Source organism: Vulpes vulpes, chromosome 2 (genome assembly GCF_048418805.1).
Source record: "Vulpes vulpes isolate BD-2025 chromosome 2, VulVul3, whole genome shotgun sequence".
NCBI lineage: Eukaryota > Metazoa > Chordata > Mammalia > Carnivora > Canidae > Vulpes > Vulpes vulpes.
The window spans coordinates 31,694,106-31,765,537 of record NC_132781.1 but is presented as its reverse complement, the minus strand read 5'-3'; the positions used below and the strand labels follow the sequence as shown (position 1 = coordinate 31,765,537).

General features: G+C 47.2%; 1 protein-coding gene across 4 annotated transcripts; it reads right to left on the bottom strand.

The window, feature by feature from the left end:
• Positions 1-15,862: 15,862 nt before the first annotated feature.
• AKAP1 (A-kinase anchoring protein 1) lies at positions 15,863-52,963 on the bottom strand. 4 transcript variants are annotated; one of them, XM_072747542.1, is made up of 12 exons: positions 52,594-52,663; positions 39,110-39,179; positions 31,630-33,307; positions 28,966-29,099; positions 27,182-27,308; positions 26,469-26,596; positions 24,521-24,698; positions 22,944-23,094; positions 22,445-22,512; positions 21,053-21,126; positions 20,756-20,818; positions 15,863-20,196 (listed from the first exon to the last, which is right to left on the bottom strand). In XM_072747542.1, the coding sequence occupies exons 3-12, from the start codon at positions 33,281-33,283 to the stop codon at positions 20,122-20,124; spliced, it is 2,652 nt and encodes an 883-aa protein (XP_072603643.1). In that variant the 5' UTR covers positions 33,284-33,307; positions 39,110-39,179; positions 52,594-52,663; the 3' UTR covers positions 15,863-20,121. The 4 variants fall into 4 exon arrangements, with proteins under 4 accessions (XP_072603643.1, XP_072603644.1, XP_072603642.1 ...); XM_072747543.1 differs by having other exon boundaries at positions 39,110-39,176; XM_072747541.1 differs by lacking the exons at positions 39,110-39,179; positions 52,594-52,663 and adding an exon at positions 52,832-52,963.
• Between the last annotated feature and the right edge of the window lie 18,469 nt (positions 52,964-71,432).

Sequence of the window (71,432 nt, the reverse complement as noted above, 5' to 3'; positions counted from 1 at the left end):
TGCATTATTACACCCCAGGAGAAATGTGTCCTCATCAAGTCACAAAAGCCTGGCTTCAACCCACAGAGAGAACAAAAAATAGTCTGAAATCCCGAAAAAGCCAATAGCATCAGATACACGGTATCCAGACTATCTTTGATTTGGGGGTTCACTGAAGCATGGCTGACGCGCGGTTATCTTGGGTCCTAGGTGTCGCTTCTGTAAATAGACTCTTGTTAAAAAAAAAAAAAAATGACTGACTTGGAAAAAACGAAAGAAACACAAGAAGCAGAGAGAATACTTTCTGTCTATATCCTTTCCCACAAAATTGACAGCTCTGAGAACTCCAAGGATCCCGTCTGTTCACATATCAATTAACCTCTCATAGCCTCTTTTCTGCCCTTGTACACAGAAGTACACGGCTGGAGATTAGGAATGCAGATGCTGGAGTCAGACTCTGGGGGGCATCTTAACATCCTCACTACCCAGCTGTGTGGCCTGGGACCAGTCACTGCGCCTTTCTGTGCTTCTACTGCCTCATCCATAAGTAGAGATGATAATGGTAATTACCTTCTGTGGTTCTTGTGAGGATGAAACAAGATCACACATATAAAGTGTAGAGAATGGTGCCTGGCATATAGTAAGTGCTCCAGAAACGTTAGCTACAGGTCATGAGCGTGTAGCACTCAGCCTCAGATACACAGAATCACTGGAGAAGTAGCACTAATGCCAGTTGTTGTTGTTGTTTAGACTGCCCCAGGGCCTTTGGTTGTATGACTGCAGATCCCTGCTGAGGAAGCCTCCAGAAGGTAGGAGAACCACAAGGAGTAGGAGTGATTGTTCAAAGCCTAAGGAAAACTTTTTTTTTTTTCCTAAGGAAAACTTCAACCTAACTGAGATCTTCTCAGCATTTCAAGGGCAGGGCACCCGGGTGGCTCAGTGGTTGAGTGTCTGCCTTTGGGTCAGGTCGTGATCCTGGGGTCCTGGGATCAAGTTCGGCATCAGGCTTCCTGCAGGGAGCCTGCTTCTCCCTCTGCCTATATCTCTACCTCTCTGTGTGTGTCTCTCATGAATAAATATATAAATCTTTTAAAAAATTTCAAGAGCTCTGAATAATTTTAGATGCCAGAGGAAAAAAACCCCAGACCTTTTAGAGGTCTACATCTGTCTCCTATATATGAGGCTCAAAGAAGGCAAGTGACCTGCCCAAGGTCACACAGCAGAATAGGGGCTGAGCTGGGAAGACCGCTCGGGGTTTAAGACTTGCCACAGCCCTGCCCTGCTCATTGCCTTACAACTCATTCAGCCAGAGCTTCTGGCTCCTCACACAGTCCTCCCCACCCCTCCATCTCTCAGGTGGGCTTTCTATCAGGTTACGGACTCATCTCATTCTTGGCCACATCCTGCTGAAGACCCATTTTTCTTACTGAATCAGGCCGCCATTAGGTCCTGAAAGCCCCATAAGTCTTCTATGGATGAGCAGATCCCTTAATCTATTACTCCGCAGTCCTATTTATATATATTTATCCATATGGCTATATAAATAGGGCTTTGAGACATATACGTGGCAGGTTATTGCTGTGGCATAGTTGTTCTCCCCAAGAGGAAAACAAAAATGATGTATGGCTGAGGCTCTTTTCCATGCAGCAAGCTCCCGTCTGATTTATTAAGAGTTAGGTTGCAGCCACATGCTCCGAAGGTAGAGAATCTATTGCAAAGTTATCTAAGAACAGGGCGCTCCGCTCCACATGCCACAAGGCAATCTAGGGTGTGTCCGGAGCTCAAAGCATCTTAGAGCAGTTGCTCACAGGCACTTGCTGTGTCCCGGGCTAGTAACTAGGATTCCTTTGGTTGCAAGTTGAAGCAAAAAAAGGGGGCGTTTGTCCTAAGGGTACTGGATGTCTCTGGGAACTCGGAGAGGAATGTGGCCCGGTGTCTGGAGTGGCTGAGCTGGCGAACTGGACGCCAGCGTGCATGTCCCGGCCTCCGCTCTCCCATCGGCCAGGGTGACATCCTCCACATGGACAGCCAACAGCGCCCCAGCTCTCCTGGGGGGGGGCGGGGGGCTCCGTGACTGGCTTGGTGCTTTCTCCGTTCCCAAGTACAAAGCCCCGCGGAGTGGAACTCATATTCCCTGCTTGGTCCAAGGGTCTCGAGAGCAGAGTCTCGAGAGCCCAGAGCAGCTGCTGCAGGCGTCACGTGGACACACTGGGTGCGGCAAGGAGCAGCTCTCTGATGAGAGTGGGGGGGCTTGGTGCGGAAGAGCCCCAGACCAAGCAACCCCATCTGTTCCCTTCACTGTGTGGGCTCAGAAGGGCACTTAACCTCTCTGCGCTCCTGCATCCTTAAGTGTAAAATCAGGATATTGGTGTGCTCCGGGAAGGCAGAGGTTTGTGACTGTGCTGTTCCCTGATGTATCTCCAGGGTTTAATCAATGCCTGGAACATGGTCATGTTCGATAAATACTTATTGAATCAATAAATGAATGAGAACTCCCATGCAGGATTGTTGGAAGGATTGAGATAAAACATTCAGAGGACACTCATGTGCCAGGCACTGGTCTAAGCATATAATTGAATATAGGACCTATGCTTAGACCAGTGCCTGGTGCATGCGTGCACACGTAAGAAAAAACTACTTGCCGGAGGTCACGCGGCCAGGAAGTGGCATTCTGAAGCCACTATGCTACCTTCCCCTTCACTGATACTCTCTCGTCCAGGAGTTTCCAGCCATGGGTCAAGAGATAGAGGGAGTCTGAAGAAATCTGGGGTACGGGGCATGTGTCCACATGTGTCTAAAAAAATATTGTGGCCAACCTGAATAAATTAGGCTGATCGCAGATACATTAATGGCCATTCCAAAGTGAATACATGTTACAGTATTCAATGAAATACAAATTCATTGTAAATCACAGGGAGTCCAGCTCTGCAGCAGAGAAGGGTGGCATTCTGTATGAACACTTGGACAGCAGTCTGGCATTTCTTAGTAAAGCCGAGGGTCTGTACACCCTATGACCCAGTAACTGTATCTTCAGGGTTATGCCCTAAGAAAGCTCCAGACATGTGAATAAAGAGATACAGTCAAGATAATTCGCTGGAGCTTTAAAAAATGGAAATAGCGTAAATGATCATCAAGAGGAGAATGGATAAGCTGAAGCATTCAATGACTTCCTATCCAGAAAAATAATCCAGTTACACCCATTCATAGAATTCACCAGTCTGCATTGGTCCTGGACTTGTGAGACCTTGGTCCATTCTCCTGACCAGGCCTCAAGGTTCTTCATTTGCAAATGGGAACTTGTGATTGGACGGATGCTTTTCAGACTGCTTGGCAAAGCCTTGGAGATGCTTCACAGGTTCTCCAAATGTTTGATTCAGACGTCATCCTTCAAAAACAGTTTTAACTTAAAAAAAAAAAACCCGTAGGGAACAACATGCACATGTCAGTGTGCTTTGTACAAAACGTTACCCCGTTGCAGACTGGCATGGCACTGCTGTCCCATTCTCCAGAACTCGGAATGAGCTCCCTGTCCTCTCAGTCTCAGTGGGGCAGATCCCAAGACCACGGGGTGAGCAGCTGTTAGGACCTGTTGCCATTTTCAACCAGTAATCTGAATCAAGATTTCTTTCAATTTTGTGTAACCAAAGCAACACAAAGCAAAAATTTGTATGTGGTGCAAGATGATCATTGTCACCAGTAATGTCAAATGTGTAGTTTTTGTTAAATTTTATTTACTAACATAATACAATTTTTTAAAGATTTATTTATTTGAGAGAGAGAACACAAGTGTGAGCGGGGGAGAGGGTAGGGATAGAGGGGAGCAGACTCCCCACCAAGCACAGAACCCGACACAGGGCTCAATCCCACAACTCTGAGTTCTCCACCTGAGCCGAAACCAAGGCTTGGACGCTTACTGACTTGAGCCACCCAGGCACCCCAATAAAAATTTTTATTTTTATATTTTAAAGATTCTATTTATTTATTCATGAGAGGTAGAGACATAGGCAGAGTTGAGAGGCAGGATCCCCACAAGGAGCCCAATGCAGGGCTGGATCTCAGGACCCCAGGATCACACCCTGAGCTAAAGGCAGACACTCAACCACTGAGCCACCCAGGTGCCCCCCAATAAAATTTTTTTAATTTTTTTTTTAATTTATTTATGATAGTCACAGAGAGAGAGAGAGAGAGAGAGAGAGACAGAGACACAGGCAGAGGGAGAAGCAGGCTCCATGCACCGGGAGCCCAATGTGGGACTCGATCCTGGGTCTCCAGGATCACGCCCTGGGCCGCAGGCAGGTGCTAAACCGCTGCGCCACCCAGGGATCCCCCAATAAAATTTTTTAAATAAACTTTTTTCTTTGGGTAATTTTGTGTTCACACTTACATTGTAAGGACAGTCCCAAGAGTTCCTGAATCAGTTCCTCCGCATCTCTGCTGTCATACAGGACGGCATTGTCACACGTGACATACATTTGTCAAAATGAAAGACACCAACATATTAAGTAAAAAGCTGTCACTGATTTTTCTACTTATGTCATTTTTTCTATTCCAGGATCCAATCAATCCAGGAGACCATGCTACCATGAGTCAGACCTACATTTTCATCGATCCAATATCCTCATTTCATAAGTAAATGTTATAAATGTAAACCTGGGGCAGCCTTGGGTGGCTCAGAGGTTTAGCGCTGCCTTCAGCCCAGGGTGTGATCCTGGGGACCCGGATCGAGTCCCATGTCGGGCTCCCTGCATGGAGCCTGCTTCTCCCTCTGCCTGTGTCTCTGCCTCTCTCTGTCTCTCATGAATAAATAAATAAAATCTTTTTAAATAAATAAATGTAAACCTGTAGTTTTATACTAATATAATACAAATTTTATCTTATTTTGCAGAATAAAATTCCAGGAAGATTTCTCAGAGGGGAAAACAAAAGGAATTCCGTGTGTGTGTGTGTGTGTGTGTGTGTGTGTGTGTGTGTGTGAAGTTTGCAAACAAGTGGAGGAGCTGCTCCTAGAGGCCTTGGTATGACTGACAATCCCAGCACAGAACTAGGTCTGTCGGGACTTGCCAAGGAGAGCCAAGTGCCCTCAGCTCACAGGGTGGACATTTCACACCTGTTTCAGGTTGAAATTGCCACTGACTGTTCATCCTGGGGGCAGGGGCAGAGGGATGCTCTTCTCCAATAAGATGAACGTGGCCAGGTGTTCACTTATTCATTCGTTCTTTCAACCTGCTATGTGTCAGCAACTCCAGGAGTGGAAATACCAGTGAACAAAGCAGACAAATTATTGCCTTTGTGGAGTTTATATTCCAACAGAGGAGACAATGACAAACGAGAGGGAAGTAAGCTCTACGGTGTGTTAGATGGCAGTGCCTAGAGAATAAACAAGACAGGAGAGGGGGAATGAAACGCTGGTGAGGGGAAAATTTTAGATAAGGAAGGAGCAGACATCTGGTGGAAGAGCATTCTAGGCAGAGGGGAAAGCAGGTGCAAAGGCCCTGAGGCAGAAACATACCTGTGTGTTTGAGGAACAGTGAGGGGGGCCAGTGCAGCTGCAGGGCACTGAGTGAGAGGGAGAGACCAGTCAGAAGGCTGGATAAAACATGAAGAACTAACTGCCCATGAGAAAGCCCAGAGCCTTCCAGAAATACCTGGAGACCCTGTGGGATAGCAATGAGGCTCTAGCTCAGCAGCAGGGGCTGAGCATCCATAGTGAGGGGGAAGGGGCAGGGGGATTACAGAGGGGCCCAAGTAAACCACGGGGGGTGATTGGATATGTTCCTTATCTTGACTGTGGTAATGCACTCACCAGAGCGTTCATGCCAAAATTTACCAAGTCATATACTTTAAATACATGCAACTCACTGGATGCCAATTATACAGCAATAAAGCTGAAAAATGTAAATGGACTAACCACTCCAAATAAAAGTTAAGAGATTGTCAGATTGGAGAAAATAAAAGCTTTGACTTTGTGTCCCAAGATTTCATTTATATAATATTGTGTGTATGTACATAAATTACACATATTTAAAACATTCTTACATGTTCTATATTTTATGTATGATTATATATATGATTATATACTATATAACGTGTGCTTTTATATGTGTTATTTTTTTTATATGTGTTATATTTATATTATGTGAATATGTTTAGCTTTTTTTTTTTTGCTCAACATGGGGCTTGAACTCACTACTCTGAGATCAGGACCTGAGCTGATAGCAAGGTGAGCTGATAGCAAGACACTTAACCGACTGAGCCACTCAAGCACCCCTAGCTTTTATATTTTTTTGTCTTTTATCTCTCCCCGGGATGTGGGGGCTCAGAACCCCTGCCTTGCCCCCTCATGCTCCGAAGTCTTTCCTTCCTGTCCTAAACTGGGGCTTGGCGTCCCCAGTCTCCCCCCTGGGGACTACGCTTCCTGAGTAAGTAGCCAGCCAGCCAGTGCCAAGGCTGAATAAACAGTCGGTAGAAATTAACTTGAACCTTCGGGGAGAAGAACAAAGACTTTGGACGGGAGCTGAGGAGGGAATCCTAATTGCCAGCGAGAGAGGAGCGCCCGCGGGCTGCAGGAGACAGGAGACAGGGTGCTGACAGTGGCCGACACAGGCAGGTGCACTGCTGACTTGGTAAGTAGAAGGGCAAGAAATCTAACGGGAATGAAGACACCGAGGGAAAGGGGAAGTGGGAATGAGAGAGGAGAGGGGGTGAGGGGTTCAGCCAGCTGAGGATATGCGCCTAGGGCGGCGGAGGGGTTCCAGCCTCTCCCCATTTGGGAACAGGGGCCTGGGTGGCAGGTGTTTGATGGTGACGTCCCCCTGCGGATGTAATTACAGCTAAGGAGGCGTCCCATGGAGGTTCCAGAGGACGAGCAGGGAGTAGAGGAGACGGGTGGTGGGATCTTCAATGTGGAGGAAATGATGGGCCTCCTGGGCCCAGAAAGGCGGGGTAGATCCCATCCTTCGAGAACCCGCAGAAGCAAAGATGTCCAACCGGTCTGAGAGACTTCTACAAATCTTATCCTCATCCCTACCCACGTGGGAAGCTGAAAGGCACAAATAATAAACGAAGTGCATCCTAGATGCCATGAAATTCACATGTAATTCCCACAGTTGGAGGTGACCCTAGTTCACAGATGTGCAAATTGAGGCCCAGAGAGGTCAAGTAACTTCCCTGAGATCACACGGCTCTTAGCCGGTATGCCAGCCCGTAGGCGACCATAGATGTCGATTGCCTGTGAAGTCGGGAGATCGCAGTCTTAGTGGCACATACCCGTGGTCAGATACATCGCGTTCAAGGGCCTAAGACCCAGCAGGTAGGATGTGTCCTTTTAGCACACCACCTCCCACCTGGACGCCAGACCTGGCCTGGATCCACCAGAGACCAGCCTGGCACCACCTATCCCAGACCTCCCCGCCGCTGGTGCAAGCCACCTGCCAACTGCTCTGCACGCATTTTCTCATCTCACTCCTCCAGCTCCACCTGAACGCAGCTCTAACTGGCACCGGCGGGATCTAAGGAAGGTTCCTGACCCAGAGGCGTGAGAGGCTAGAACCCAAGACAAGGGAAGAGTCATGGCACTCTCTCTGGGGCATTTCCTCCTACTGAGTGTCTGTGGTTTCTGCTTGAAGGCAAACATAATCATTCATTCATTCAACCAAATATTCTTGAGGGCCTCGGAGATTCTGGGTCCTGTTTCACGCGCCAGAGTTATAGAAATAAAAGATACATGCCCTGCTCTCAAGGGACTCACACCACCAGGAAGTGATGTCACAGCCACAGGACAGGTGCTGCTTTCTGGGGACCAGTGAGTGGGCTACATGCCACAGGTGGGAAGCCGGGGCTGAGGGTGGGAGAAGTACTTCCAGAAGGAGGGGGCCTGGTGTATTAGGGGAAGAAGAGGAGAACCAGCGAGGGACACAGCCCCTGCAGAGCCTCAGGGGGACAGAGCCAGAACTTTCAACTGTTTGCAATAATGGGAGTTGGAGGTTGAGGGTAACAGTGAACCGGAGGATCTAGAGGAGGCTCACAGGTTGTAGGTGGCATCAGGGATCTCCCCCGAGGATGGAGGGAATGGCCAGTGCCCCCATCCAGCCTGGAAATGGGGCGAAAGAAACCTTCCAGGAGTGTTTCTTTCCCTAAAAGAAATGGAACAGACTCTCCAGGCCCTTTGACCAGGTCTACCCAGGCTAGTCCACCAGGATCTGAACATGGGTAACCATGCCAGGCCACCTCCGGGTGCCCCTGTAAAGCACAGGTGGGACATGATGTCCCTGTTGCACCATGTTCTATATGTCCGCAGGTCCAAGTGCAAGCCATAAATATTCATAGCTGGGAAAACAAAGTGATGATCCCTTCGTGCTCCGGAAGAAACCACAGAGGGCACCTGGCTTTCGCATCCTCCTGCCTTTAAAGGCTGTGTCAAAGCCCAGGAAGGACTACACCTTCTAAAACCTGGCTTCCTTAATTTGTTTAACAAAAGACATCTCCATGCTCTGTGGCCTCTTAATTTCCGTAGATGTTAAAGTGCAGAGAATTAAAGAATCAATGGCCAATTAAGGAGGCACTGGCAGCTTCTGGCCAAGAGCATATTATTTATTTATTCAGCCAGCCATGCTCATTTTTAAAGCGCCAACTTTCCATTTTGTTTCTGACATCAAAAATAAATCAAACTAAACCGTACACGTCATCGCTGAAAAAAAATTATTTGCATGATGCATTGCCCCTTTGAAGGCTCAGTAGCCACCTGCAAAAGAAATTTTTGTCTGGGTCAAGAAAAAAAAGATAGAAAATTCATTCTGGCACTGGACTCCCCTTAGGATACAGATAGGATTGGAAAGATAGAAATCAGATTTTAATTCACTAGTGATTTTTTCCATCTACTCTCGAGCTCCTTTTGATTTCTGAACATCCATTTTCCTGGACTGTCCTGGGAGGGTTGCAAGGTTTTAGTACATAAGCACAGTGGTGCTTTGGTGGAATTTCAGAATGGGCAGAGATCAATAACCATAGTGGGGACAGAGGCTGGCTTTTTCTGTTCCTGGTGCTGGCCTTCCATACCCAACGACCCCCTATTTTCTCCATCCAAATGACACTGTTTGACAGGCCTTACCTTAAAAGAAATATAAATTGTCCACCCAGTCTCTTGTCCCTTAACTGCTCCCCGATTTGTACAAGCCCTGCCCAAATTCGGACAATCTGGAGTTGTTCCTGTGATAGGTATCTTTTTTTTTTTAAAGACTATTTATTTGTTCATGAGAGACACAAAGAGAGAGGCAGAGACACAGGCAGAGGGAGAAGCAGGCTCCATGCAGGGAGCCCGAGGTGGAACTTGGTCCCAGGACCCTGGGGTCATGCCCTGAGCTGAAGGCAGATCCTCAACCATTGAGCCACCCAAGTGCCTCCTGCGACAGGCACCTTCACTATCCCCCTGCCTCTGCAGCCCCCTATCCCACCTTACTCCCACCCCCCTCTAGCAAGCCTCCATCCTACTTCCTACTTACATCTACCCAAGCTACTCCAAGGTCAATTCTAGGACAGTGATTTCAAACATCAGTGTGCACCAGAGCCACCTGGATGGCGTGTTTAAACAGTTTCTGATTCAGTAGGTTGAGGTAGGTATTGAAAATTTGCATTTCTGGTAAGTTCTGAGAATGAGACCATACTTGGAGAACTGGTGGAAGCAGTTGTAGGGAGGAGATCCTTCCAGAAACTTGTGCTGTGGCGCCATCTAGTGGTCCGAGGCCACAGTGGCAGCGATCTGTGCCCAGCAAATGGCAAGACCCTGAAATTCACCCCTCCCCACGCAGCAAGAACGTCGCGGCTTGAGTGGAGTGTATTCACTTTTAGCAGAGGGTTTATCCCTAGGTCTTTGTTAAGCTTTTTATTAAAATGAAATGGTCTCTCTTCATCCTTGGAACAACCACAGGGCAGAAATGAGATTGAAACCTTTTGAGGCCAGAACTGACAGCGCAAACAGACTTTGGTGTTCGTTTTCCGAATACTGCTAACCAAAGGCATGACAACCCTCGCACACTTGGCAGACAGCAAAACAGCCAGCTAGGTCACACAATACTTAAACCCTAATTTACCCCCAAACTTGGTCCTGAACACTCCTGGCAGCCAAGTCAAGGTAGGAAATGAGAGTTTCATCATGTCCCAACCTGTAGCAAAGGAGCGTACCTTTTAAGAGGGAAACAAAACTGCTCCAGGTTCTAGGAGCAGTAGAGTTCAAATTTATTTTTATTATTATTTTTTAAGATTTTATTTATTTGTTCATGACAGACACAGAGAGAGAGAGGCAGAGACACAGGCAGAGGGAGAAGCAGGCTCCATGCAGGGAGCCCGACGTGGGACTAGATCCTTGATCCCCAGGATCACGCCCTGAGCTGAAGGCGGCGCTAAACTGCTGGGCCACCGGGGCTGCCCTAGAGTTCAAAATTAAGAGAGCATGAGTTTAGCTATGGAGTTAATTGAAAATGCAGATTCCCAGTCCCATTAAGACTTTCTGGGTAGGGCTCAGCAATTTGCATTTTTAACAAGCATTCCAGGTAAGCCCTGAAGCAAATGGCCTGAGCCCCAAATTGAGAAACATCTGAAAGACTGTGACCTCCTCTAATGGCGTTCCTCTACCCAGGGCTGCCCTGCCACTGACAGGAGCCATCAGCGATGTGCACACATCCACCAGCCACCTCTTAAAAAGCAAAGGCACACATGTAACTGATCATATCTTATTTAACCCCATAACCAAAATATTTCATTCTTTTCCTTTAATCATACTTTTTCTCACAAGGTGCATAGTTTACACTTACAACACATCTCCATCAGGACAACTCGTGCTTCAAGTGCTCCACAGCCACACATGGCCAGGGACTACCATGTTGGACAGGACCACTCTCGATGTGATAAAACTTGGAGCGGATGGAAATGTTCTACGATCTGCATTTAGGCATCATTTATTGAATACATTCCACGTCCCACCAGGCCCCGTGCTAAGTGCTTTTCATGCTTCATGCCAGTCATTTCATGCCAGCCCTCTTAGTGATCTCAAGATAGAGACAATGCTAGGATCGTCCACTGCCACCACCATGGCCACATGTCCAGAGGGCCCAGAGGATGCAGAAGGAAAAGCCTAGTGGAAAGCCGGAGCTCAGCTCCTGAACTGATTGGACTGAATCCAACCAACACGACAAAGTGGATTCGGGGGTGGGATTGGCCTGGAACCACACATCTGGTTAGATAGGATTCATAGTGGCAAGCAACAGAAATGGATTGGGGATTACCTGGAAGGCCACTGGGCAAAGCAACAGGACACCACCCAGAAGGACAGAGTGCGGCGCTGTCTTTCGGGAGCAGGATTCTCAGTCCCAGAAGCACATCAGAGTCACCTGGTGAGCTTTTTCTTTTTAGGATTTTACTTTTTTTTTTTTTAAATTATTTATTCATGAAAGACACAGAGAGAGGCAGAAACACAGGCAGAGGGAGAAGCAGGCTCCCTGCAGGAAGCTTGATGCAGGAATCCATCTCAGGACCCTGGGATCACAACCTGAGCTAAAGGCAGACACTCAACCACTGAGCCACCCAGGAGGCCCAAAGATTTTAGTTTTTTAAAAAATTATTTAAGTAATCTCTACACCCATCATGAGGCTCAAACTTATGACCCTGGTATCAAGAGTTGCATACTCTACAGACTGAGCCAGCCAGGGCCCCTCCTGGTGAGCTTTTAAAAACCCCAATGTGCAAATAACTATGGAAGTTAAACATATTCCCACCTTATGGCCCAGCAATCCTCCTCCTGGGTACAGGCCCAGGACAAATGAATATATACATCCACCAAAACCCCAAAATGAGTCATAGCAGCTTTATTCATTACATGCAGCAGAAGACACATAGCTTCTCAGAACTCACAGCGAGTGGAAGCAGCATGATGCAAAAGTACTTGCTGGGTGATTCCATTCATCCAAAGTTCCAGAATAGGCAAAGCTAATCTTACCATAGTAAAAGAATAATGGTCATTTGGGGAGAGGATGATGGCCAGGAAAGGGCAAAGGGTATGAGACGAACTCCTGGAGTCCTCGAAATGTCCATCTTCATCTGCCTACATTTACCCAGGTGTATCTATGTTAAGTGCATCATGCTCTACCCTCAAGAATTGTGCACTTTGTTTTTTTTTTAAAGATTTTATTTATTCATGAGAGACACAGAGAGAGGCAGAGACATAGGCAGAGTGAGAAGCAGGCTCCCTGCGGGGACCCTGATGTGGAACTCGATCCCAGGACCCCAGGATCACGACCTGAGCCAAAGGCAGATACTCAACCACTGAGCCACCCTGGTGTCCCAAAAATTGTGCACTTTATGTACCATACTCCAAAGGTAATAATTTTACCAAACATATCTCAATGCCCAGGCTGCAGCCCAGACCAATGCAATCTGCATCTCTGAGAATGGGTCCCAGACACTGGTAGTTTTAGAAGCGATTCCAGTATGCAGCCAGAGTTGGACACTACTGCCCTAGAACAGAGCTTCTCAAACTTGCATGAGCACATAAATCCCCTGGGAGTCTCATTAAAAGGAAGATGTGGGTTCAGTCCGATGGGGATTGGGATTCTTCTCCCAAGTGCTGCCAGCAGGCACTCTGGGATTGCAGACCACACTTTGCTACCCAAAGAGGGTCTTCCTGGTCGACCCCGGGTTCTGTGCCCACCCTATGTGAGTGGAGGGTTTGTGCTGGGTCACCCTACCAAGAACAAGGTTTCTACCAGGAGTAGGTCTACAAGACACAGAGCTGCCCACCGCAGGGAACCTCAGGGACCCTGAAAACTGTGATTCTCAAAGGCTAAAGGTTGGAAAAGAGGCAGGAAATACTAAGGCCACATTTAAGTTTGATTAAATAGGGGAAATATGCAGGAGTGTTTACAGTGGGGAGGTCGGCAGACTTTTTCTGAAAAGGACTAGGTATTTTTGACCTTGCAGAACATATGGTCTCTAGGCAGGTCCTCATGTTCATGGTTGTAGCACAATGGACAATATGCAAACCAATGCCTGTGGCTGTGGACCAATAAAACTAGTTACTAACACAGATCTGGTTTGTGGCTGGAGGCTGACATTCTACTGTCATTTGTGTGTGAGGGATGGGCCATCTTTTAGAAAACACGAGAAACTAAATCATCTCCCCTAGAGAGGAAACGTGGAGGCCTGGAGGACACAGCAAGGAGACACCTCTCACTGGTGATCTTTAGATATCTTTGGAATCATGAATTGTGTGTATCACCTATTTACAAAAAATGAAAAACACAAAGATAGGACTCCCATGCATGATGGATTTGCAGCAGCCTCCTGTGAAGATGTGCCTCTTACCATCTCTTTCTCCAAGTGTCCACGAGCCAGAGCTAAAGGACAGGCCCCATCTTGGGGAAGGATGGTGGCCCTCGCTATGCAGTCGCCCCCCACCACTTTCACCTCTTTCCTCGGCCTTCTCTTCCTTCAAGGTGCCATCCTCTGCAAGGAGCCCTCCCAGAAACACAGGAATGCTAGCCTCACTCATCCTTCCTGGCAACACGGCTCCTTTGGCCACCACAAGGAGCAGCAGAGGCTTCGCACGCAGGTTAGAGCAGAGCCTGGAGTCTGGAAGGCTCGGTCCCTGTCCTGGCTCTACTGATTTGAAGCCTGTTTCCCACCTCACCAGTGGTTGCTGGGAGCCCCTAAAGAAGTGAGGGAAGGCACCTCCACGGGAAAGCACCATCTGTGTAGAGGTCACTGAGCCCACCTCCCCGGGGAGAGATGCTTCCTAATAGCCAGTGTCTGTCTCATCCTGGCAGCGCCCCAGTGGGATGCTTGGCATACAGCAGGCACTCAATGGAGAGAAAGACATCAGTGGAACCTGACAGAGCTCCTGCCTGTCACCAAGCCAAGCAAGCTGGAGAAAGGCAAGAAATCCATCTCGGGTTGAGGTAGGAGGTGTCTGCCTTCCGGGGCCTTCCAGGGCTTCTTAAATGGCATCTGTCCGACCAGATGTCAGCCGGGCCTATTTCTAGCAACAAACAGCCAAGATCTCACCTGGATAATTTGCTTTGTAAAAATACAAAGTAAGTCAGCCTCATTAACAGAATCTTCAGGAAGGCTCTTATTTACGAGACAAATCAGTCTAAAGGCAAAGCTGTCAAGTACCTCTGTGTTGATCTAATTCACCCCCACGTTTTATGGATGGGGGATGGGGATAGAGAGGGCCAGAAACATGGTCCAAGCCCCATGGTCAGAGCTCTGAGTCCTCAGAGGAAAGGTCGGGGACCCAGCAGGAGGGACCATTGATCAGGACAGGCTAGGACAGGTGAGGACAGGCTGCAGATAACACGCAGTCTCAACCTCGGGTGACTGATGACAGAGTTGCTTTGCACACCAACATCCATGGGGGATTGCCTGCATCTCTGTTCTGTGACATCGTCTTCATGCGGGGACCCGGTTACATGGACTAGGCTCCACCTGCAACACAGCCATCACTGGGAGTGACAAGTGAGTCTGCCTTGGGACATGCACTGCCTCTATCTCCCTTTCACTGACCATGCCTGAGCGCAAAAGCACGAGGATGCACAATCCTAACTGCAGGGAGGGAGGACAGAATTTTTGGCCAGGAGACCTGCACTCCAGCAGAGATGCTCAGCCTAATAACTGTTGGTGTTGTCAGGACAAAAAGACAGAAATGTTCAGATGTACAAGGTGTTCTGAAAACCAAAAAATGTCAAAAATAATACTCCAGACAAAAGTGAATCCAAATAAAGACCTCGGGAACAGCTATGTAAAAAATAGTAGGAGCAGTAAAGCCGGCGAAACAAAGTTGGGCCAAAATGTTTCCTGGTAACGTGACTGAAGCTTAACACCACCATTCTAAAACTCTTGAGATAGAGGCATATGTGAAAAAAGTTTGGAGTTCTGAACTGGATTCTAACTAACCCTACCAAAACCCAAGTGTGGCATGCACACTTGTAGGAAGAAAGGCAGAAATCTTTCTGCTGAGTTTCTCTTTGGAGGGGAAAGAAGGCCTAACTACATGATATTAAGAGCAATATAAATTCAAAGTTACTGGCGAATAACTGATATCCACTGATAACACAAACACGATATTAAATGCTAAATTTAGGGGCACCTGGGTGGCTCAGTCGGTTAAGCGTCTGCCTTCGGCTCAGGTCATGATCTCAGGGTCCTGGAATCAAGCCCTGCATCGGGCTCCCTGCTCAGCTCGGAGTTTGCTTCTCCTTCTCTCTCTCCCTCTCCTGTTCCCATCCCCACTTGTGCTCTCTGTTCTATCAAATAAAATCTTTAAAAAAAATAAAATAAAAATAAATGCTAAATTTACTACAGGGAAAAATTCTGATCAAGCAAATGAGAAAAGCAAAAGCAAAACAAAACCCAAAACAATCAGAAAAGAACAGAAAAATGAACTAAATGGCAAATATTACCACAGTGACCACAATGAAATCAGATTCACCTACTGACTTCTTAGATGTCACTGAAAAAATTTTTTAAATTCTAGTAGTGTGCTGTTTATAAGCCATCCACTCACTTCATTAAATAACAAAGAAATAAATAAAATTTAAAACAAAAAGCACCAAACAGAATACCACAGATACTTGACATTGATGAGAAAATATCTCCCATGAGCTTCTTTCAGAAGTTTCCAGTTAACGGGGCACCTGGGTGCCTCAGTGGTTGAGCATCTGCCTTTGGTTCAGGTTGTGATCCTGGAGTCCTGGGATCGAGTCCTGCATCAGGCTCCCTGGAGGGAGCCTGCTTCTCCCTCTGCCTATGTCTCTGCCTCTGTGTCTCTCATGAGTAAATAAATAAAATCTTTAAAGAAAAACACAAGAATTTTCTAGTTAAGAAGGACAGAAAAATGTGACAATACCAAAATCTTTTAATGCACTTTTCTTGGGAATGGAAAGTACAGACCAAAAAAAAAAGGGGGGGGGGGGGTGGTGGTGATGGGAGAGGGCAAGAAAGAAAAACTAAATAGCAATAATTTACAAGCTCAATTTAATATATTACATAAAGCTTTATAACAAACCAACATGCATTACTTTTTCCAAATGTCGGTAAAACATTCACCATGATTGCCTTTCAAAAAAAAAAATCATGCTAAAGGTCATCTGGAAAAATAAATGTGCAAAAGAACCTAGAACTTCTCGAATCAGATAAGGACAAATATAAACATAAGGCGATCAGTATGGGTGTGACGGTGATCAGTGGGACAGTCCGGTACCCAACATGGCAGTCACTGCGGCTACTGAGCTCCTGAGCCATAGTTAGCTGAGAAAAGACAGCTGGAAGGGTAAAATATACACACAGGATTCCCAACACTTGGTGTGAAAGTACTATAAAATCTCATTGATATTTCTAATGTGTATTACATGTTAAAATGTTGGGTTCAACAAACTATTAAAATTTCACTTGGTTTTATCTTTTCTATTGAGGCTCCTAGAAAATTTTAAATTATGCACGTGGCTCACGTTTCTCCTGGACACTGTTGGTCTAGAAACAATCCAGATATTCTATTCTCTGTCCATATCACTGATGACATTTGCCAGTGGAGATTCTTTTCCCTTTTTAGATCATCAAAGATTAAAAATGTTCACTCTAGCCTAGATGCTACATGTCACTCCTGGATTTATTTATATTTATTACATTTTAATTTCTCATATAAGCAAAATGATCGATCACCTCCTGCCATGGTGTTTTTCCCATTCTAAGTTGTAAAACTTTTCTGCAGGCTGATGATTTAATGACTGTAGCGTTTTTACCTGGGGGTGTGGAACAAAGCATAATCAATTCTCACATTGCTTCAGAGGAGCCTTGGTTGGGACCTGCCTTGGGGCAACAGCCTGGCTTTGAGTGTCCAACTGCAAACCACTTTCTAAAGTCACCATCTGGGGCACCAACCAGAGTGGCTCAGTGGGTTAAGTGTCTGCCTTGGGTTCAGGTCATGAACCCAGGGAGCTCTCTGCTCAGCAAGGAGCCTGTTTCTCTCTCTCCCTTTGCCTGCCGCTCCCCCTGCCTGTGCTCTGTCAAATATATAAAATATTAAAAAAAAAAAAAAAAACATAAATGAAGTCACCATCTATTTCCAGGGTCAGTCTCTGCCTCACTGGGGCATCATGAAGACCAAGTATTCCCTGAAAAACAGCACACTATCTGACACAGTAAACTCTCCATCACTCCAGCCACTCATCTGGATTTATCTTAAACCTGTGATGGTTAAGCGGCATGCTTGGGGCTGCACAAGGTGTAGCAGGAACCCAGGCTCCAGCCTCCATGCTGACACCCCACTGGGATCAGCCACCCTCTCTGCAGGGCCTCAGGACAGGAGGAGGGTGGGAGTGGGGGAAGCAGTTGAAATAAACACCTACAAAAAAAAAAAAGAAAAGAAAAGAAAAGAAAAGAAAAAGAAAAGAAAAGAAAAAAGAAAAGAAAAGAAAAGAAAAGAAAAGAAAAGAAAAGAAAAGAAAAGAAAAGAAAAGAGAAAAGAAAAAAACAAACACCTACAGGGAGAACAAGTTGGAAGCTCTAGCCTCCTGCACCCAGCATGCCACCTGTCTCCCCCATACCCCAGGGCAGGTGACCAAGTCTCCCTCTAGCACCAGGAGTTTTCAAAGTCATACTTAAGCTGTCCCCTGGATGTTACCTCAGAGGACATATCTAAAATATACTGGCTCAAAGGGCCAGCATCCAGAACAGGGGAGGGAGGACCTCTATAAATCCACTCCTCTGTAGGAGCAACAAGATTATCAGCAAAATGGTCAAAATCAACTTTTTCCAAACTCTGTAATCTGAGAAGGGTGAATTCAAAGAGTACATGCCCTTCACGAACCTCCAAACTCAACCTTTCCTCCCATATGCCAAAACCTCCTTAAATGGACCCATCCCTGAAGGCTAAGACTATAAGCCCTGAGCAGTCCACCTCCTCATCCCCATTGCCCCATCTCCCAGTCCTGGGGGCCTTGTCCAAAGGATCCTGACCCATCACTTGTCATCCTAGGGACTATCTCATTGGAAGCCCTTGTCTTGTCTGGATCAACTTGGCTTGGTCTCTGCTTGTCCACCACCCTGTCCCCCACTAGCCACCAAACTAACTTACAGGCTCCTACATACCCAGTCTGCTCCAGTGATGCAGAATTATACAGAAAAAGCTGAGACTGGTTGTAACCCGAGCTGGCCCACATCATACCCATATAATGCTGGGATTAAAGACGACCTGCAACTACAAATACATGAGAGCTCACCTTGGGCCAAGCTCCATACAAGCAGGGGACACTCCTGTGATTTTACTTCATTGCCTTGAGGTTAGTTCCATGAGCTAGTCCCAGGCTCTTAACCACTTGTTACCCACAGCCAGGGGGAGTGGCTGCAGATCTGTGGGAGGATTCCTTCAGTGTGAAGGAATCCCCCTTGGAGGGTGGGAAAGCTCTGAGACATAGAGGCCCAAGGGCCGGAGCCTACCTTTGCCCTTAAGAGGAGTGGCCATTAAATCAAAACTTCATTCTGGAGCACCTGGGTGGCTCAGTGGGTCAAGTGTCAGCCTCTTGATTTCCACTCAGGTCATAATCTCAGGGTGGTGAGATGGAGCCCCACGTCGGGCTCCATGCTCAGCAGGGAGTCTGCTTAAGATTTTTTCTCTCCCTCTTCCTCTGCCCCTCCCTCCTAGGCACACATGCTCTAAAATAAATAGATCTTAAAAAAAACAAACAATTTCATTCTGCTCCTCATGTAGGTGTATAATCTTCCTACTACTGCAACAGATGACATTAATTCAAAGTTCTATTGAGAATGTAGAAAAGAAATGTAGAAACCAGTGCTCATTTAAATTTAGGCCTGGCTATAAATTTAGGCCTGGCTATCTGAGACACTCACTAGGGGAAGCCAGAGGAAGCTTGGCTGCCACCTTGTGGGGCAAGAAGAAGAAAAAGCTGGATGGAAATTTCTGGCTGATCTTCCAAGAGCCCCAGGGCTCCTTTAGATGGATCCCTCTGGCCCCCTCAGGGCTCCTTTCCATGGGCTCCTCCAGCCCACCACACTCAACCACCTCCTCACTCCCCATTCCAACCCTCTCACCCTGGAAGAAATGGACTCAAAGCTACAGTGTATACAGTTCAAGATTTATAGAAGTTTAAGTTACTTTCTTATGTGGCACAATGCTGAAGCCAGTCTGAAAAAAGAAACACACCACTGTAAGGTAATTCAAATGAGTTGATTTTTTTTTTTTTTTAACAAATTTGTACAGGAAAAAAAAAAAATCCCCGCTCACAATCTATACCTTATACCCTGTCCAGTATTCAGAAAGCCACAGGAGGAGCTGGCAGGGGCAGCTGTGCTCTGCAGAAGTAACATCTGCTTACAGAAGATGTGGGGTGTGGAAAAATCTTGAGTTCCCTTTGTTCTCCAGTGTATCTTATACAAAATATTACATTTTTTTAAACATATATTTACAGAGTTTGCACATATAGAAAATGGTTACAAATTACAACCAGGCTTAGCAAGATAACAGTTCCCCTCCCCCACAGACCAAGGCCGGGGGTATGACTGCTTCATTATTTACAGATGCATTAAAAAGTCTGCCTTCTAGAGACCTAGATGAAGTTTATAAAAACTGGTTAAACATCATAAATTCATTTACGTAAGCTGTACAAGTAATCAATACCAATTAGTGATTTCATGTCTTGCTCCCTGAAGAAAGATTTTAAAGTAAAAGAAACCCTCTCAGGCAACACATCTCTTGGCCCGTCTGCTACAGTTGGTTTGGTTCTGAGTGAGGGGAGGAGGTGGGAAGAAAGAAGGGAATGGGGGTGAAGGGGTGGTAAAGGACAACCTGGTTGAGACTGTTTCACTTTTTTTTTTTTTTTTTTTTTAAAGGCTTGGAACCAGGCTAAATCGACTGGCTTGTTAAACACCATCCTATGGCTTTGAAAGAACCCATGGTTCCCTCCTTGTCTCAGAGAGGAGACTTCTCAACATGACTACAGCAGGAAAAAAAAAAAGAAAAAAAAAAAAGAGGACTTTCTGGGGAAGATAACGCTTGTTATTCTGATGTAACGTCTTTGCCTCAGCGCCAAGCCCAATTTCAACAGTGCAAAAAGACTCCAGAAGCGGCTGTGGGGGACGGGGTCAGAGGCTCGCGTAGTAGCTGTCTACCCATTGAGCAAGTCCTCGCTCCACCAGCGACCGGTTTATCAACACCGCCTAGAAAACAAAATTCCCTTGAGAGCTTTGCCCACTGCACCTCGGGGCCAGTTGTCAAGCCAACGTGGGTTTTCCCCTCTCTCAGTCTCAGATAACCATCACACACTATAGGTCCAAGAGAAATAGGGGGTGAGGGACAGGACTCTTCTAGGCCAACAGGGGCATTGATTTAATGTTCCATCGGCATGAGGGCAGACTTTTCAGCACACTAAAGAAATCTAAGCTTTAACACCATGAAATGGGGTGGAAAACCCAGGAGACACAAGGTCCCGAAAGGTTTGGCTAAGGTCCAGGAGGACCACTGACATTTTGTTGCGGGGCACTGCGGGATGTGTAGCAGCACTCCCCAGCCTCTACCTACGTGATGCCGCTTACCATCACCACCCTCAACTGGGGCAACCAAAAATATGTCTCCGGACTTAATTAAATATCCCCTGCAGGGAAGGGGGCAGTGGTCTATAGTTACATCCTCTGATTAGCTCAAGAGGAAATAATGGATGAGTCAGCTTCAAATCTATGACTGCTGGCCAGTCACTTGAAGGAAAAGAACAGAACTTACTTCATTTCCAACCACACTCCATAGCTGAATTAGAGGAAGGCCAGTAGGACTGTAACTTGTCACCTAGAAAAACAACAGAAGAAAGCAAGCACGTTTAAAAGCTACCCCGTGCACCACTCCTTAAAGACTGCTGGCCAACCCCGGTCCCAAGCCACAGAGGATAAAGCAATTCAAAGGTCAGTTCCCAAGAATCCAAGATCTTGGATAAGAGAGGCCGGGAGGCACTGCACAAGCCAGGCAGGAGGCTCCTCAGACAGACACTGTCCTGTCCAGCCTGCCCGCCTCCCACCCACACACCTGAGCCAGCAGCGCTGTGTTTCCTGTCATCTCGCTCATGGCTGCATCCGCTTCAGGTGAAAAGTGGTCATCATCTTTAAAAGGAAAAAGAAAAGCAGCATTTAGGCTTTCACCAAGGCAAAGTATTCCTGTCACTCACACAGTTTCCAGGGGTTTTCCGAGCGGATGTCTCAGATGCCGCTTCACCTGCAAGAGCCACCTATATAGTAGGTACAGAGGCCAGGCCTCCACGGGGCTCCAAGCAGATACACCCACAGGGTCTCCACTACATGCTACCTGCTGTGGGACAAGAGTGAAGGGACAGGGACTCTGCCTTCAAGGGGAACATGCCACCACCACATTTAGGTGCTGACAGGGCTGAATCTTGTTCCACTGAGGCAGTGACAGCTGACAAATGCTGGTGTTCCCCCCACTTTCTAGATGGGGACACAAAGACAAAAGGGGATGGCCCAGTGGTAAAGGCTGGCCTCAGGTCCAGGCAGTGGCCACAGAGCGCAGCGTGGGCAAGTCCCCTGCTAGAGGGCAGGGCATGGGGGTGGCACTCTGCATCAGCTTATGTAGTTACACACAAGGACGGAGACACAGGTTCACCAAGATCTGGGGAATGCCTGACAGAGGAGGGAGTGCTTCGGCGGGCTTGGATAGACCGTGGAGAAATGAAGGGGAACTGGACAAGTGCAAAAGAAGAAAACAGAAGGAGGCCATGGCCCAGCACTTGGGCCGGCAGGATGCAGGCAGCCTTCAAGGCATCTAGTGCATTTCCCGGTGTGGACCAGAGAGAAGAGTGTGGGATGATCGCACTACCACCTACAGATACAAAAATCCTGGTCACCGGTAGCTGCAACTTGACCACCATCCACATATCAGTTCCTGGGTTATGTAACTCCTGAAGAACAGATACTATCCCACTTCCCAGAGGGTTAAAAAAAACAAAAAAAGGTTGGGGGGAAGGTGAGGATAATAACTTGCCTAGGACCACTATGCTAGTCCCGCTGGGGATGGGGTCAGTGTAAGATCCCACACAGGTGAGTACCGGCAAAGTCCCCGCAGTCCCCGCCGAGCAGTACCGTGGGCTCCCATGCCTGCCCTCCACCATGGATGCTAGGTAGGACCCTGGGTCTCGAACACGTTTTAGAAACTGCTTGTGTTAGAAACCTCTCAAAGGCTGGCAGCCTGGATAAAGTCCACCCTGAAAGGTGCTGCTGGCATCACTAAGTATTCGTTAGAGATGCATGTCCTCGGGCCCTAGCCCAAATCTGTTCAATCAGAAACTCTTGACAGGGGCAAGCAATATGTGTTAGCCTATGTCCTCCAAGTGCAAATAAGGGCTCTCAAAGAGAGAGACCTACTCTCAACCACTGTTCCCACCATGCCAGAGGCCCCATCTGTTACCTGACAAGGGCATCACACTGTCCAGAAGGACCTCTGCTCCCTGGAATGGCAGAGTCACAAAATCAGATCTAGAAAGGCAAGGGAGGAACACTGTTTATGAACTCACAGGCCAACTCCACTTCAGCCCATATTTACCTTGTGATGTAGCGCTGTGAGCCTCCCACAACCCAAGACGAGGCAAAGCAGAAGCATATATGTTATACAGCAGGCCGCAACTCCCAGCATGCCTGAACGCAGGCCTCCCTGTGTAGCAACCTGACCTCAGAGCGTCTGCCATCAAGCTCCCAGAGAGAAGCTCTTGGGGCACCTCTGCCACAAGAGGCCTTTCTAGCTGGGAGGAGCAACATGGTCTGTTTATATCAGACTCTGCTAAACCAGAGTAGGCACCAGAAGAAAGAGTCAACCTGTGTCCCAGGGTTGGTAGAACTGAGCCAGCTAGGCAGGAACCCCACACCCCAGGTACACAGGGTGTGTGTTTGTCTGAGGAGGGTGGACCCACCGGATCTGCCGGAGCACGTCCACTTTCACTCTCTTATATCCACCGTAGTCCACATAGCGTATCTCCACTTCATTGCTCTCCTCATAGGAGGCCACCACTTGGGCTCGCCACCAGGCACCGTCCACGCCGGGGGCAGCGCAGATGACCGTTACTGCAGGTCAGGAAGAGAGTGTGTGGATACTCCTGGCATAGGGCAGGGCACCAAGGGTCACCCCAGTCAACACTACCCACCCTCCCCACATCACTTCCAAGGGGCCGGTGTCTCCACAGGGCCAGGAAATAGCAAGGAGTCTTCAAAGCTCCCCTGGAGCCCAAGAGTGTATTAAGGGAAGGATCTGGATATGGGAAATCTGGCCTCCCATGTGTACTACCCAAAAGCTCTCCAGACCAAAAAAGCACTCTTCCAGATCCATTTACTTTGAAACCTACAAAAGCCTTAGATGGACAAGGATGGATCAGAAGAAATCAAGTAAAATCCCAAACTTAGAGAATGGGGACTTATATTCTCTAGGGAAAGTCCCAGAAACAATCAAGAACCTCCGAGTGCAGCAGATCTCGTTGGCCTATTATCTAGAGCCTGTTCTGGCCCGAGGTGACTCAGAAGTCGGTCAGAAGACTCCCAGGCTTAAAACTCGCCTCTTCTAGCCTTTGCTTCAGGAAGGCACCAAGAGCACAGGTATCCCAGGCAGCCACGACCAGGTAGCAAGTGTGCCAGCAGTCACTCGCCCTGTGGCCACAGAGCCAGGACAGATGGAACTACAGCATGAAGACCTGCACACATGGCTGACCACACTGGGTCCTGACCTTGCCCCTTAAAGGGAGCCTCTGATTCAGTCACCTCTTAGATCCCAAGTTTGGTCTTCACTGCTGGATCAAAGCAACATTAAAAGACTGACAATTAAATCCTATTTCTGCCACAGGTAGCTTCAAAGGTTTCCTTAAAAGCCTTGGTGCCCATCAGGGCACTCCAGGTTAGGAGTCCCTGACAGGAGTGGATGAAGAGATGTTCTGACATTGGATTCTTGCCAACAAGGGCAATAAGGAAATAGTGACAAAGAAGACTCAGGAGCACAGCTAAGTTTAGATCCCAGGTCCTGCTCTTATATCACCTGGGCAAGCCACCTGACTTCAGAGCCTGCTTTCTCCTTGGTTGCAGGAAGGTGAGTCACCCCACCCCAGGGGTCTATTGCTCTCAGGGAGCTTCAACAAGAACTATCATCTGGATCAAGGACTTTACATATAACACACATAGAATCCAACCCTTATTCCTGAAACAATGGGCATCACTCCATTCAACAGATAAATTGCAGAGCTGGGATCTGAGTTCATGTGTCAAAACTCTACTCTAACTCCATGGGACTCTTGTCAGCCAATGGGAAGACCTTTTCCATTGGGATAGTTGGGAAACTCAGCCCAGAGTAACTCCACACTGATGACAAAAACTTAGGGATGCTGTTCCCATGAAGAATCCCAGAATGGCCTCCTCCTGGATCAAGACCAAGGGCAGAACAGGTCACCCCCAAAACTCCTCCCCTTGAGAACCCAAGGCTCCCCAGTGACCCTGGGGCAGCACTTACTTTCCACTGGGGTGGGCAAGGTGGGGATTCCTGGCTGAGAGTAGCACAGGTACATCTGCTGATCCAGGCTACGCAGTGCATGGAAAGTAGGATGTGTGTGCTGCTGCACGAACAAGTGCCCAGCGTTGACCTGGTTGACCACAATCACCTCCACAGTGATGCCATCAGGGAGCATGAGCTGTAGAGAAAGGGGAGGGGCAGCAGGCACTGCAGCAATCCTTCTCTTATGTTTGGATAAACCCTGAGGCCCCAGGGCAAGTCTCTAAACTGGCACATCTTTGTAAAGGGCATGGCATCCCAAAGCAACAAGGCACCCAAACGGCAGAAATTCAAGGAAAAGTATGTCAGCCATGGAAAGTGTGGCTCAGCAGCCCTTACCCTACAATACCCACACTAACCTGTAGAGGAGGCCTCAACTCAAGGCTGGGCAGGGAGGAGCTAGCTGGGGAAGTAGTGTAGGGGCCTGGGCAGGGTCCCTCTCTCAAGGGGTCTGTAACACCCAACGAAGGCAAGGGAATGGGGAGCCACGGAGAACAAGTTACTGGGGCATAAGAGGTGGGTGGGCCCCAGGCCCCTGAGCCAGCATCCTTGGCCCTGCCTGCTGACTCCAGGAGCTGCAAGTCCAACAGGACCCCACTACTCTGTTCTCCTGCCAGCAAGAACCCAATAGTCTGCGTGACACCATCTCTTCCTCTCTGCACGCCAGACCTCCTACCAACTCATTCCCACTCTGGATTTGGAATGTAGGTTTTCTCAGTGGCTAGGCCCACATCAAAGACTTGTCCCTAGACACTAGTTTTCCTGTTGCCAAGTTACAGACCACATCTAGGTACTCTGGACACAGGAAGATGTGCCACCTTCCTGACCTTCATCCCTCCCTGGGGTGTGGCTGGTTGAAAGGCATCTGGGATCTCCTCTCCAGTTCTACCAAACCACAGAGAGTACAAGAGAAGGAAGCCATCCCAGCTGCTCAATTATTTAAAATTAAAGAATGGGTCTGGTCCAAGCCTGCTGGGGAAAAAAAATGCTAGGATTCAGAAGTAAAGCACAGAGTGGGGTCAGCCTGTTCCCAAATATCCAGAGGGAAGTAAAAGGACACTCATCCCTCCTGCCATAGCATAAGCATCTTTGGAGGGAGTGGAATAATACAGAACCAAGAAGTCAGTCATCCCAAACAAAAGCGAAGGAGACAATTTTCTTGCAGCAGCCCATGTGTGAAGTATAGTCATCATCTCTGGTCTACAGAACTCTACAATTCTACCTGGGAGATGAGGCTCAAATAGAGCTGGCAGGATGCTGTAAGATCTTGAGCGATAGGCCCCAACACACAGAGGCCCTAAGATAGAAGCTTCCTCCTCCTGCCAAGCTCCAGGAACAACCTCCAAAAGAGCCACCTGGCTTCCAGGGCTGGGTGGGGAGAATTTCTTCTCCTTTATAATCTAGATACTTCCCTTGAGAAGGAAGGGGAAGGGAATCCTTCACCAGAGCCATTAGACCCAGCTCGAGTAGGAGTAAGGAACATAAGGACCCACTACAATCCCATCCAGGCCCCCAAGGCTGTGACTCCGGACATATCACCAGCTTTAAGGAGATCCAAACCAGTCTGGGTACACCCAGTCTCCTGGATAGACTATACTCCTTTCTAGGCAAATGCCTTGAAAACACAAAAGATGTCACGGCAGCTGAGCCCGAGAAGAACGGTCCTTGCCAAGTGGGGACAGAGGCATGTCTGGTTTTGTACCAGCACTTCAGCCTCAAAGCCCAGCCACAGAGAACACAGGCTAGAAGCAGAAGCAAACTGACTACAGGAGGCTAGAGGGGAGGGGTCACAGGCATCAACAAGCTCTTGGCCTTCCTGACCCATGGTCTCAGGGATTTCTAATTTGGGGCAGGTTGGCATGAAAGGGAGACAAAAAGGTCTGGTCTGGTCCGCCAGGTGCATGCTCACCCAGGAAGTCATTGGAAGAGAAGGCAGTGCCAGTGATGGCAGTGGGGGAGCGTAGATATTGGTGAGGTTCAGCTCCTTGAACTTCTTTCCAATCAAGTTCAGCGCCTTGTCTACATGATGCTGAGAGCCTAAATGGGGTAGAGGCAGGAGAGTCACAGTGAATACGACAAACTGCAAAACCAAACCCATGCACACACCCCACCCCGCAGGAGCTTTCCTAGAGTTCAAAGGTATCTTTACAGAGCCAAAAAGCTAAGTTTTGCCTTAAGAAAGGTTATCTAAAGAGGACTGAAATCACCAACCTATCAAGTGATACCACTGCTATTGTGTCCATGCTTTGAATGCAATAGGATGCTAGCTGATGGGAAAGGCCCAGCCCTCACCAACCGGAGGGGAATCATGTTCTGCTCTGTGAGGAATTGTGTGAGGCAGCGGGCACCATAAATCCAGGCCACCCCAGCCTGCCCATGTGAGTGCCCACAGCTCTCCTGGCCACAAGATCTGGGGGAGGGAGAGGAGGCTCCTTCAAGTAGCTGAACTGGAGAAGAAGGCTAAAGGAAGACCCCCCCACCACCACCACCATGTTCCCTTCACCTGGGATGAGCAGAGGTTTCTATTCAGAGACTTAGATTCCAAAAAAGGGAATAACTGAGATTCAAATGCCTTACATTTCAGGGAAGACAACAAAACCCAAGCGGACAGCTGCCACTGACCTTCTATGTGGCAGATCTGGATGTTCTGGGTGTAAGGCAGGGTGGAGATGTAGATCTTGGCACCAGACGTTTGCTTCAGAAAGCTCACATACCGCCCCTGCTTGCCAATTAGCCGACCAACTAAGTGCTGAAAGAGAAAGAGACGATTGGGGTGTTAATAGGAAACCAATTCCCTACGTTCCCAAAGACTTACCTTTGTTTTTACACAAAGTGAAGCTCAAAAAAAAAAAAAAAACAAAAAAAACAAAGTGAAGCTCAAATATATCATTAACTGTGAACATACCAGCACTCATTTGCCAGGCACTGTTCCGAGCACTTAGCTATGAAACAGATACCTTTATCACCATTTTACAGATGAGGTTAACAAGCTCAAAGAGGCTAAGTAACTCACCCAATATCACACTGCTAAGTGGCTGAACTACACAGTCTGGCTGGCTCCAGGACTCAGCAGTTCCCATTTCTTCCCCGACAACCTGGCCCACATCCAGAAGGCTGCAAAGCCAGCATCTTCTCCTCCCAAATCTACACTAGGAGAGGTTCCACCACAGCACAAGGGTCGATTTACGACTCCTCCGACCTCTTCAAGTCTATCCGGGTTCAAAGATAAAAAGGCTCCATTTGAAAATAAAAGTTGAAGAAAGAACCCTTGGGCTTCTGCTGCCAATTGATAGTGGGCCGGAGCCTTCAGAGCACGAGGCTTGTAGAAGTGCCCAGCGTGCCAAGAGCTCAAGGCAGACAGAAGAAGCCCAACTTAGCCATGATGTAAGGCGAGCTCTGAGACAATCCCACACAACCGCACACCAGCAGAGCTACCAGGGACATGGTCGCCCTGTACCTAGAGCTGTCTGTGTGTGCCCTTTGCAACCACTAAGGGAGGAGGAGGCACGACTGCTATCAGGGTCACAGGGCAAGGGGGGAACCACCAAGGGAGTCAGCACCCTAGGGTCAAAGCAGCCTGCCTGACCTAGAGTTCAAACCAAGCCAAGTCTCCATGGCGGCGGTAGGGAGCTAAGTTCCTGGGAGAATTCAGTTGGCCAATTATTTCTGAGCCCCCACGATAAACATCAAGATTGAGCTAATAAATTTTAAGTTAGAACAGCAAGAAGCTCGAAAACACTTTGGTACCCTGGATTTGGGGACTGGTGAAGTAACCGGACATTCCCACAATGAATAATGCAGTTAAAATTATATTTTCAAAAGAATAATGCAGGAAAATTAAATTGTTAAATATTTAAAAGCATTAATTAAAGCAACATAATCTCAGTTTTGTTTAAAAACCACAGGGTGCAAGACGAGAAGGAAACACAAGTCTTCACAGCCACTCCCGGGGGTATGATTAGAGCAGCTTGTTATTTTCCTCATACGTTTCTATACTTTTCAAGCTCTCTGAAATATGGATTTATGCTGTGCTCAATTATCAAATATACTTTGCACTGGAGAGCTTTGAGCAGAGAACCGTGAAGGGACTCCCGCCTAGCCCACGTCCTCAGGCTGGTTTTTGCTAGCATCTCCAAACAGATCTGAGCCCCAGCACACAGGAGGAAGCCCCAGGGAGAGCGTAAGTACCCTGTGTGTGAGTTTGAAGGGGACGAGAACAGGTCCCTCCTGAAGGCAGCTGAGGGAACTCCACTTGGCAGGAAGTTCTGTGGGCCCTGGCAGGGTGTGACACTCCGGCTCCCTTCAGCCTCTGGCTCACTCGGGGGGCAGCTTCAGGTTTACTGTCTCCCTCTCCCTTAAGTTCGATGACCCTGGGCCTGTAGGAGTGTGGAGCTTGCAGCCCTTACCTTTGGCACCTCAATCTCCCAGATGATGAGGTCGACCTTCTTAGGACTAGAGGCTGCTTGGGCATTCTGGAAACTGTCAGTCTTCCTGGGGCCACAGCAGCCATCCACTGAATCCATGCTGTTCCCGTCCGAGCCTGCAGGGGTGGAAGCAGCATGCACAGACACACAGAGGCCAGCTAAGAGCAGTCAACAATGAAGAACTTCCAAACTCACATTCCCAGGAGGCCCCCGCCCCACACCCCCTCCTCGAGCTTGGCAGGTGACTGTCAACCCGAAGTCTAGAAGGGTTAGAACAACCCCAATGAAAGGAGGACTGGGGGTGTAGATACACCTAATTTTAGCCTGTCACTCACAGCTCCACTTGCTGAATTGGCAGCCACACCCAGCCACAGCTGCTGGAGCAGAGACAAGTGGTGAGCTGGGAAGGGGAGTCCACGGGGTGGGGGAGCAGGCCAGCAAGTCCACATGGTCCCAGAAGCTGTATATGTGCTGGCTTCCACAGAGACCAACCAGTCACAAGGGGTCCACACCCCAGCACCTATGCCAGCCCCTCAGACCAAGGGACCTAGGCCTGGGCTCCATGGGCAGTGAACTTCAGTCCACCAGAGCTAGAAGAATCCTCCCTTGCTGGCTCGTCTGAGGGACCCATTCTCATCTTGCACTGGGGCTCTACTGGAAGTAGATGAAGGAAGGAGGTCCTCCTTTCCCTCTGCTTAGGCCTGACTTGTGCAACTCTTAACATTCTGGGCTCATGGTGGATCTTTACCCCTTGGTCCCAAGACTGGGCTGATGTTCATGCCCCAGACAACAGACAGAGCAGGAAGCAGGCCCCTGGCATCAATGTGGTCTGCTGCTCTCTTGCTCAAGAGTGTGCCAGAGAGGCTATCCCAGAAAAACAGGGATCCAGACCAGCTTAAGAGAAAGGCCTCTGGCTTAAATATGGAGGACTTAACTACCAGAAATAGATTGCTCCCAAGATTCTACTACTTAGGTTATTATGCACATGGTTTCTCCAAACTCTGGACATAATCCTTTGCCAAGCAACGCATGTACTGTCTGGATGCACAGTAAGGCTTAAGAGATTCTGTCCCCAGATAAGGACAAGTCACCTTGAGAGTGACCTTGTCCCTCAACATCAGGGGCCCCAGCCTCTCCTGGACAGAACAGGCCTGGCTGATACGGACCACTCCAGGGACACCCAGAGGTGGCTCAGACCACACAGCACTCTAGCAGTCTGTGCTCACAGGCCAGCTTCCTCAGTGGGCCCCCTAGGCACCAGATAGGGCTGTGCATGGTCAGGTACATCAGATGCCAGGGAGGTGGGAGCTTATGCTTTGCCCAACTGAGGGCCAAGTGAGTGGTATGCCACGCTCCCATCTCTTGTTCCTGTACCTCCCCACGGTCATAGCCTTCTCTTCCGCGAGGCCTCAACTCAAGGCCTTCACCACACCTGAGTAGCTACCACAACCAATCTAGAGGTGGCATGACACAGCTCTAATGGGTCTGTTAATTCAGCTTAGGGCCAGTGGATAAAGAGAAACTCCTTTATTCTTAGGAAAATATTTGTTTACCCACTTTAAGATTTTTTTTAAAAAAAAGCACACACACATTTTAACATCCCTGAAATTTGGATGCATCTTATACGCTCTGGCCTTCTATGATCACAATCAAATAACGAGTTCTCTTTCACTTAGAGGTACAGAAATCAGTGATGTCTTCTTAATCAACCCGACAGCCATCTTGGAGGTGACAAAATGTGGTGTGTGAAACACACTAGATGCTACTGAAAGAAGTAAAATTCCCCATAAAGACTCCCTGCCTTCCTGGAGTGGAGATGGTAGAGCATGGCTCCAGGACACACAAGTCAGAGACCCCCACAGGGAATTCATGGCCTCTCTGCAGGAGATAATGGAAAATACCCCAGGGTGGCTGTGAAACCAGGGACAGGAGTTGCTGACCTGTCCATTAGCGGTCTGAACTGTCTATGCTGGGGTCAGCACCCGAAAACCCCAGTGGACACTTCATTACCGAAGTGCCCCTCTTTCCTGGGGATGGAACTGCAGCTCACAGAAAGGAAATGGCGGAGGCCCTCTGCGGAGGAATAGTGGCGGCAACAAGGCAGGAGGGCGAGAGCCTCCCTCAAGTGTCAAGGTTGTGGCCGCTCTCTGGGCACTTACCCGGTAAGAGCTTCTGGAGAAGAAGGCAGGTGAAGACATGGGAACAAGCACATGATTAAAAGGAAATAAACCATTAAAAAAAAAAGTTCACACCCATTCTTGGTACTTGGGAATTAAAGCTAAGGAAGCCTCTCCATTACAAAAACCTTCAAGAGGTGGTTTGAGAGAGAAAAAGAGGCTCACACTGAGGTTAGTCGACAAACCCAACATTGAGCTGGCTCCTTCAGGAGGACTGGGGAGGGTCCTGGCTGCCAAACCAATTTACAGCTCCCGTGGCTCTGCGGGTTCAGGACAGCCTAACTTCTCAGTTACCCACCAGTCTTATGCTGTGCCCCGACTTTCTACAGGCCAGCAGGGACACGGAGTTGAAGAGCATTACTACTGCAGAAGGAGCAGAGGGAGGGGCAGACCAGCAGCCTTTGCCCAGCATACAAAGGGAGCACCCCCACCCCGTCCTCTAAGTGAGGAACATCCAAGACCCTCCTACCTCCCGAATGATCTGCTTCTGCTTCCACGGTCCATCCATCCTCATTCCCCAAGTCTGATAGCTCCCCCTTCAGTACCCCATTGCTGAAGGGCACAGTACTTTCTGGCAGCGGTGGGGAAATGGTCTGGCCCCTGGGGCTTGAGTTGGTGTCTGTACACAAGTCTTCAAGCCCCGAAGTGCTGACGGAATCTGAGCACTGCTCAGAGGCCACTGAAGGGACATCCTGGCTGTTGTCAGAAGTACAGGTGATGCATCCAGCATTTCCCACCAGGACACTTGCTTCATCTGGAGACTCTCCCTGAGGCAGAGCTGGCGACGGGCTGGGGGCCAGGGAGATGTGGTGTGCAGAGTTCTTTGGCTTCCTATCCTTAGTGGGGCTGGACAAAGGGCTGCTCAGGCAGCTCATGTAGGTCTTTGGTGATGGCAGGTCCTCTGTGGGCAGGTCTGGCAAGGGGAGGGCAGGGTCTGACTGGCCAGAGATCGCCACCGCCTCTGCCACTGCCTCCGTCACTGTCTCCGCCACCTTCACTGCCTCCACTACCTCCACAGTGGCTGGAGTGGGCTCAGCAGCATCTTGCCCCAGGGCAGTTTTCTGGCAGACTGGCACACAGCTCTCCTCCTTCTGCCCTTGCAATTGACCAGCTGAAGCCTGATGCACCCGACCTGCAATCCTGCCCATGGTGGTGGCCAGCACCTCTTCAGTTGCCTCCAAGATCACTCTAGAGATGATCTGGTAAGCAGCCTGCTCAATCTTCTCATCTTGCTCCACAACCTCCTCTTTGCCCAGCTCTCCCATGCTGTCTGCATCGCAGGCTCTGCTGCTGACCCGAGGTGCCAGCAGCTCATCATTCTCCATCAGCTCTGTGTGAGCCGATTCGATGAGGCTGCTCAGCAGCTTCCCCGCTGCATCCTCCTCCACCTGTGGTGGGCTGCCCTTCCCCTTCTCCCCTGCTCCTCCCAAGGGAGCTGGGCTAGGCGCCTTGCTGATCTCCGATTCAGAGTCATGCTCCTGGAACAACACACCCTCTTCCAGCACGTTTTCTCCTAACACTGCATCACCAGTGCCTTCAGCTCCATTTGTTTCTCTTGGCTTCTCTTGGAGGGCTGCAGCTTGGCCCTGCCAGCTCAGTCCTCCTGTCCCATTGAATGGGGACTCTTGCTTGCACACCTCAGCCGCTTCGTGGGGGAAAGGAACACCCTTTGGGGCTGGAAGGGGACACTCCAGAGGGATGGACCTGGCTTCATCACCCGTCAGGGCTAGTTCCACCTTTGCGCTGTCATCTCTGAGTGTTCCTCCTGGTCGAAATCTTGGGTCTGTGGTGTTAGGAAGGCTGCCTGAGGACTCTGACCTGCGACAGGTTAAATGTGGCCGCAGCATGGCTGGGGGCTCCATGGGAGGCTTGCTCACAGTAGATGGCTCCTTTTCTGCAGACAGTATGATGCTGGGGGACGTTGCTACTACTGCAGGACAGGGATCCTCCATGGAGAGTGGCTCTTTGATGGCATGGCTAGCCCTCAGCTCCACAGCGCTGGCCTCCACCTGTCTGTCCTGACTGCTAACATGCTTTTTACGAGAAAAAAACCACCACCAGCCAAGGACTGCCAGCATTCCAGGCAATGCCAAGGGGAAAAGTGAACGGAACTGGATGGCCATCCTGGAGGCCTGAAGAAATTATACCTGGAGAGGAGGAGAGAGAGAGAGAGAGAGAGAGAGAGAGAGAGATGCTATGAGAGCCAAGTATGGGGATCCTGATATCACTGCACAAGAAGATAACCAGCTGTTCTCCCTCCCCTTTCCCTGTAAGGTGCATCCCTCCCCCCTGCTCATAAGCACAGCGTGATCCACTAGAGGTGAGTGGGCAGGGAGATACACCCATTTCTGCTCCCTTGTCCATGCATACTTCCTTGAAACAAGATGAGCCTTCTCTTAGACCCAAATCCCTTCCTTCATCACTTCTCAATGCCAAATTCCATGTTCCCCCAAGGGGATCATGTGTTTGGTGTTTTAGTTTTCTAAACTCCCAGAACAGTTATCTATTTAGGTGACTTTGGAGTATTTTTATTTTTTTTGAAAGAGAAAGTGAGTAAGCTTGCAGGGGAGAAGAGAGGGAGAGAGAATCTCAACCAGACTCCCTGCTGAGTACAGAGCCCAAAGTGGAGCTCAATCTCACAACCATGAGATCATGACCTGAGCCAAAATCAAGTCAGACGCTTAACGGACTGAACTACCGAGGTGCCCCAACATTGGAGTATTTTTAAGTACCCGTGAAACCACATGTATATATGTCCCTCACATTACCCACAAAATCATGAGTCAATGAAACAGTAATGCAGCAAGAGAGTGATGGAACAAAGGAGGAGTAAGATTTCTTTATTTTATTTTATTTTATTTTATTTTATTTTATTTTATTTTATTTTATTTTATTTAATCTGAGAGACAGAGAGGGAGACAAGACATAGGCAGAGGGAGAAGCAGGCTCCTCACAGGGAGCCCAATGCGGGACTGGATCCCAGAACCCCGGGATCATGCCCTGAGGCAAAGACAGATGCTCAACCATTGAGCCACCTAGGCATCCCAAGGAGTAAGATTTCAAAAGGATGAGGGGGATGCTCCAGGGTGAGAGACCAGCAAAATAATATACAGTGGCAAGATGATACAGGTCATGCCTGAAGAAGCAAGCGGTTTAGTGGACTCAGTGAGGGTTCTGGGGCCTCATCGTGGAGTCTGAACTTCATCCAGTAGGCAACAGGGAACCATCAGAGGTTTGCACAGCACACACACCAAACTTGTTACTAGTTGATCCTGGGAGTAGGATGAACAGCATATCTAGAGACACAGACGTGGATACCTCAGTCAATTGGATTCAGGCCAGGAGAAATGATAAAGGGCCAGAAGAAGGTAGTTGACACGTAAAGGAGAGAAGAATCTCAGTTTTCTTCATCATAAGATGGGGACACAGCTCATAAAGGATGGTTGGTACAAGATATGTACTAGGTGCTATGCAAAGCTGGGTTAGCTCTCTTTAGAGGTATGTGACAGACTTATTTTAGAATGCTTATAATTCAGTACCTCCCATGCCAGTGAATTTTATTGTCTGAAAAAAATCACATCTTCCTAAAACCAAAAATCCTCCACTGATAAGGTGAATTATACCTTAATTTGGGTTTGTGCTTTATTGTGCTTACTTTGGATTTGTGCCTCCACTGAGAATCACTGCTCTAGGACTCTGCTTCTCAAGGAGCAGTCTATGAACCAGAAGCACTAAGCATCACCTGGGAATCTGCTCAAAATACAGCCCCAGCCCAGATCTACTAAATCACAAGCTGCATTTTAACAAGACCCCCAGGAGATTCACAAACACATTACAGTTAGTAAAGGAACACTGGAAAACATATTCTGCTCCAATGTGAGGGCGTAGAGAAAGCCATAAACCTTCTTGCTAATCTTTGAAAGTGAATCCGTGGGATTGGAAAATATAAAGCACAGCTAAGCAGTGGCCAGGCTCAGAAGATCCTATCAATCCCTCTAGGCAGAAACTTCGATGATGATGATGACTCTCCTTACAACTTCAGATTCAAAGAACCTCACTAGATGCTCTCCCTTTGTATCACTAAATCCTCAACCACGTGGTCTGGAATGTATTGCCAACAGCAAGGTTAAAATAGCTCAAGGTCATCTGGGTGACTCAGTCAATTAAACGTTCTGTTCAATCTCAGCTCAGGTCTCGATCTCAGGATCCTGAGCTCAAGCCCCAAGGTGTGCTCCATGCTGGGTGTGGAGCATGCTTAATATTTAAAAAAAATTAAAAAGCTCAAGGTCAGGGCACCTGGTTGGCTCAGTCAGTGGCACGAGCGACTCTTGATCTTGGGATTGTGAGTTTGAGCCCCTCGTTGGGTGTAGAGATTACTTAAATAAATAAATAAAAACTTAAAAAAAAGAAAGAAAGAAAGCTCAAGGTCATACAGCATAGGACTGGAACTCGGGTTCTACTCCACATTAAGTCTGGAACACACCTACGTGTCTGAGGAAATGAGGCATCATCATATGGGCCAAGGAAAGGGGAAGTTCATATTGCTATAACCTATGACCTAAAAACTCCATACCTGCAATCTTCTCTTTAAAAAAAAAAAAAAAGAACAAATGAGAGTAACTCTGCAAAGGCAAAGGTCTATATAAAGGCTTACTGGGGCATCATTTGAAACAAAATTCTGGGGAATCACTGTTAAATATATTGCAGGATCCATGGACATACCAGTGATCAGGAAGGAAACTGATCTCATGTACAGATGTGGAAAGACTGCCACGACACTGAAAATAAAAACTGTAGACCACCATATGCGGAATGTCTATATCCGCATAATCCTACTGAAAAACTGGGAAGGATACACACCAAGCCTTTCGGTTGTAAGACAGGGAACAGTTTTGCACATTGATTCTGTATCCTACAACCTTACTGACCTCATTTATTAGTTCCAATAGTTTTTTTTTTTTTATCTGCTAATAAAAGATAAAAATCTCTTCCTTTGGGGGAAAGAGATTTTTTAAACCTCTGTCAGCAGTTCTCCAACTTAGTGGCACATTAGCATCATTTGAGAAGCATTTAAAATCCCAAGGCCAAGGTGGCACCCTAATCAATTAAATCAGAATCTCTCAGAGTGAGACCAAGGTACCAGGTTTTTTTGGTTTGCTTTGGGTTTTTTTTTGGGGGGGGGGGGCAGTTGTTTAAGATTTTTCTATTTTTGGGATCCCTGGGTGGCGCAGCGGTTTGGCGCCTGCCTTTGGCCCAGGGCGTGATCCTGGAGACCCGGGATCGAATCCCACGTCGGGCTCCTGGTGCATGGAGGCTGCTTCTCCCTCTGCCTGTGTCTCTGCCTCTCTCTCTCTCTCTCTCTCTCTCTCTCTGTGACTATCATAAAATAAAAAATAAATAAAAATTTTTTTTAAAAAAGTCTTTAAAAAAAAAAAAGATTTTTCTATTTTTAAGGAATCTGTATACCCAACACACTGGGCTCAACCTCACAACCCCAAGACTAAGAGTTGCACGCTCCACTGAGCCAGCCAAGTACCCCTAATTCAAGTGATTCCAATGTACACTCATGTCAGAGAATCACAGTTCTAGAACAATGTGTACACCACCTGAAGAAGTGGTACTTGCTGTATATTCAATGTCTTCCACATAGAAATAAAAATAAAATCTGACAAGGAATAGAGGCTGTGGGGGAAGGGTGCTCTCAGGATAAGGCAGTATGCCTGTGACAAGGCCTACTGTCAGAACAGTGCCCCCCAACAGGTGACATACAACAGTGTGGCTCAGGTCTGAACCAGGTTCTCCTCTTGCCAGTCACTTTAGATTCTGATTCCTCACTAACTACCCAATCTCATTTCAGCAGGGTTTATAGCTAGGATTCCCACAATCTCCTACCAATTCTCTGATCTCAGGAACAAGATTACATGGAATGGGGTAGAGAGGAAGATAAAGAATCCTAGAACTGGGATCCCTGGGTGGCGCAGCGGTTTGGCGCCTGCCTTTGGCCCGGGGCGCGATCCTGGAGACCCGGGATCGAATCCCACGTCGGGCTCCCGGTGCATGGAGCCTGCTTCTCCCTCTGCCTGTGTCTCTGCCCCTCTCTCTCTCTCTCTGTGTGTGACTATCGTAGATAAATTAAAAAAAAAAAAAAAAAAAAAGAATCCTAGAACTTCATTAAGAACCCATAGAGGGCAGTCTCCCTGTTTTACACACAAGGGGCCCAAGACCAACCTCAAATTGAGGTGTGTGTGTGTGTGCGTGCGCGTGTGTGTGTGTGTGTGTGTGTGTGTGTGAAAGGAGGGAGTTGCTACCCAAGATACCAGCTGCCTCTCAAAATAGCTGGGAGCGGCCTCCACGCCTCTGGTACTAGAAGATGATCCTAAGGGTCCAGCAGTCCACCCTCCCCTTCACCTCTGGAGAGTCCAAGAATTGCCTATAAGTCAGAGGCCCACACTCCCAGCCTGGTTTTGGTCCTAGCTGATCCACACATCACCCGGACCCTGGCCCCCTGTGTCACTGCCCCCCGGGCCTCCACCTCATCCATTTCTCAGACCTAGTTCACACTGAACACAGGACCCATCACTGGGGACACAGCACTGCTCTGCAGTTTGCCAGGACACCTCTACCACTCTCCCACCTAAAAATCCTCCCCCTCTCCCCGTCCCACCTGTTCACCAGAGACTCAGGCTCCAAGCCCCTAAACCCACCATCCACAGCCCTCTACAGTCAGCTAATCACACCTCAGGAAACAAGTTTCTATACTATTTCTGAGCCAGATGTCTCCTGCTTTGTGGCACCAGGGCCCCCTAGGACGTGTTTATTAACATGGGTACCCTGAGGCCACATCACCCAACCAAAAGAATACTGTATGCTGCACCTAGGTCCCCAGTGCCCACCACTCTCACTCGGCCTACAGCTTAGGAGCCAGGAGACAGTATCCCCGCTCCTCCAGGGAAAGTGCTTTTCTCTATGAGGACCTACAGGTACAAGAACTGCCCAAGTGAAGTGCTCCCCCAATCTGAGAAAAGAGGTGTAAGGATCCCCAGACAGGGGAAGGCGTGCTTTGTTTTATTCCTTGCTACCTGGGGCCTGTGATTAGAGATATTAGCCATCTCCACCAAGAACAAAGCCAGGAGCCCATATGATCAGCAGCTGCCCCCCACAAAGGAGTCCCGCTGCCTGCAGGCACCTCTCAGGGAGCGCCAGGTGACCAAGCAGTCCCTCACTTCCTTAGCCCTTCACTTCCAAGGGTCTTACCCAGGCAATCTCACCTCAGTTAAAAGACTTCTGGTGAATTAATAAGGTGCCATGTGCCCCACTTTACATGGTCTGATAGGCCTAGACAGGGGCTGTGAGAGGCACCAACCTTTCCTGAATTCACAGACAGGGCCGCCTTCACCTGTGCATATACACATAGGCCCACATGTGCAGGTGTGCACACTTCAGCCTTATAAGGCTCTCTGCTACCTTCCTTCTCTGGAACAGACTCCTGAATTGCTCTCTTTGCCCTGGTTTTTGGTTTTCTGTAAAAAAAAAAAACTGAACTTCTCCAGATCTGAGTGGCATTTAACACCATAGGTCTAAAAGCCTCACACTCACAAGCTAATTGAAGGCAGCCACCTCCCCCAGAGCCTCCCCCCTCCTGAGGCCCCAGACACTCAGGCAAGCCAGAGAAAAGCCTTGGAGAAGGATACAGCACCCTGCCTGAGGGTTGGGGGGGAGGAGACATGGCTATTTTGAATCTGTTGGAATTAAATAGCTGCCTGCTTATTTTTAGCAGGTCCATTTGCCCGGGAATAGATGCACGCTGGCTGGTTGCCCAGTGGTCACACAGAGCTGAAGGCAGGCACGTGCCGTGGCCCCACAAGGCCTTGAGGTTTACCTGCTCTGAGTTCTAAAAGGATTCCTTTCCTTTCTCCCAGAGGAACCTGCAGCTTCTCAGAAAAGCTTACCTCTGGAGAAGTAATGGCCTCACTCCCAGCAGCGATGACCAGCCCAGTTACTGCAGTCTAGAGCCTTCTGCTAAACAAGAAAACAAATTTCTGGGAACAGTACAAACAGTGTTGGTCCCAGTGACTAAGCCCATTTGGCTGCAATTATTGTGGAAAAAAAAAGCTGCATGTAATTAATTGATGGGAAAGTTGATCATAAAAACAAGCACTTAGTAGCCAAGTGGCCATCAAGTCCACTGCGGACTTAGGCCTGGTCAGTGAAGTCACATCCACTCAGCATTCTGAATGGACTTTTCTATACCACCCCATCCTCACACCCCACATCCCTGGCAAGTTGAAATTTGAACATTTCCAATATTCCAGGGTTATGTGTTCACATTACCAAAGACTGGCCCCTGGTGTTCAAGACACTCCATCTCTAGAATGCCCAGGACATCAAGTTGTTCAGGGGCTTTTCCCCCTGAAGGGGGTCTTCAAAGGACAGGAACAGCTAACATGATCCAGGACCTAAAGCCCAGTATTTGCTACCACTGCATTCAGAGAACAGCAGGCTATGGGCCAGGTCAAGGTCCCCCCTCCCTTTTTCCATCCCATCCCCTCAACCCGCCCCACCAGTTTACTGAAGGAAGACCACAGAGGTCTGTGCAAGACCACAGAAGGGCCTCTTAGTTTCATAGGATGCTTTTACCTGACTCCTCATCAGGTTGAGGTTACGCACATATGTTCACTCACGTAATAATTCACACATAAATACGCTTAAGTTGCTGCAAGAAAAAGATTCTGTCCACCAGAAGCTCACAATGTGTACTGAATAATCTGTGTGTCTCTCACACACAGACCTGCACCAAACTGAGCCCAATATCAGAAGTAGGCAACAGAACCCAACTGCCTCAAAGGCACCAAGAATTTGCTCAGGTTGCAATGGTGGGTTAAAGACGTAAATTAAGGTTCTAAACCCAAGATGCCTTTGCGGGTGGAAGGGAGCAGCAAGTCCCAGACCAGAACAAGTCCTGGGAGTGAAGCTGAAGAGCTGGTAGGAGGCCAGATAAAAGGAGTTTGACCTTTACTGTCAAGGCAATGGGAACAAGTGGCAGCAACTGAAACATAGCCAAAGCAGAGCAGGTCACAAGAGGCAAAGGCCAGGGTGATCTCCAAGTGGCGACTACAGTCCAATATTGGCAACTACTTAGTCACAGGGGGCTAACTTGAAATGTGACCAGTGAAACTGAGAAACTGAATTTATATTTTATTTAATATTAATTGAAATAGCTACATAATGCTGGTGGCTACCTAAAGGATAGTATAGTCCTAGAGGGCCTTCCCAGCAGACCAGAAACAAACATAAGAGCTCGATAAATGCTGTGACAGCCAAAGCCTACCTTGTTGGGTGGTATCTGGTGCTGCCACTGAGGGTGGGGGATGGTGGTAAGCTGGGCAATTCACCCTCAGCATGGCTGGGGCCCAGGAATCAGAGTGCTGGAGCCATGCCTCAGGGACGTTGGTCTCAGCCCAGCCCTGATGTTCAAACAGTTGTTACCTTCATCCATAGGGGGCCTGTGTGGGCTGTGACTCATGTTGGCACCCTAAAGATTCCAAATTAGCTCACAATGGGGCTGTGAAGTCCTCCCCAAACTATCCCCACATCCTTCATTGTGATGGCCCCACAGAGCAGCCAGGTGAGGCACTGTGGCCAGCCCATCCCCACTCCCTGTTCTAGGTAGATCAGCTGTCCAAAAGTCACAGAACGCTTCCCAGGCTCTTCTCCAAGAGACTGAGGGCTTAACCCAGTACCATCAGGGTGTGAGTACCTGCTCAGTGAAGTCTTCTCCAGGCAAAATGGAGACCCAGAGTCCAATCCCAGGAGCTCCAGGTAAGAAGAACCAGAAACAAAAAATCCCATCTCTGGACATGGTCTCAAATTAAGAATTGTTTCTCCTCTAATTCAATTACAAATTAAACTTCCAGTTTGGAAAACTTGGTAAAAAAGAGAACCCCCACACAAAGGTGAAATGCCCAGTCTCCCTTGTTCTGCTGACCAAACACTGGGCAGGTCCAGTCTCATTAAGTTATAAAGAACAAGGCTGGGGGGGTGAGGGGTGGGAATCAGCATTTTCTACAAAGGTCTTCCCATTGCTTCAGTTAGGGAGTAGGAATGAGGTTTTCAAAAACCTTAATAAAAACCATGTCACATCCATCCCCAGCTCTTGGCAACCACATTGTTTTACCAGTAAATTCTGACAAATTTCTGAGGATAGTGATAAAGCAGGTACCAGGGAAGTGTTTCTAGGTACACAGAGTTTCTGTCCATGACCACAGAACACTACTCAAGACTGCCCAAAAGATAGGAAGTTGTGCTCTGTCAAAAAGCTTACCCAAAAAAGCTAATAAAGGTGACACATGCCTTCAGGAGAAATTAGAAAAGATGGTGTGAGGCAAGCAGCCCTTCACACCATCACCTCAGGTGGGCAGATGAACAGGTGAGATGCTGATTTTCCAAATGGCAGATGGTAGAATATGACCAACCCAAAAGTCACATAAAGGCCTAATGTCATTCCTATCCAACAAATACTTATGGACACCTACAGGGTACAAAGCACAGCAGGACACAGAAATGAATCAGAACGTACTTTCGAGGCACTTTCAAGTCTCACAGTTTCTTTCTTTTTTTTTTTAAGATTTTATTCATTTATTCATCAGAAACAGAGAGAGAGAGGCAGAGACACAAGCAGAGGGAGAAGCAGACTCCATGCAGGGAGCTCGATGTGGGACTCAATCCTGGAACTGCAGGATCTCGCCCTGAGCCGAAGGCAGATGCCTAACCACTGAGCCACCCATGTGTCCCAATCAGTTTCTTTTTGGGGGAAAAAAAAAAAAATGACCTTCCTCAATGGGCTGCTGGGGCCACCCTTAGCCATTGACCAACTGACAATTTTGGTCCAAGAGTCAGGCAAGTATCCTGGATGGGATGGGGGACAAACAGGAATTAGGCTGCCAGTTTCCACAGATTAGAATGTTCTAATGTCCTGGGATGGAAGAGGAGAGGTTACTAGCCTGAATGCCAGCACTGTGAGAGCTAAGAGGGCTTCAGTTATCCCATTCAATATGCACTTTCATTCCGCACCCATTTTTCTCACTACCTAATGCCCAAATCCAGATCTCCTCTCATTTAAACTATTTCATAAAGTGAAGCCAGATCTTCTGCTGGCATGGTGAAAGGGATGTGAGCACCCCACTGTCTTTGCTAACTTTCCACCAACCTTCTCATCTTTGGCACACCCCAAATTCATGCCTTCAAAAGGACTTGTCCTTGTGCATGAGTTAGCTTGCTTCTTGTCAGCTACCCTCCCCCACTTTTTCTCAGCAAGCTACTGAACGATGGGCTCCATCAAGACAAGGGAGCAAACCAAGAAAGGATGGGGCACCCTTCCACAAAGCAACACAAAAGAAAAGAAGACTGGATTCCCAGGATGAAGGGGAAGCAGGGACAGGGACAGGGATGCTTCCCAGAAGCAACATGAACAGCTGAGAATCTGCTGTATTTAAGTCCAAAGAGGTACTCCGACAGCAGTGGCCAAGGTGCAGTGAAGAGCTGGAGATCAAGTAAAACACAGAAAACAAAATTGAACACAGGAAATTAACTAGGAGAGGAAAGGAAGGGGGTGGGGGACACAAGAAAGGAAATATGGAAAACCAAGGACTTTGTGCCCATAAGCAATATTTATATCATAATGTATACTCTGAACAGAAACTTGACAGAAGTTGTGCTAACTCTATACCAAGATGAGGGGAGAAAAAAATGTGTAGGAATGAGTCAAGACCTTACTTTCCAGAGTAGAAAAACAAACCAGATTTTAAAAAAGGAAGAAAGGAAAGCAAGGAAAAGCATCCCACTTACAGATATAAATGGCAGGGAGGACAGCCTATTAGAATTGAGGGCAGCTGCCTCTAGACAAGAGGACAGGTCAGGGAGCACCTAAGGGTAAAGGGCTGTTCTTTCAAACCTCGTGTACAGTCAAAGTTAAATCTTCCTACCAGTAATGCTTTGATAGAACAAAAAATACATTCTTAACTATTAAATAGCAAGAGATGCTCTATCACCACAGAGCTTTGGGATTCTTATTAACCAGTATAATATGTAGTGAATGTCAACTCATCTACGAACAAACTTGTAATGCTTTATTTTCCCCATAATTGATGCCAAATCTGATTCAGGGCCCCTCAATCACCTTGCTGACAAAACCGTAGTAATCACAAAGAACAGGGGCTTATTAATGGTAAGACCCTTTCGAGCCAAGGCACCAGGTCTCCCCATCCCACTGAGGTCTAACCAGCAGGACCCCTCAAGGCTAGTCATTTAACATAGATTTTAATTCCCACTGTAAGCCAGGTTCCACGGGAGAGGGGGCTGAAGGAGGCGGTGGAAAGAGCCCTCAGAAAGCAAAGGCCGCAGGCGGGGTAGGGAGTCACATTTCAGAGACGACCCTGAAGATACAGCAACCCAATGGCATAAACCTGAAGCCTCCCTCAAAGGCGTTCAGAAAACTGAACTTAGGCACCCCTTGTACGCAATGAATTCACTATATTCCTGTGCATCTGGAAGGGTCCTAGTTATCACTCAGTCATGTTCTGTGTTCTGCAATTTAGATGAAGAACCCAGGTTGAGAAGAGCTGGGTAAACTGTGCCTGGAAGAGAGGCAGCTTCAGACAGAATGGTCAGGAACGCCTCTCTGAAGAGGTGGCAGCAGAGCTTGAACAGTGAGGAGCACCCGTGCCAAGATCTGGGAGGACAGGGAAAGGAGAGGGGGAGAAAGTTCCAGGCAGGGAGAACATGTGCCAAAGTACTAAGGCAGGAACAAACTTGGCTGACTCAAGCGACAGCAAGAAGGGGAGGTGAAGATGAGGTCGAAGGGCTGCTGCCAGAGAAACTACTCCCCACCATCACCCAGCTGAAGCTGTGCTGAAGGTCAAGGACCCAGGACAGGTTCACCGAACTTCCTCCACAGGAGAACAGACTTGCCCAAAGAGCCAAGGGGCTGTAGTTTCTTTTTTCTTTTTTTAATTTTTTGAGTGATGCAGTTTTGAATTTTATTTTTAAAATTTTATTTATTTAGGAACACCTGGGTGGCTCAGTGGTTGAGCCAGGTCCTTTGGTTCAGGTCATGATCCTGGAGTCCCGGGATCGAGTCCCATTATCGGGCTCCCTGCAGGGAGCCTGCTTCTTCCCCTGCCTCGGTCTCTGCCTCTCTCTGAGTACCAATCATGAATAAAATATTTTAAAAAATAAAAACTAAAAATTAAATAAAATAAAAATTTTATTTATTTAAGTAATCTCTATACCCAACATGAAGCTGGAACTCAACCTTGAGATCAAGTTGCATGCTCTTCCAACTGAGCCAGCCAGGTGCCCCTGTAGTTTATTAACAGAAGCAAATTCTAGAATCTATGTCAGAAATAGAGTGCTTCTCTGGCTGGTAGCTCAATGGGTACACACTACAAGAACCCAATAGGGGCTCACTTTCTACTTGGGAGTTCTCAGCAAATGCATTTGCCAGGAAGCCCTCGGGTCACACCACTCAATAGCCTTGGAGCCACTGGAGGTCCCTACCTAGCCTCCCCTGCCCCCCACCCTCTCAGATGAATCTGTTCTAAGAAGGCAGTCCAGCCCTGGGGAGCAGATGGGAATGGAGGCATGTGCGTGTGAACACACACACACACACACACACACACACACACACACACACCCCTCGCTACTTCTTTGAATCAGACTTTGCAAAAACAACCTCGGTCTCCAGCCAACATAAACCATAGGCAACAGAGGGCCTTATATGGCTTGAAGGTTTCTTAATCAGAAAAAGATAAGATGGGCTGGAGTTACAGGAAAGGGGGAAGAGGAAAAAGAGGGGAGAAGACAGGACAGTGGTGAGGAGCAGAATTCATCAAACTCTTTCATCACATCTCTCCAGCTTCCATGACTCCCCAGGAGCAATTCCTGGTGAGGGGCATGGCTCGGCCACCTTTCATTTTTGTTTTGGTTTTTAAGCCAGAGGATGCCAGTAAATCAGGCTGCCAACAGAGCCAGTTTTACACAGTTTTTAGTGTCTGTGTGGAAGCCTGCTCTTGGGGTTCCTGGGCTGCCTGTGTCACAGGCCTGCCTGGCCCAGGAGGCAGGACCAGGCCTCTGCCACAGATCCAAAACAGAAAAGGAAGCCCCAGGGACCTCTTAGGCAGTCACTGCACGCCACCCCCCCCAACACATACCCCATGATAGTTTCTTTTTTTTTTTTTAAGATTTTTTTTTTTTTCTGTGAGAGACAGAGAGAGAGACAGAGACAGAGACAGACACACAGGCAGAGGGAGAAGCAGGCTCCATGCAGGGAGCCCGATGCGGGACTCAATCCCGGGTCTCCAGGATCAAGCCCTGGGCTGAAGGCGGCGCTAAACTGCTGAGCCACCCAGGCTGCCCCCCATGATAAGCTTCTAGGGTGACTTTATTCTCCTTCCTCCCCTGACAGAGAGATAGGAGCAGCGTCTGCACCAGGACCTGCTTGTATGCTGAAACCACATGTACTTGGCCTTCCTAAAGGATGCCACCTGCTAAAAATAGGACACAGCACAAGCTTGGCTGGGTGGGCCTCACCAAAGTCAAAGGACAAAGCAAGGAGGTTATTCTCAGCACTGCCTTTTCTCATCAGAGCTACAAGGCACATCAGGGTGCAGGCCTCCTTCCAAGGCAAGTCACTCCTCCTCTCTCTTTGGAGGGACAGGAAGGAGGTCTATGGAAGACTGAACCAGCGTTCAGATCCATTGTCCCAGGCCAAGGCCAGAGGAGAAGGGGCGGGGTGGCAGGGCAGCATGCTGAGGGCTGGGCTTGAACAGATCCCGGGCCTCCTCCCATACAGACAGAGCAGGCTTCTCCCAGGCGACAGCCGATTGAGGGCTGGGGGATGGGTCTCATGACCTCCATGTGAGGTCTGACAGCCCACATTATTATGTGCCAAGGAATGAGGGACCTGAGGTTGTCTTTTCAACCAGGTGACTGAGCTACACCAGAGTGTGCAGAGCAGTTTCCAGGCTCTAAGGCCCAGCTGCCTAGCCTCCAAAGCTCTAAGTCAGTCATTCTTTGTGCAGCTCAAAGCACTGGACAGTTGCATAATCTGGAACTAAAACATGACTTTGGAAAGACAAGAGTGTTAAGAGTACGATCCTGAACTTCGGTTTCCCATCCGATGGAAACATCCTGTAAAATGGATTATGAATACCTCTCTCACCTGGACTGTAATGAGGCTGAAATGACTCAAGACACCAAAGAGCCTGACTCTATTTGTGGGGTACATCATTTTAATCTTTTAAAAACCCAGTTTCCTCTTCCGGATGAGGATGGAAGGATAACAGAGCAGTTAAGTAAGAAACCGCCTCTAAGCAGGCAGCTAGAGAGAACCCTCATCTTAGTACAAAGCAGCTCAGCAAACAGGGGTAACGTTAGCTTCCTCAGGGCCTCAGCTCCCTCACACGCAAATGAGAAATACTTTACCACATAGGGTTAAGATAAAATGAGTTAACACAGTTGACTCTTGAACACGGATTTGAATTGCATGGGTCCACTTGTGTGTGGATTTGGGGATATAGTACGTGACTGTAAATGTTTTCTCTTAGGATTTTCTTAACATTTTTCTCTCTAGCTTACTTCTTTTTAAGACTACAGTACAGAATACACATAACATGCAAAATCTGTGTTCATCGACTACTATGTTCAAGTAAGTCTTCTCCTCGGCAGTAGGCTATTAATAGTTCAGTTTCTGAGGAGTCAAAAATTATACGTGGATTTTTTTTTTACTGCATGGGCTGGAGTGGAGGGGTTAAGGGTTGGTGCCCCTAACCCTCACATCATTCAAGTGTTTGGAAAAAACCCTCCTAAGGTGCCAGGTATACAGTAGATGCTTAACAGGTACTTGTTATGCAGCCTATGCTGGCTGGTCCACAAAAAGGCAGCTCTCACATTATATGCCAAAGGTCAGTCTAGCAGGGTTCAAACTAGGCATGCCCAAGACTAGCTAAAAAGGTATCTGGAAATAAAGCTCACTCCCCATAGCTAACCCCACACCAACACTTCTGGAACCCCACTGTGGCCCAACTCTCTCCATTGCCTTCTGTAAAAACAGGCCTCCTAACACCCCAATGGACTGGAGGGGTAGAATCAAAAGGATGCTTGTTTGTAAGGTGTCTGCAAATCTGGTTCAGCATTGGTCCCACAGTGGGATTGTGCAGGAAATCATCAGGTGAGTGAGTGAAGGACCAAGTAGCAAATCTGCTGACATCTGAAGACCAAGGACAATGAGAACAGCCCTTAGACAACCAGCAAGGACCTTAGTTTCTCAAACCAAAACAGTTTTCCAAGGGCTTAACATCTGTCCTCCTACTTCGTGCTCCCATTTCCCAACTCTTCACCACACTCCTCTCTGAACCATTTCATAATTGATCACTCCCTTCCAAACTGGCAGACCAGCATTTGCTTCTTAACATGCCATGGATAGTGCTGATAAATAATTTGTCACCAAAGCTGTTGGATTTGTGGACTATAAAGGACTAAACCCAAACATGTGATGCGTTACAAGGTGAGGCAATTAAGCTTTAACAGTTGGACCAGAGCTAAGACCAGTGCTATCCAACTAGAACCTTCTGTGATGGTGAAAATGTTGCAGGCCTGCAGTGTCCAGTAGTGGCGATGTGAAGATACTGAGGACTTGAAAGGAGACTAAAGTCACCAAGAAATGGATTTTTTAAAAAGATTTTATTTATTCATGAGAGACACAGAGGGAGAGGGGCAGAGACACAGGCAGAGGCAGAAGCAGGCTCCATGCAGGAAGCCTGATGTGGGACTCAATCCCGGGACCCCAGGATCACGCCCTGAGCCAAAAGGAGACGGTCAACCACTGAGCCACCCAGGCATCCCAGGAATGGATTTTTAAATCGTATTTAATGCTTAAAAGTTTAAATTGAAACAGATTCACATGACTAGTTGCCACCCTACAGGACAAGGCAATTCTAGACTGTCTCCTCTAAGGATAGATTAAGGAGGTAAGAATAGAGATACAATAAAAAATAAAATAAAATAAGGGGCACCTGATTGGCTTAGTCAGAGGAACATGTGACTCTTGATCCCAGGGTCGTGAGTTCGAGCCCCATGTTGAATGTAGCGATTACTTAAATAAATAAAAAAATTTTAAAAATATTTAGCACAGTAGCATCTTAGAGCTAAGAGAACTGGAGATGCACTTAAAACAGTGGACTGTGGCACTTTTTTAAGTCTTTGACTTACACTATCCACAGAGCCATGCTTCCTAGCCCAAACACACCCCTCCCCATATACAACCCTGCAGATAATTCCACCTTGCAGCAGCCCAGAGACACTTTAAGGAGCAGAATCTGAATACTCTTGATTGATGCTGACCAACCCTCCTTTTTACCAGCTGAAGAAACAGACCCCAAAAGGGTTTAGAACTACTGCTAGGTTTCAGCCCTGAAAGCTGTACTCCCATCTTTACCCCTTAAGCCAGGGCTCTACCCAGCTAAACCGGTGTTGAAACAAGCCTCATGAGCCCTCAGCACTGTGCATTTTTACTTTTCATAATTCACCTGGGGTTCTGCTTTGTTCCTAAATACATGGGTCTCAGTAACACCAGGCTGAGTGAAGGCAGCCAGCCAGTATTACCAGATGGGGACAGAGTGTTTACTATCGACTGCTGCAAACAACAAACTGAACTGTAGAAATATCCAAATGGCCAGGATTCAGACAGAATCAAGACCATTTAGAACCATTTAGGAGGAGGAAAAGAAAGTTAAAGGAAAGGACACCCTGAAAGCTACTTATTACTGAAAGCCAGTCTTCAAAATGCTACATGGTAACACACACTCCTTCACTGCAACAATCTGCTTAGAAAGCAACAGAAAGATTAGGAGAAAAGCCCACGGATTTGACTATTCCTTGGTTCTTCTCACAACAGAGGATCTAGTTTAAGTGCAAAGCCACACTTGTCAGTTTCTCTGCCCCTCAATTTGTATTTATATTAGCCATTGAAACAATCTCGATTGACCTCCAGCATCACCCTCCTCAACAGTTGAAGTGTGAGGATTAAAGGATCAGAGAGGTGTTTGCTTGTAACTCTCCCAGCACAAGACAGTAACTGTCAAGGAAAAGGTATCCTCTAAATTATAGCTCCCACATTCCCACCAGCTACCTCTCCAGCCAGACTCTGTCCCACTCAAAACGTTGTCATGGATCCTGTTTTCCACAGCCCAAGTATAAAATCAGGTATCAGAGCCAGCAGGGCTGCTCCATGGAGTGCCATATACAATGGGTACTTAATGTTAAATGATCATAAAGGTGAAACCCTGCATGAGGCACTACACCAGAAAGGGTTTTGGATAAAAGAACTTGCCTCAGAAAGCCAAGTTTAGGATTTAAATACATCCCACTCAGATTAGCAACTCAAACAGTAGGAGAGGATTTCAGTGGGACAAGAGGCCCAGAGGACCCCTGCCTCCCCAGAGCAGAGGAAAATAGAATGGCAAACAGAAAGTCTTAAACCATACACAAAATTGTTGACCTCCTCAAAACAGCACAACAGACCAAGCTACACAGAGAGGTCCTCTCATTCCAGACTCACAGAGAAGATTAGACAGGAGTGGCCTGGGGAGAATAGGCTGGTAGGCACCAGCTGGCCAGGCACATGAGGTGCCCATCCCTCAAAATCCTGAAACGTGCACTCGACCAAATCATGTTGCCATAGGCTAGAGCCAGGAGGCTGGTAGCACAGTGTGGGGAAAACAATTTGTTTTCCTTCCAACTAAGTTTCCAGGTCAGAGGTTAGGGGGAGGGGTATTTTTAATAAAATCCAAATCACTCAAGTCATTCAAGAGAAACTTAACGTTAATCTCAGAGATTCTTTAGGAGGAGAAAAAAAGCAACACTTGAACAGCCATCATGAACCAGGCACAGTGCCCAGTCTAAAATATTATCTCAATCTGTCTTTAGGATGAGAGGGGAACACTGTAAAGACTAAAACTAGCCTTCACCCACAAACAATGGCTATGGCCAGGCCTGGGTCCAACACCCATGAATAAAACAAGTTGCTTTAAAATACTGATGCTCAACATTCTTATACTGGAGCCACATCCACTTGGCGCCTGAGCACTTTGACAACAGACACCTATGTGCTCACCCAGGAGTGGCCGAGCATGATGCACATCCTAGAAACAGCTGGAAGGAGGAACAGATATTCATACAAAAGGCTCCAGCAACTTGGAGATGTCTCACTCAAGGGCTTAGATGAGATCAGTTCTCTGCAAATTTTAGACCATTACCTAGCAATGTGCATGACAACACAGCCAGTTTAATCCAGGTAGGCACAAAAGTTTCAGAGCTTTGTATATCTTTAGGATCAAAAGGCCCTCTTCTATCCTAGAACCACATTTCATCTGAGAATAGACCCAAGAATTACTACCCAGAACCCACAAAACTAGTTAAGAGATGAAAGAAGTTAAAGTTCAATACAAGTCAAAAGGCTCCCCAAACACAGCCTCACGTGCTTCCAGTGCTCAGAAAGTTTTTTTTTTCCTGGTTTTATTTATTCTTTAGCAATCTCTATACAACACGGAACTTGAACTCACAACCCCCAGATCAAAACTCCCATGCTCTACCCACTAAGCCAGCCAGGGGCCCCTCAGAAAGTCTTAAATAATCAGCAGATGAACAACGTGAATGCCAGAAACAGAAAAAAATCTAATAAATGATCAAATCATGCTCATGCCACCCTCTACTCATTTCAAAGATGCTCCGTGCCTTTAAGAGCAAAGGGGATGGGTGGTGCTTACTAAGAGTCCAAGCTTTGCTTTCTGAATAGTTAAAAAAAAAACACACACACAATTTGGGAAGGACTCGGTTTACAAGAGCACAGAAAGGTTACTAGTTACCAGAATTACCAGCTTTTTGTGAATGGTCTTCCTTGATCAGTAACGGTGACAAAGGAGGGGGCGGGGGGATAGCAAGCCAACAGATACAACCTTACCAGGGTCCAGCAGCCCAGATTTCCCTGCAGGAGATACATTTAAACACAAAGTAACCTGCACATCTGTAGGGAAAAGATAGCCGGCTTAACCTAATTGCTCTGCCCGAACCGCTACCCGGCTTGAGCGGCCTGCCTCACACCTGGAGTGGAGAGCACCGGGTTTCTGTTAGCGGCGGCCCTAGAGGCGGAAGGCACCCGCCAACCTGGGCATCTCTGCAGGAGAGGAAGATCTCGAAATGCCCAGAGCTTCCAGCAGTCCAGGTCGGTTCAGCACCGCCCACCACCAACAGCGCCTTTCCCTGCCTAAGCCTCCCTGGCGGGGGGGGGGGGGGGGGGGGGGGGGGGTGAGGACAGGGAGGCGCTGCACCCTAGGGCACAGTGTAACTGATGAAAGCCTGCCCCCGAGGCGTTCGGACCACAGTCTTCCCAGGCACCTTTTGACCCAATAACTCCGAAACTAGCGTAGTCCCCCCCCTCCCGTCCACGGCCTAGGCGGGGGTGCGCGCCGGGTGTGACACGTGACCCACGCGCCCCCGGGCATGAAGTCAGGGGCACACGGGGCAAGACAGCCTCCACCTCGCCCGACAGCCGGGAAGGAGCTGCAAACGCTAATCCTCTGGGGAGGCCACCAAGCCTTTGACCTCAGGACCCTAACTCGGTGCAACAGATCCCTGCCCCCAGACAGAGTTCCAAGCACCACCGCGTCCTAGCCGCACCCTCCGGGTTCCGCACACCCAGCCCTTTCCAGCTCTGCCGCACTCAACTCCCGGGGGCTAGGCTACCTGCACGGGGGCGCCACGCCGGGCCGGGTGGGGGGCGACCCGGCGCGAGCTCGGGGGGCCCAAAAGTTGGGTGAGCTCCCTGAAATGAGCAATCCCACCCTAGCCCTTCGGGAGGAGGAAAGGGGTGCCCGGGGCCCCGGGGCGCCTCCTGGCCCTGCCCACAGCCCGCCCCGCCGCCGCCCTCCCGGCTCAGACTTGGGTACACACGACCTTTGAAAAGTAAACGCGTGTGGGGCTGGGCGACCTTGGGTGGGACGCGCTCGGGTCTGTCCCCCGGGCGGGTGCGCGCGCCCCGGGAAAGTTAAGCGGCACAGGGCGCCCCGGGCGCCGCGTCCTGGCCGCCCCCCGCCGCCCCCGCCGGGGCGCGCCAGCCGGGCCCAGGCGGCCGCAGACCACGGCCCCAGCCGCGCTCCCGCGACCTGTCAGCGGCGGAGGGCGAGGGGAAGGGCCTGCGCGTGACAGCAGGCGGCGGGCCGGGGCCCCTCGGCGCGCGCGGCGTCGGCAGCCTCCGGCCTCCGGGGCACCCGGAGCGCGCGTCCCCGCCACACCTGCACCGGGGCTCCCCTGCGCCCCACGGCGCCGTCCCGGGGCCCGGCAGCTGGTGCTCGGGCCGGCCGCCCCGCAGCCCCCAACTCACCAGGTGCTCGGCGACAGTCGGGATGCAGCGTCCTCGCCCGCCGCCGCCGCCGCCGCCGCCGCCCCCCCCCCACCCCGGGCCCAGCCGCCCAGCCCGCTGCGCCGCGGCCGCTCCCCCACGTGCTTGCCCAGGCCGGAGGAACACAGAGACATTAAGTACTGAGGACGCGCAGCTACGTGCCCGCCGCGCGCGACGCAAGGCCCCGCCCCGCCCGCTGCCCCCGCCCCGCCCCGCGCACCTGCGCGTGCGCGCCGCCCGCGCTGCTCCCAGCTGCGCCAGAGAGGGCGCGGTCTCGAGCGCTCCGCCGACATCCCGCGGCCGCCGCCCGCAGCCGGGCCTCGCTCGGGCTCTCGCGAGAGGCCCTGAGATCTCGGCGGGGCGGGGGGAGGGGCCTGGCTGGAGCCCGCGGGCGTCGCGGAGCCTGCGAGGTCCAGCGCGGGCCCCCCCCCCCGCCGGGCTCGGTGCGGTCTGCGGGGGTCACACCGTCCGCCCGCCTTGTCGCGGGCAGCCCCCCGGAAAAGAGCAGGCGGGCCGCGAGGGCTCCCCCGGAGCTGCCAGGACTTGTAACGCTTAATCAGGCGGCCGTTAATAATTGCTCCATTAATGACTGCATCATAGAGGAGTACCCGCCACGGCTCAAATGCAACTTTTATTTATTTTTTAAGATTATTTATTTATTCATAAGAGACGCAGAGACATAGGCAGAGGGAGAAGCAGGCTTCTCTCAGGGATCCTGGACAACCCCTCCCCCCCTCCCCAGGTCATGCCCTGAGCAGAAGGCAGATGCTCAACTCCTGAGCCACTCAGGTGTCCCTGCAGCAATGCAACTTTTTTTTTTTTTTTTTTTTTTTTTTTTTGCCTATTTTCACATTCAGTGAGGTATCGAATTGAAAGGTGGGTTTGAGGTTTGGAAGAAATCCTGAGAAGAGAGGTGGTCACCATGAGTCACTAACTGCCCGCGTGGAGGAGGAGAACATAAATTGCGGACAGTGGACAGGATGGGGTCGTAGCGGGCCAGGCCTGTTCTGTCTTAAGAAACGGGGACGCTAAGTAAACATTTGGGTGAAATACAGAAAAGAGATCGCGCCAAACACTAACCGCGACTTGGGAAAAATGCTTCATCCTCCTTAGTGATTAAAATGCAATTTTTTTATTTTTTTTTATTTATTTATGATAGTCACAGAGAGAGAGAGAGAGAGGCAGAGACATAGGCAGAGGGAGAGGGAGAAGAAGGCTCCATGCACCGGGAGCCCGACGTGGGATTCGATCCCAGGTCTCCAGGATCGCCCTGGGCCAAAGGCAGGCGCTAAACCGCTGCACCACCCAGGGATCCCTTAAAATGCAAATTTAAGTGACAATGAGATACCTTTTACCAGTTGAGTTTTAAGTATAAAGTCATGTATACATATGAATTCCAATCGCACGCTGTGATTAGTGCTCTGAAGGAAACAAAGAAGAAGCTGAAATAGGCAAGAAATAGCAAGGTTCTCTGGTTCCAAAAGTCAGAAGATCCCAAAAGTCAAACTTAAACTGAAACCTAGCGGATGAGGAAGAGCCAGCCTTGCAAATAGTATTTGGGAATAAGGACTGGGAAGTATTCTCAGCAGAAGCAATAACATAGGCAAAAGGAAGAAGCAGCTTCTGGCGAACTAGAAGATCATGGTGGGTGGAATATAATGGGGGTTAGGGGCAGTGCTGGGAAGAAGGTTGCAGACAGGGGGAAGAGGATGCTGGTGAGAGGGTAAAGAGAACTAGACCGCCTTATAAACTATAGCAAAAATAGGATTTTATTCTACTCTGCTCAGCCCCAAAGCCAAGCATGCTTCTACCTCAGGACCTTTGCACTTGCTATTCCCTCTGACTGGAATATTCTTCAGAACTCTGCAGAGTTGACGCACCTCTTTCAAGTCCTTTGCTCAATGGTCATCTTTGATGTCTCAGTGAAACTTTCCTGGTCTCCGTATTTAAATTGTAATCACACACAGACACTTCTCTGTCCCTCACCCCTTCTTTTTTTTTTTTTTTTCATAGCACTTATCATTATCTAAATTCTATATAATTCATTTATTCACAAGAAGAGACATTGGGGGCATGGCACATGGAGGGCACTCAGTAAAAAAGATGTTTAGTGAATGAATGGGAAGCCATTAAAAAAAGGTTAAGGAGAGAATAATACTAGGGGCGCCTGGTGGCTCAGTCAGTTAAGCATCTGACTCTTGATCTCAGCTCAGGTCTTGATCTCAGTCAGGGTCATGAGTTCAAGCCCTGCATTGAGTGTGAAACCTACTTTAAAAAAAAAAAAAAAAAAAAAAAGCAGAGCAGCCCAGGTGGCCCAGCGGTTTAGCGCCGCCTTTAGTCCAGGTCATGATCCTGGAGACCTGGGATCGAGGGCTTCCTGCGTGGAGCCTGCTTCTCCCTCTGCCTGTGTCTCTGCCTCTCTCTCTGTGTCTCTCATGAATGAATGAATAAAAATCTTTAATTAAAAAAAAAAAGAGTGATACAATGTAATTTCTGTTTTGTTTTTTTTTTTAATTTCTGTTTTTAAAAGGGAGCTGAAGCTGCTATGCAAAGAATGGGCTAGAAGAAGACCAGTACAGAAGCAGAGAGATCAGTAGGAAGACTGCTGCAGTGGGCCAGATGAGAAATGGTACTGGCCGGAGGTAAGAGTCATGGCAGTGGGTATGCAGAGACTGCTTTGGACACAAGATATATTTTGGAAAAAGTATCAGCAAGAATACTTATGCTGTTGAGGATAAGGAAAAGGGAACAATGAACAATGCTTCCTCTGGCTTGAATCATTGGTTTCATTTGGGACCCACTATGTTTATAGTGTTTTTGGACATTCAAGTGCAAATGAATAGTTGTATATGCAAGTCTGGAGCTTCAGAGAAGTGGCTCAGGTCGGAAATACAAATATGTATTAAAAATCATATAAAAGTGGATCTTTTAAAGAAAGACAATGCCCTGCTGGTAATGGAGGGATGGACTGTCTACAGAGGAGAACCTGGGAAAATGATATCCGAGCAGTTAGCCCTAGACACATTGGTAGGAAAAAATGGGGAGCGGTAGGAAGTAAAAGAAAAAGATGAGACTATGAATATGATTATGAGGAGGGGCAGAAAAGCAGAGTCAAAAGACTGAAGATCCACCCAGCAGCTGTTGCTGAGGAGGAGGTGGCCACAAGGTCAGGGCAGTGCACAGATCTCAAGGCAGCCCTTGTATGAGATTAGAAGGTGAAGGAATGAGAAGGGAGGTAAGGATAGAGAAGGGAGGTAAGGATCTTTCTTTCTGAAGAAAAGAAGATGACCAGGCTTAAACTTTAACATCACCTCAAAATGGGCAAAAGTCTACTTAAGGCAAGAATTTTAAGCTAGGATGCATAAAACAGCTTCAGGGATGTTTGTGAACCCCCTGAAATTGCTCACATAGTTTTATAAGTATGAAATTTTTCTATGGAAATAGTCATGGATAGCTTCTATCAGATTCTCTAACCCTGATGTTAAAAAATAATAATAACAGAGGCACCTGGCTGGCTCAGTCTGTAGAGCATGTAACCCTTGATCTTGAGGTCGTGACTTCAAGCCCCACATTGGGCATAGAGATTTTATTATTTTTTTAAGATTTTATTTATTTATTCATGAGAGACAGAGACATAGGCAGAGGGAGAAGCAGACTCCCTGCAGGGAGCCCAATGTGCACCTCCATCCTGGAACCCCAGAATCATGCCCTGAGCGAAGGCTGACAGTCAACCACTGAGCCACCCAGGCCCCTGCACCAAAAAAAAAAAAAAAAAAAAAAAAATTAAATAAGAATAAGAATCTAGTAAATGGAATAAGACAGAAGGTAACATTGTATTTTAGAAAAACCGGGGGCTGGGGGGGGGGGGGATAGGTCAGTCAGAAGGAGGAAGTGACAAAAGAGACCAAAAAAAAAAAAAAAAATGCTGGAGATTAAGTAGTGACTATCTCAGGGAGAAGGTACTCAATCTAATCTGATCAAGACACTGCCCTCTCTGGTAAATGGAAATGGCCCAGTCAGAACCCAATGCTATTATTCATTTAAATCCTAGAACTCTGTTCCTCATCCTGACTCCATACCCACCAAGCAACCTTCTGATAATTCTCTCCAAGGAGAGAAGCCATGGATGTACCTGTGGCAGGTGCCAGTCCAGCTAACAGGTAGATTATGGTCTCTGTCAGTTACATAAATAGCCCTCTTGTTTTCTACATCTTGTATACCCTGTGAAGGTTTGTTGTTTGAGTTGACTTTCAGTTCTGGGACTTGAATATGGTGGAGTTTTTGAGCCTGCTGTAAGACTGAGTAAAGACTTGATACAGGACCATGGCAACTTTCATCAAAACATCACCAATACATCGTCTTGTGAGGCTCTTATTTTTTTTAAGTAGGCACCACACCCAACGTAGGGCTTGGACCATGACCCTGAAATCAAAGTCACATGCTTCACTGACTAAGCCAGCCAAGCTACCCCTCTGAGGCTATTAGAAAGTCAACCAGTTATCTTCTCTGGGCAGATCATCCAACGTCAGGGAGCACATGTTTGAGAAATGTCCTGCCTTTCTTAACTGGAAGCATCTACAGAAGGAACTTTTTCAGTAGTAGCAAATACGAACAGTCTCCTTAACAGACAATATAGTGAAGGAGTGTCCCAGCTCCTTCAGTTGCACTGAATAAACAAATGAAACTAAGTCCCTCCCATGCTGCACTGGTTATGCCCCAGGATCATGTGTATCTACAGAAAAGAGTAAATGATCTACTCCTAAAGAAGTCAATAGAAAGAGTTAGGGAATAATAATACCCATAGCTAATACTTAATGAGTGCTTAATGCCCAGCATGGTGCAAAGCACCCCTCCTAATCCTCCATCAACCTCAAATACTAGGTATTCCTATTGTATACTGCAATCCCATTCTGCATCCTTAGTCTCACAGTGGTGGAGGCAAGGTTTTAACCTCAGAAATCTAGCTTGGAGCCCATGGATTATAACCAACTCACTACAGTGAGTACTCCCCTCCTGGAGGCAGACCTAGAGTCAGCAGGCAGTTTTTTTTTTTTTTTTTTTTTTTTTTTTGGCCCCGCCAGCAGGCAGTTTTATACAGGAACATGTCTGCTATGGTCTTGAATTATGTCCCCTTAAAAAAGATATGCCAAAGCCCCAACCCCCGAACCTCAGAAGGTGACTGTATTTGGAAATAGGGCTGTTGCTAAGCTGAGGTGAGGCCAGAGTTGATCTGACCCCAAAGCAGTCTGATTAGTGTGCTTCTAAGAAGATAGCCATGGGAAGATGAGAAATGTGGGGAGAAACACCACAGGACAACAAAGGATTGGATTTATATACCTGTAAGCCAAAGAATGCCAAAGATTGCCAGCAAACCACCAGAATTGAAGAAGACACGACACTTCCCCAATACCTTAATTTTGTACTTCTTCCTCCAGAACTGTGAGACATGTTTCTCTTGTTTTGAGCCATGCAGTTTGTAGTATTTTGTTCCTACAGCCCTAAGAAACTGACATAGTTGGGATCCCTGGGTGGCGCAGCGGTTTGGCGCCTGCCTTTGGCCCAGGGCGCGATCTTGGAGACCAGGGATCTAATCCCACATCAGGCTCCCGGTGCATGGAGCCTGCTTCTCCCTCCGCCTGTGTCTCTGCCTCTCTCTCTCTCTCTCTGTGACTATCATAAATAAATAAAAATTAAAAAAAAAATTGAAACTGACATAGTAAAAATAAAATAAAAAAATAAAATAAAAAGAAAGAAACTGACATAGTACCTTTCTTTAAAAAAAAAAAAGATTTTATTTATTTATTCGTGAAAGTCACAGAGAAAGAGGCAGAGACATAGGCAGGGCGAGAAACAGGCTCCCCATGGGGAGCCCAATGCAGGACTCAATCCCAAGACCCCAGGATCACAACCTGAGTTGAAGGCAGATGCTCAACAACTGAGCCACTCAGGTGTCCCAATACCTTTGTTTCTTGAACCTGTGGAAGCAAGTTGGTAAAAGGGAATGTGAAGTCACTCGGCTGGTGATAAAAGGGGGGTGTCCCCTTCCTCCTCTCTGGACCCAAGGTGTCCTGGCTCCACAGAGCAGAGGCCCCATCCAAGTGGCTATCGTGAAGGGGCCTCACATCACCAGTACCTAGGCTCTGGCACTATCACCACCATATATTTCCTGGAAACTTTTCACCTACATATTTAAGACCTTGATTCTGGGTCTATTCAGTGGGTGTCCCAGAGGGCTATGGTTGGCTCTTTCCCAGAGCCCTCTCCACTCTTTTCAGCTTCTTCCGATAGCAGTACAATTGGGAAGTAGAGCTAAGAAACTCAATGAACTACTTCAGACAGGATGAAGTTGTACCCAAAACCAATTTAGGTCCTTTTCCTATAGCCAAGCTCATACATATAGAGAAGCAATTAATTATCACAGATTGTTACTTCATTTTATCCTGTGGGTGGTATTTGCTGCTAGGCCACCTGTTGTGATCCTCCCAGAAGGCCACCTGACCATGCTGCATGCCTGTATAGGGATGCTTGAGTTGCTTGGACTCTATAAGAACACTGCAGTGAACCCTCTCTGGCAAGGTTTAAAATGAGTTGAGTGTTTGTTTTGTTAGTTTGCATAACTTTTGAATGCCACTGCAGCTGGATCGACTGAAACGGCAAGGTGTAGAAGTCTCAGATAACTGCAGGGATGAGAACCGCCCTGGGGATGAGACCCTTTGCCAAGGTGACTCATGTCTAGGAGTGATGATGTTGAACACATAACGCTATAGGAGCTCAGACGCTACACCCAATCTCCCATTGCCCCAACCTCCACACAGCCTCCACAATTCCTTTGGAACCATTTTCTTGCTCTATCTATTCTAAAACCTGGCAAGTTTCTGTCTTCTGTTTGATGAGACAGTTGCCTACAAACTAACGTGTCCTACCCAGGACTGTCACTAGCCTACAGTGGCATTGTGCAAATTAGGTAACAGGTGTCCCTTCCTCCAGACAGACACAACTCTGTGCCAGGCCCCATGGTGAGCACAGTGCAATAGCACAGCTTGGGTTCCAGGCTCTACTTGCCCTTGGGGTAGATGTCCTCGTGCAGGACACAAACTGCACAACCTTCTATGACATTCCTATAGTTGAGAGTGAGTCCTAACAGAATGAGTGCTGTCCACTATGACACAATCAGCCAACCAGACCTCTGGGGTTTTTTGCATCACACTGCGATGGTTTTATTCACTTAACTGCTGCCAAAGCCTAAAGTATTGCCTTGCAGCACAGGTTTTTGTTTGTTTTGTTTTGTTTTTAAATTTTTATTTTTAAGTAATCTCTATACCCAACCTAGGGCTTGAACTCACGACCCCAAGAGTCACATGCTCCACTGACTGAGCCAGCCAGGTGCCCCTCAGCACAGGTATTTTTTTTTAAAGATTTTATTTATTTATGCATGAGAGACATAGAGAGAGAGAGAGAAAGAGAGGCAGAGACACAGGCAGAGGGAGAAGCAGGTTCCATGCAGGGAGCCTGACGTGGGACTCGATCCTGAGTCTCCAGGATCATGCCCTGGGCTGAAACTGCTGAGCCACGGGGACTGCCCAGCACAGGTATTTAAAAAACACTTGGCTCAACGGTTTAGCGCTGCCTTCGACCCAGGGCCTGGTCCTGGAGACCCGGGATCGAGTCCCACTTCGGGCTCCCTGCATGGAGCCTGCTTCTCCCTCTGCCTGTGTCTCTGCCTCTCTGCCTCTCTCTCTCATGAATAAATAAAATCTTAAAAAAACAAACAAACAAACAAAAACCACTTGCGGCAGGCAGTCTCTCCTTTGCTGGCCTGCCCACTGCTCCCTTGTGATGTGTTCAATAAACATCTGCCTCCTTTGTTCTACCTTGGATGAATTCTTTCACTGCCTACATGGCCAGCCTCCAACCAATCAGGTCGCCCCACATTTGGTGGCCCTCTAGGGGGAACCACTGCTGTGCTGTGCCAGGACTTCCCCTTGGTGAACTGATGAGTATTCCTTAGAGAATTGACAACCTCTAACCAAGGTCTCTCTTCAGTGAGGATCCAAAGCCCCAGAAGAGTCTGCCAGACCACTCTTGCCCAAAAGGGTGAGGGATTTCCCCCCTTGCCCTTCAGAGGGATCCTTCCCTCCCTCTCCTTTCTCTTTTCTGCCCTCTGGCAGCTAAACCCTAGTGCTCCTCAGACAACTGAGGGTCTCTGGCCACGGCAGCTCCCTGGTGTGGTTTGAAGGTCTGAGGGCAAATGAGTTGGACTGCCCATGACCTCCCCTCTCCCACTCTGTCCCCCTGAGGCCTCCTTTCCCAATGTGTGGCACAATTGGCAGTGGCAGCCCATCGAAGGTGAATCCGCACATTTTGCAGACTTGGTTGGAACCTTTTCCTGAAGCTGGCTGACTCTCAGCCGCCTTGCTTCTTTCAGCACTCCCATTTTTCCTTTGTTCCCATGGGTCCAGTCACCATCTTGATCTACAGGCACAACACATTACTATGGGTCTGAGTGAATGCAACAATTCCATACAAGAATGCTGATTCCACAAGGGTTCCAGCCCATGCCATCGAAGGGTCCCCTTCCCCAAAATCCCATGGACTTTGCTATCAGAGAATTTCACTCAAATCCCCTCTCAGCATGTTAATCTAATACCATGCTCTGGTCTCCAACTGCACAGAACCCCTGATGGACACTTTAGGTAGGGACAGCCTCCCCACCTCCATCTAACAAGAAGCAGCTACTGAAGATGAGCCCTCCACCCAAATGCCAAAGATTTGTCATCATAGAACCATCAGGGAGAATGTAGAGGCCACTTTTAGGCAAACAGGCTTGAGTAATGGAAGCCTGAGTGAGGCAAAGAGCCCAGAGTGACTACTGGGCTGAGTACAGACAGGCCCAGCAATTCATCTCAAAATAAAAATAGGCCCTAGCTGACCAATGGGTTACTTACAACTGGGAGGGAATAGGTACCAAATCTGTTCCTATGCCTTCTCACTCCCATCCATAGCTACAGCGCCCCCCCCCCCCCCACCTCCTGGCAGACAGTCTCTCCTTTGTTGACTGCCCTACTGTTCCCCTGCAGTGTATTCAATAAACTTCTGTCTCCTTATGAATTAATTAAAGAAAAAAAAAAAAACACTTGTAACCTTAAGTAACTTGACCTAGCCTCTCAGTTTCCTCATCTGTAAAATAAGGATAATAACAGGATCTACTTCATGTGATTTTTGTGAAGATTAAGTGAGATAATCCATATAAAATACTTTGCACAGTACTGAACCCAAGAAATAAAAGTTATTATTCCTTTTCAAGTGCTTTTATTAACCAATCAAGAGCAAAATCAAAACTCACTCAGCAGATATGTGATAACAATTATTTTTGTGCCAGGCCTTGTCTAAGGTGTGATTCCAAGGTGAATACTCCCAATCTGGTAGAGAAGGCAGACACGAACATACGTAAAGGCCATGTGCAGTGGGGTCAGTGCTATGACAGAGGTAAGTACAGAGGTGGGATGAAAGGTGGCAAGTGTCACTGCGTTTCCTTCCACTGGTCTTAGAGTTAGGGAAGCTCGAATGGATTTCTGGTACTCTTCCTGCATTTGACATTCACCAAAATAATATGTATTGCTTGCATTAGCTGTTGTTGCATACCAAATCATCCCAAAACTAAAATGGCTTAAAACAACCATGGATTGTTAGCTCAGTGGGATGGTTTGTTTCTGCTCCATATGTTGTTGGCTGGGTGACTTGACTAAGGTTGGAGGATCCAAGATGGCATCCTTCACATGTCTAGTGCCTCGGCTGTGTTTGCTGGAATGGGCCTGGTGTTTGTTTTTCTCTCTTTGAGAAAAGTGTGGTCTCTCCACACTTCCCTTTTTGCTGGACTCCCCTACCAGGGGCTGGGGGCTCTAAGAAGAGGAAGGCTTAAGCTGCCAGGTGTCTTAAGACCTAGACCCAGATGTGGGCAACAAGTTACTCAACCTCTCTTCCATGCTCTTCATCTGTAAAATGAGGGGCAGTAAGATCTAACTTGCCAGGTGTTTTTTGAGAATGAGAGAGAGTGTAACGAAAGCACTGGCACATGGTAGATGAGACAGTTGAGCAGTGATAGAATATTGTTTTTGCTAGTTTTCTTGACTTTCTTCTTAAGTAAGGTAATATGACTGGTATATTTGGATACATTTTCCCCTCCACCTGTTATGGGAACACCCAACAGACTTCTAGTATTGCCTGCCCCTCCCTAAAAACCTCAGCAATTATGCCATGGAGTTGGGGCTTGGCTTTGTGAATTTGTTCAACCTTTTGGAAAGCAATTTAGTAATCATTAACAGACTCATAAAAAACGTTCTTATCCTTTGACCCAATAACTAGATTTTCAGAAAATTATCTCAAAAGAAAAGCCACATACACATCAAGTTCTTCATTGCCATTTTCTGTAGAGCAGTCTAAAATAGAGAAGCAGGGGCACCTGGCTGGCTAAATGGAAATAGAAAAGGCCCACAAGTAGGAACTGACTACAGTGGAGTGTCTGACTCTTGATCTCAAGGTTGCAAGTTCAAGCCCCACATTGGGTGTAGAGATCACATAAAAAAATAGAGAAATAGCTTAAGTGTCCAATAGTAAGGGAATGGTTAGCTAAAATATAATACAAATAAATACTTTCTAGAATATTATACAATTCCTAAAATGACTATTCTTATCACTATATGATAGCATGGAAATTTTTTAAATATATTTTTTAAAATTTTTATTTATTTATGATAGTCACAGAGAGAGAGACAGAGACAGAGACAGAGACATAGGCAGAGGAAGAAGCAGGCTCCATGCACCGGGAGCCCGATGTGGGATTCAATCCCGGGTCTCCAGGATTGCGCCCTGGGCCAAAGGCAGGTGCCAAACCGCTGCGCCACCCAGGGATCCCCAGCATGGAAATTTTTATAAATAAAATGCTAAGTGACAAATTCAGAACTCAAAAATGTCTCTACATGAAAAAAGACTAGAGTCAGACATGGAAAAAAAAATTGTGTGTTTGGGAAGTGATTTTGGAATTGATTTCTTTTCTTTCTTAAGATTTTATTTATTTATTCACAAGAGACACAGAGGCAGAGACACAGGCAGAGGGAGAAGCAGGCTCCATGCAGGGAGCCTGATGTGAGACTCAATCCCGGGTCTCCAGGATCACACCCTGGGCTGAAGGTGGTGCTAAACTGCTGAGCCACCTGGGCTTCCCTGATTTATTTTCTTTAAAAATGTTTATTATTATTTAAAATCAAAATCAGGAGAAAAATTTAGGCAAGCCCATATAGAAAAAAAATGGTTTACTAAAAAAGAAAAGTCATAGAGTAAATGCTAGAGAATAAATTGCAGAGCTTTTAAAAATACAAGTGCCTGGGGCACCTGGGTGGCTCAGTCAGTTAAGCGTCCAACTCTTGATTTCTGCTCGGGTCATGATCTCAGGGTTGTGGGATGAAGTCCCACATCAGGCTCTGCACTCAGCAGCTGAGATTCTCTCTCTTCCTCTCCCTCTGCCCCTCCCCTGCTCACACTCTTTCTCTAAATATGTGAATAAATAAAATCTTAAAAGAAAAAAATACAAGTGCCTAAGCTTCATCCTACAGATTCCAATGCAGAGTCTCAGGTAGGGCTTAGCTATTTTTTTAAGATTTTATTTATTTATTCATGAGAAACATGGAAAGAGAGGCAGAGACATAGGCAGAGGGAGAAGCAGGCTCCATGCAGGGAGCCTGATGCGGAACTCGATCCCAGGACCCCAGGACCATGCCCTGAGCCAAAAGCAGATGCTCAACCACTGAGCCACCCAGGTGCCCCAGGTTTAACTATTTATATTTTTTCACAGTTCCACAAATTATTTTGATGTACACCAGGGCAAGACCCGCTGCGATGGAAACATCATTATTCTTTCAAATGATCTAATAAACACTCTGATCAGAAATAGTAATACAGGGGCGCCTGGCTGGTTCAGTGTTACAGCATGTGACTCTTGATCTCAGGGTCACGAGTTTGAGCTCCAGGTTGGACAGAGAGTTTATTTTTAAAAAATAGTAACACAAGGAAGATTTACATAATTAAAACATTTTCCCCCTAATAAAATATGTTCCTACTTGTGGGCCTTTTCTATTTCCATTTATTTACTTGTACTCTGATAAATTTGTAGCCTTTGTACATAATCCAGAACACAAAAAGGACAGCTTTCGATAAACACATGTGGTTCTGTACAATGTAAGGAAAAAAACATGGCATAAGAGCTGATGGCCTGAGGTTTAGCAGGAAGAGTAATAGAAGCAGAGAAAGATCTCATCTCCATATCAGTCAAAATATATTGACAGAATTTCAAGGACGATCTCCCGCTGTGACCAGCTGTGGACCTTTCCTGAGGAATAGAAGTAGTAAGTAGTTTCATGAGATTTGATATGCATATTTTTCTTTCTTTTATAACACTGGCATTAACCCACAGGGATTTATTATTAAAGACTGAAGAGTAGAAACTGAAAAAGCCAAATTGAGCCTTGTTCTACCCAGCTTAGCTTTCAGAGAATATGATGAAACAGACAGTAGATTCTTTGAGAAAATCCTGGAGTTAAGCAATTTTCATGATGACTGTGTTTCCTAACCTAAGACCATCATTTCCCAAAGTCTGCTCTTTGTATAAAATAGTCCCTCAGAAGACTGAAAGATATTTCTTGAAAAGGGATTTCACCATAAAATTAGTTTGGAATGTAGGATTTAACCAAGTTAGAAAGATTTCTTTGCAGGACTTCTCAGGGCCTTTGTGAATCTCTAAGAAAGAATATAGTAGGAAACATGAAAACCTTATGTTGGTGGATGGAATATATTTTACAAAACACTTCCATAGGCCATGGGATTTCCAGTAAAAGCTAAATAAATGTTAGTTGTTAAAAGCAAAGAAAATTAGTATAGGGTATTATGGTCCTAGGTTTATATTATTTCATTTGGATTTTTCACCAAAGAAAAATTAACTTTATGTGAAAATCAGGAGATAATATTTAGGAAATTCAAGAGCTTCTCCAGATAAACTCTTAGGATTAATGAGAAAGTTCACTAAAGTTTCCAGACATAAGATCCTTGCCCCCTCCCACAAATAGATTTCCTATATACCAATAGCAAACAATTAGAAACTTTAATCTTAAAAATATCATTTATAATAGGGCCAAAATCTATACACTATCTAGAAAGAAGTTCAACAAAATATGGTCTAACTACTATGTATAAAACTTAAAGTCTTTATTCAAGGACATAAAAGAATTCATAAACAGAGAGAGAAATTATATACCATGTTTATGGTTGGTGAGACTCAATATGGTAAAGATGTAATGGCCTGCATCCTTCACTTACTTCATTTCCTGACTAAAACTTCTATTTCTCTTTTACCTTTCATTTTCTTGTTTCTTGTAATATCTAAGAACAAAGATGGTCTCCACTCTTACAGACGGTCTTCTGCCTGTCTTAGCAAGCCTCTCATGACACATGTTTCAGAGCTCCATCTAGAGATGCCCAGTAATACCTGGCTGGCTCAGTTGGAAGGGCATGTGACTCTTGATCTTGAAGTTCTGAGTTTGAGCCCCATGTTGGGTGTAGATATTACTTAAAAAATAAAATCTTAGATGACACCTGCGTGGCTCAGTGGTTGAGTGTCTGCCTTTGGCTCAGGTCGTGATCCCAGGGTTCTGGGATAGAGTCATGTATTAGGCTCCCCGCAGGGAGTCTACTTCTCCCTCTGCCTATGTCGCTGCCTCTCTCTGTGTGTCTCTCATGAATAAATAAAATCTTTTAAAAATAAAATAAAATCTTAGAAAGAAAGAAAAAGATGCTGAGTAATATATCCTGGTGGTTGTTTGTAAGAGTTCCAGTACAGTGCAGAAAGGTCTTAAAGCATTTTAGTGTACTATCAGATTTTCTGAGCACCTATGCAATTTATTTGTGTCTTCCAACCCTTAGATATCTCTTTGGAAACCTTAGCTAGATAGGGCTTTCTTTGTGCCCCAAACTGCCCAATTTAAAATATTTGTAGATGTAAATGAAGATGGCTTCCTGGCTCACAGCAATACCCACAGAGGCCACATTTGTGCAACCTTTCCTCTGATAATAAATTCAACCCCAAATCATAAAGATGGAGAGGAGGTAATCCAGGCTGGGTAGATTATAATGCCTCATTCCTCTGCCCTATAATTGGACGAGATGGTGAACACATGGCCCAGGCTGAGCTGATCAGTCTTTCCTGATGGAGGAAAGAATAAAGCTAACAGAAAAAGAGCAGAAGAGACCAGTCATTTTTGAACTTCTGGCTTTAGTCACCCCTGCACTTTCATGGGTTGAGGATATGAGCCAATAAAGGTCCCCTTTTCTTTTCTTAAATTTGTTCAATATGGCTTTCCGTCTCTTGCAACCAAAGAATCTGTAATAAGTGGGACACCTGGGTGGCTCAGTGGTTGAACATCTGCCTTTGGCCCAGGGTCATGATCCTGGAGTCCCTGGATCGAGTCCCACATCAGGCTCCCTGTGAGGAGTCTGCTTCTCTCTCTGTCTATATCTCGCCTCTCTCTATGTGTCTCTCATGAATAAATAAATAAAATCTTAAGTAAATAAATAGTAAAAAAAATAAAAGATTAAAAAAAAAAGAATCTATAGTAAGTGGGCAGATGGAAGCTTCCATGCTTCAACCGCCCTGGAGTCTACACAGGCTACTAGTAATATAGTCAGAGGTTATTCAGGGAAGCAGAAATGCTACAAGTTATGGTATAAAGAATTTATTACAGGAAAGAGAGCATGCACAATAGTGAGAGTAGCTCAGGAAGTACAGAACCCATAGGAAAGTCAGGGATCAGAGAAGAGGTCACTGTTTGGTCAATCTGAGAAGTTAAACACATCCAGAACTGAAACGAGATGGCAAAGGCAAGTTCACAGGAGGTCAGTGGGAAGCTGTGCCCCTATGTAGTTACTTACTTTGAGGATCACTGTCAAGCATCTGGCATTGAGTCTTGGGCCACCATCAGTCAATAGGGTCAGCAGTTGGTTAAAAAAATGCAGATCAGGAGCAGAGGAGAATAAGAACAAGCTGGAACCCACAGGCACCTCTGTGTCTATCTGTAACTGCTTCCAACCTTGGCAATCTTCATAAGGTAATGACTGCTCCTTCACCTTCACCTTCCAAATCTTATGAAAATTTCTCTAATGGCCAACTCCCACCTGGAACCATACAGAGAGAAGGACTCTGGGAAATGTAGATCCCAAGTCCACTGCTTGGGTACACAACACAAAGTTAAGTTTGCTCAGAGACCACCTCTGACTTCTTGCCCCTGTCCTAGGTTCTGTTGGCTGACTTCTGCCTTGCTCTCAGAGCTGAAAAATGCCCTTTTGATTATCTGCTGAGAATTCTCTTTAGGCCCCCTAGGACTAGTCCTTGCTGTACCCCATCAACCGTACCCAAGTCCTCTGACCTCTGTCTGGGAGCACTGGGCACTACTTGCAAGCATGCCTTCCTGATATCAGCTCCTTCAAGTTTGATTTCTGATTGTAGCAAACCCATGATATGCTTGAGCAATACTCCTCCAAGCCGTTTTGAACCTCTACATTGTTTGAACAGGTGGTTCTTACCCTCCAGAAGCAGAGTCACTTGCTTGTTGTACATAGTCTCATCACATTTTCATCTCCTTTCCAACTTTCACTAAAGTGTAACTTTCCCTTTATCACCAGCTTTTGTGCCATACTCAAATAGCTTCTTAATTTTTTTTTTGTATAGAGTCCAATTGGAATGTTCTTCCCTTTAACCCAGCACAGCTGATTTCAACATTCAGTTTTATTTCATTCTATGACTGAATTCCTCTTTACTTTAATACTAGCATCAGCAGCTGGCTTTCTTTTCCAAAGAGAAAAAAATTGTGGTTATTGTTATTTTTTTAATCACTTAAGGAAAGTTTCTGCATTACTAATCATGAGCTAAGAACTAGAGTCATGGTGAGATGGGATACGGGTCATTCATTCAACTGGATTCCATGGATCAGATATTTAAGATGCTTGTCCTGGCAAAATGACAAATGACTACAGGTCACAGATCTTTAGGGTCACTCAAAAGTATCTTAAGTGGTGAATGTGGCATTCAAGAGTGCCAAGGGTGTTAATTTATCTCTTGCTCTATTGCTACCCTCTATCAACCTCTTGTCATATCAGATGACCCTGATATCTCCTGCTTTACTAAATAAATTCTTATCATCAATTGTCCTGGTCCCCAGATTCCATGCTTTGCCTACAAATTAGACAGCCTCCCAGAACCCACACCTGTGGACCACCTTCCTTGGGTATATCCTGAGTGGGTGTTTTTGTTTTTTTTTTTAAGTAAACTCTACACCCATTCTGGGATTCAAACTCATGACCCTGAGATCAAGAATCATATGGTCTACTGACTGAGCCAGCCAGGAACCACTGAGCAGGTGTGTCAAGTACTGGTCCCCACCCCTTCCCATGTGTCTTTCCTCAGTGCTCTGAGCAAAGTTGGCTAGGATGACCCATTACCAATAATGCATTGAACACTTGAGCACTGGATGTACTGACTCATGGAAATAGTTTAAAATACCTGTGCTGGTTCCAGGGAAATATAACAAGAGAAAATAAAGGTATCTGTGAGATATTTTGGATCATTAAATCATCTCATATGAGCCATCCTAAACTCTAACAAGTTGAGCAAGATTTTCACTGACCATATTACAGCCACCCATTTAGGCTCTAGATAAAATATATGGCCCAATGGCACTTTTATTTTTTTTTTTATTTATTTTTTTTTTCCAATGGCACTTTTATATACTCCACAGCTCATTGGATTCCTTGTGTAATCATTGCAGAGAGTACATGCAATTCCATTTTATAGAAATTGTGGAGTCTCACACTTCTACGGTTCTAGGTGATTACAGATTTTATAATCTTTTCTCTTAGGATGTATTTTTGGCCATATCTCTGATTTATTCAGCACCAAGTCCTTGGTCAGGAGCCCACTGTCCTATTGTAATAGTATTCCTATGAGAACATGAAGTGCATATTTATTTTTTTCATTCAATGAATGTTTTAATTTTTTTTTAAAGTAGGCTCCAGGGATGCCTGGGTAGCTGGCTCAGTCTATTGAATCTCCTCTGACTCCTGGTTTCAGCTCAGATCATGATCTCAGGGTGTGAGATTGAGCCCTGAGTTGGGCTCCATACTAAAGGTGGAGCCTACTTGAGATTCTCTCTCTCCCTCTCCCTCTTTCTCTTCCCCCCACCTTGTGCTTTCTCTTTCTCTAAAAAAAATTTTTTTTAAAGATTGATTTTATTTATTCATGAGAGACATACACAGAGAGAGGCACAGACATAGGCAGAGGGAGAAGCAGGCTCCATGCAGGGAGCCAAACGCAGGACTTGATCCCAGGTCTCCAGGATCACACCCTGGGCTGAAGGTGGTGCTAAACCACTGAGCTACCTGAGCTGCTCCTAAACAAATTTAAAAATTTAAAAATTTGGGGCACTTGAGTGGCTCAGCCAGTTAAGCATCTGACTTTGGCTCAGGTCATCTCAGGGTGCTGGGATGGAGCCCTATATGAAGTCGGGCTCCGTGCTCAGTGAGGAGTCTGTTTGTCCCTCTCTCTCTTTGCCCCCCCCCCAACTCATGCTCGCTCTCTCTCCCTCAAATAATAAACAAAATCCTTTAAAAATTTTTTTAAATCTTAAAAAAAATTTTAAATTAAAAAAGTAGGTTCCATGCCCAACATGGGGCTTGACTTCATGTCCCTGAGATCAAGAGTTGCATCCCCTACTGACTGAGCCAGTCAGGTGCCCCGAACATTTTAATTTTTGCTTTTTGTTTTAAGCTTTTTTAATTTATTTGTTCATGAGAGACAGAAAGAGAGAAACAGAGATATAGGCAGAGGGAGAAGCAGGCTCCCTGAAGGGAGCCCAATGTGGGACTTGATCCCAGGGCCTGTGATCATGACCTGAGCCATAGGCAGATGCTCAACCTCTGAGCCACCCAGGTGTCCCTCATTTTAATTTTTGAATGATCCACTCTACCACTGAACACATCATGAAAGTTCTGCCTGATTTGTGCACTGAGGGTGTGTGTGTGTAGCAGACTGGGAGGAAGGGGGTGGTGTGGAATGGATATGATCCTTGGAGGAGAAGCTCCATTCTCACACTGATAACTGTGACAAGTTCCCTAAATAGTAAGAAAGAGAGCAGAGAGAGACAGAGAAAGAAAGAAAGAAAGAAAGAAAGAAAGAAAGAAAGAAAGAAAGAAAGAAAGAAAGAAAGAGAAAGAAAGAAAGAAAGAAAGAAGAAAGAAAGAAAGAAAGAAAGAAAGAAAGAAAGAAAGAAAGAAGAAAGAAAAAGAAAGAAGGGAGGAAAGGAGAAGAGAACGGAAGGGAAGGGAATGCAAGACAAGAACCTGTGAATTCACTACCTTATATCGTATAGAAGACTTGATGGATGTCATTAAGATGTCATTAAGTTACAGGTCTTGAGATGGGGAGATTATCGTGGATTACCTGAGTGGGCCCAGCAAAATCTCAAAGGGTCCTTATGAGAGGAATGTGAGAGGGTTAGAGTTAGAGAAGGAGATGTGACTATGGAAGCAGAGGTTGGAGTGATGGGGCCATGAGCCAGGGAATGCAGAGAGCCTTATAAAAACTCAAAAAGGCAAGTCTACAATTTCTCCAGAAAGAAGGCAACCTAATCAGTATCTTAGCCCAGTAAGACCCATTTTGGACTTCTGACATCCAGAACTGTAAGAGAGTACGTTTGTGTCATCTTATTACATGAAATTTGGGATGA

Excerpts from the sequence above, each read along its gene's own strand:
- AKAP1 (XM_072747541.1), bottom strand. The coding sequence starts at position 33,283 with ATGGCCATCCAGTTCCGTTCACTTTTCCCCTTGGCATTGCCTGGAATG. Across the intron at positions 26,597-27,181 it reads CCAGATCTGCCACATAGAAG|GCTCTCAGCATCATGTAGAC; the intron begins GTCAGTGGCAGC and ends TACCCCATTTAG. Across the intron at positions 20,819-21,052 it reads ACACAGCGCTGCTGGCTCAG|GTGACAAGTTACAGTCCTAC; the intron begins GTGTGTGGGTGG and ends TTGTTTTTCTAG.